This window comes from Panthera pardus, unplaced genomic scaffold (assembly GCF_024362965.1).
Source record: "Panthera pardus isolate Hobbes unplaced genomic scaffold, ASM2436296v1 HiC_scaffold_27, whole genome shotgun sequence".
In the NCBI taxonomy this organism is placed as follows: Eukaryota; Metazoa; Chordata; class Mammalia; order Carnivora; family Felidae; genus Panthera; species Panthera pardus.
In genome coordinates this window covers 119,547,553-119,619,641 of record NW_026526843.1, presented here as the reverse complement: position 1 = coordinate 119,619,641, position 72,089 = coordinate 119,547,553, and the positions used below count along the sequence as shown (strand labels likewise).

Here is a 72,089-nt window from a genome sequence, read left to right as displayed (position 1 = left end):
TCATCTATCTATCTCTCTATGATGTATCTATCAATCCATTTTTCATCTGAGATAACCTTCTCTGTGTACCTTTTTGAAACAGCAAAAGTAATTTTGAAAGCTGAGATGTGCATCATTGTATAGAATCACCCAAAGATTATGTATATCTAAATATATATATTTAAATAAATAATATATAAATATATATTTACATAAATAAATACATATTATTTACCTAAATATATATTTACATATCTAAATATATAAAGATTATATATAAAGATTATATAGACAGACGGATAGATAGATAGATAGATAGATAGATAGATAGATGATAGATATGATGGATGGATAGATAGATCAATAGATCGATAGATCGATAGATAGATGACAGATAGATAGATAGATAGATATGATGGATGGATAGATAGATAGATAGGTAGATAGGTAGATATTGCTTATACATTGTTTGGCATTCAGTGGACTCCAACTATATTTCCAATTTTTTCCACTTAGAGAGTTTATTCCCCAAAGTGAGAGAGGCAAAAATAGATCATCACTCCTTCACCAATTTATTTAACCATTTGCTTCCCCAAACTTTCTCTTTATAACCAGTTTTGAAAGTCTATATGATTGTATACTTTCCAAAACCCATCTCCCTCAACTACATCAAACTGCCATCTTGAAATTTTGGAGCAAATTCTCTATGGTTGAAACAAAAGATTATGTGCTTAAAAAGAATCCATATGTCTTTATATTTAAAGTTCATCTGTAAACACCATGCTCCTCAGACAACAGAGAACCAGGACAGAACGTATCTATGCTCAATTACAAAAAAAAAATAATAATAATATTAACCTCAATAAGTGCAGGGTTTTTATGAGTCTGCTAGAATTTGGCAACACGTTTCACACATGCAATGGTCATCCTTGCCCCTGAGATGTAAGTATTCTTACACCTGGTCCCCCATGAGGAATCCGCTCCCAACAGGTAAACCACACTCAGTGCAAAGCTGTGTTGCAAACCCGTGTCTGAAAGTTCTGAACTGACAGCTTCATAGATTTGAATCCAGCCTCAGGCTATCTTGGAGAGGATCTCCTTAATTGAGCTGCAAATAAGAAGTCAGATCCAGGGGCACCTGGGTGGCTCAGTCGGTTAAGCAGCCGACTTCTGCTCAGGTCACGATCTCGCGGTCCGTGAGTTCGAGCCCCGCGTTGGGCTCTGTGCTGACAGCTCGGAACCCGGAGCCTGTTTCGGATTCTGTGTCTCCCTCTCTCTCTGACCCTCCCCCATTCATGCTCTGTCTCTCTCTGTCTCAAAAATAAATAAATGTTAAAAAAAATAAAAAAAATAAAAAAAAAAAAAGAAGTCAGATCCAGAGTTCAGTCCTGAAACGCCAGAACCCAGGCTCTGTAAAAGGGTTCAGCATGCCACACTCAGAACCTCGTCATTCCTACGGGACGCTTAATCGGTTCATCAATCCCAGCGGGACACTGGCCGTCCTGCCCCCGCCTTCATTGTCCCCCACAAGACGTTACGCGTACGAGCTCACGATTTTTAGTAAGGTTACCGAGCTCTGCGATCCCATCGTTAACCAATCTTACGACATTTCCATTGTGCCCATAAATGCCTCAGAGTTGATTCACGGTTAACCCCATGCCCCCTGCTCCGGTCCCAGGCAATGTGCATCTCTACGGACGTGCCTTTTCTGAGCATTTCACATGAATGGCATCTACAACGTGTGGCCTGTGGCTTCTCGTGGTGCATGAGGGTTTGGAGATCACGAATCGTACATCGTGTGTCAATAGTGTATTGCTTCCTTCCTTCCTTCCTTTCTTTTTTTTTTTTTGTAAGATGTTTTTAGGGCACTTTCAGGTTCACGGCGACACCAAGGGGTGGTGTAGAGCTTCCCACACACCCCCTGCCTGTCCCTGCTCATGCACAGCCTCCCCCATGACCGGCATCCCCCCCGGACGGTGCTTTGGTACAAGTGATGAACGTGGATGGACCACCCAGAGCCCAGAGTTTAATTTACGTGGGGCTTTATTCTCGGTGGTGCACATCCTACGGGTTTGGGCAAAGGTACAGTGACCTTTAAGCACCATTACGATCCCATACGCAATAGATTCGCAGCCCGAAAGACCCCGTGTGCCCCTCCTGTCCAGCCCTGCCTCCTCCCCAACCCCAGGCCACCACCGATCTTTCTACTGTCTGCATAGTTTTGCCTTTTCCAGAATGTCCTACAGCTGGAATCACGGAGATGAAACCTCTTCAGACCAGCTTCTACCCCTTAAGGAATCTGCATTGAAGTTTCCTCCACATCTTCTCATGGTCTGGTAGCCGTGTCTTAATTGAACATTTCATTCTCTGAATCAGTCTCTTTGCACGTCAGGAACCACGTTTACCCCCATGGCCTCTTTACTCCAGGACCATCTTTCCAGCGGCTTGCTGGCAGCATGCAGCCAAAGCAACAGATCTGGTGTCGCAAAAACCCTGGGCACGTCCTGGTTTCTTCCTCCTTCCTCTTTCAGGGCATCTGGTGGACAGCATGTCAGGGGCCTGCCCTCTCACCAAAGCCCCTGCAGCAGGTGTAAATCCCCTGCCCCCTGTCTCTGCGGGTCCCCACCGTCTGTGCTCCCCTCGGCATGGCTTTCTCTACAGATCAGTCCTCGTCAAGTGCCTGCAACTCCCCCCGGGCATGCACAAAGCAGCTGTCATCACCCGCCCCGCCCCGCGTGGGATCGGCATGCCCGGCCCCCTGGGCCCCCTGAGCTATGAGATTCCTGGCTCTCAGGGGGCCAGGCCCACATGTGGGATTTTAAGGCCGTGCACAGGAAACTCCGACTCTAAACATTCTTCATGGATCCTGCAGGCCAGGAGGGGAAGGCTTGCTTCCACAGGCAATGAGGGCAGAGATTTAAGTCTCCAGGGGCCACCTCTGGTTTGCCTCTCTCTACGGGGCCAGCAAGGGGCTCCTTGTGCTGGTGAAGGTGCAGTCACATCAAGCCTGTGCTCCTTGTGAGCTGCCCTGCAAGAATGGGCATGCACGGGGCCCCTCTCTGTGAGTCCCCTTCCCCTCTGGCTGCGGGGCCTCACAAGGCAGCCATCCACGGGCCCGACCTGCCTACAGGAACCATCATAGTAATTGTCCCCTTCTCCAGTGGGCGAGATAAGACGGACAGAAAGCCCTTAAGGATACGCTCCCCTTCTCCGTAAAGGAGCCAAAATGCTAAGCAGATGCATATTTATGGGGATTTCCTCCAGTGGTAACTTCCGTCCATGTTCTGTGTCCAAATGTTCAGCCAAAGGAACAACGTGGAATGATAGGCTGCATTTCGTCACAGGCGGGATCTCTACAGTTCTTGATAAACCTACTGACCATGTGGAGAGTTCCCCCAGGGACTTCCTCTGGTCCCATTCCACTCAAGCTCTGCTCTCTGCTGCATGATGGCCACTCTATCTTCTTCTCCTACCTGGACTCTTACCCCAAAACCGTGTTCCATGTACCCATGGAGACAACTTTATGACCATTTCCAGTGACCCCACCACCAAAGAGCCTTGCTGGGTCCCCCAAATTTCCTGCACCATCTCGCCTGTGCTTCCTGACCATTCGCCAAGACCCCACCTCCGCTCTGCAAACCCCAAGTCCTTCCTGCCGAAATGGGAAAACTGTCTTGCCCGCACGCTCAGTCCTGGCTTGCGTCTGTCTAGTTCACATGACATGATTCCACTGCAGGCAATACAACTCTTGTTTCTATAAAGAGAGAGAGAAGTGAACGTAATGTCTTCACCCAACTTCAGTCCTACCCAACCATGGAGGGCAGAAGTTCCCGCCTCACTGCACCTCACAAGGCATCGGGAATGGGATCACCAGCATCGTCACGGCAGGGGTGACTTCTGACGGGTCCCCAAAGGCCAAGGACCTCAAGAAAGGAATCAGTGGGCCACGTGCTGTTTGACCTGACGATGGAAAGGAAACACGTCTAGAACATGGCAGTCCATCTGGGCCATGTAGACACAGGGAGCATTACAGGTGGGTAGGGAGACACCCCAAGGGTGTGTTTTGGGCCCTCCAAGCTTGCAGGAGCTGGGGATACAGGACACCCAGGACAAGCCACACCTACTCCGTACTCAAGCTTTTGCAAAGAGCCCATCCCGCCAGGAAATTTCGAGCATCTTAACCAGCAAAGTGTTCTGCTCAAGGACACACATTGACCCCCAGAGCACAGACTGGAAGGCAGGTAGGAGCACGTCCAGGAAGACAGAACGTGTCATCCAAAGGGTCTAGTGAAAGGGACCAAAGAGGAAGAGACTCGTCAAGGACGGGTTGGTGGTTCACCCATAACCCTGACCAGAGCAGGGTGCACCCTGCCCAGCTGAGGTCAAGCCCACGCCTCCAAGGGCGTGCACCCCATGCTTATAGAGATGGGCTCCGTTCCTGTTACGTCCTGCTTCAGGAAACACTCCTGCCTTGAACTCTGACAGTAGGCGTCACCGCCAAGACCTGGGAATGCTTCCATTCACAAGTCATTATTGAGGCAAGACGGGTAAATGCAGATGTGGATATTTCCTATCCCAGCCTGGAATTTTCTTTTTCAAGGCAAGAATGGGCTGCACCTACGGGGTACTTGGGGCCAAGATAAAGTCACAGGGGCTAAAACAGAAAACAGTAATTCCCAAATTATGGAATCCCTTGGAATATTTCTCATTCCTTTTGTTCGTTAATGGAGATCAGGTCACGCCAGCGATGGAGGCATAACCGTGACTTATTTCTTTACGGCCGGGAGGCTCGATTCTGGGGAAGACTGCCATGAAGTGACCCATGTCTGAAGTTCCTGACCCTTCACGCGTGAGTCACTGTGGGTCATGAGCCATTTAACGTGCTGTGCCTGAGCCTGGGGCTTGAAAGGTCACCCGACTTCCCAAATTGGATTTCGGGGTTCCATTAGACCATGACCCAAGGTGATTTCTGTCACTCGAGGACAGCATGGATGAGGAGTTCTGCTGGGTCAAACCTCCCTCCAGCTTCTACGGCTTCCTTAAAAGGTGGTGACTACCCAGTCACCCAACATTTCCCAAAAGTGAATCACCCTTCCTGGCGTTGGGGCAAAGATTCACCTCAAACCACCCGTGTGTGCATAACATCGCCTTCCCGACATTTTATTGGAGGCAAAGAATACGGGGGGGGGGGGGGGTCAATCTGCCTGCACTACGCACACGCAAACGAGAAAAGGTTTGGGAACATTTTCTCAGTCTTGGTGTCATGTACAATGCTGCACCATCATATACTCGATCTATCGTAAGTCAAGCTATTGTAAGTCAGGTGTTTTCTGAAAGACTCCCGGGGGACCCTCCCCCATTAATTTACTGTCTCCTGGACCCCCTCCTCGGCTTCCTCCTCCACTTGACTCAGAGCTGAAGAATTCACCCTCCGTCAGGGATGAAGCATCAAACCTCCCGGCCTTGCCCCCCTGGGCCTTCTCGTCTAACCCTGCTGCTTCCCTTCCCCTGCGTCTGGCCCCGATTCCACTGCTGCAGCCACGGGAGTCAGCCTCCCTCCTGGGTGCACTGGATGGTTTGCAGGAGGCGGGGAGGTGGCAGGGTCACATCACAGGCACGCGGTAATTTCTGTCCTGCAAATGCAGTCCACGCAACTCTCCTCCAACACAGGCCCAGAGCAGATCCGCTCCAGGCTGTGGGGCAGATGGTTCCATGGTTGGAAAGGGAATCACACCAAGGACCTAATGGAAGTTGAAACGGTCTAAAAATGAAATGTGTTCAGTAAAGGCATGGAAGGAAGGAAGGGAGGAAGGAAGGAGGGAGGGAGGGAGGGAGGGAAGGAAGGGAGGGAGGGAGGCACGGAAGGAAGGAAGAAGGAAAGAAGGAACGAGGGAGGGAAGGAAGAAGAAAAGAAGGAACGAGGGAAGGAAGGAATAAGGAAAGAAGGAATGAGGGAAGGAGGGAAGGAAGGAATGAAGGAGGAAGGAAGGAAGGAAGGAAGGAAGGAAGGAAGGAAGGAAGGAAGGGAGGGAAGGAAGGAGGGAAAGAAGGAATAAGGAAAGAAGGAACAAGGGAAGGAAGGAAAAAGGTAGGAAGGAAAGAAGGTAGGAAGGAAGGAAGAAAGGAAGGAATGAAGGAGGGAGGGAAGGAACGAGGAGGGAAGGAAGGAGAGAGAGAGGTGGGGGGAAGGGAGGGAGGGAGGGAGGGAAGGAAGGAAGGAAGGAAGGAAGGAAGGAAGGAAGGACAGAAAGGGGGGGGATGGGAGGGAGGAAGGAAGAAGGAAGGAGGAAGGAAGGAAGGGAGGGAAGGAAGGAAGGAAGGGATGGAGGCAGGGAGGAAGGAAGGAAGGAAGGAAGAAGGAAGGAGGAAGGAAGGAAGCAAGGGAGGGAGGGAAGGAAGGAAGGAAGGAAGGAAGGAAGGAAGGAACAGAGGCAGAGAGGACGGAAGGAAGGACAGAAGGAGGGAGGGGGAAGGGAGGGAGCAAGGAAGGAGGGAAGGAAGGAAGGAAGGAAGAAAGGACAGAAGGAGGGAGGGGGAAGGGAAGGAGGAAGACGGAAGGAAGAAGGAAGGAGGAAGGAAGGAAGGAAGGAAGGGAAGGAGCAAGGAAGGAGGGAAGGAAGGAACGAGGGAAGGAAGGACAGAAGGAGGGAGGGAGGGAAGGAAGGAAGGAATGGAGGCAGGGAAGGAAGGAAGAAAGGAAGGAAGGAAGAAAGGAAGGAAGGAAGGAAGGACAGAAGGAGAGAGGGGGAAGGGAGGGAGGAAGAAGGAAGGAAGGAGGAAGGAAGGGAGGGAGGGAGGGAAGGAAGAAGGGAGGAGAGACACCGTAAGGGTGGGGGAGATGTTCCTAAGCACAGTTACAGAAGAAATCGCAGCCGGCTGACCGCTGGCTGCCTAGCTCTCGGCCCCAAGAGCGGACGTGGCGAGGGAACTCGCAGACTGGCCCCCTTCCCAGGGTCTGAGGGACAAGGACAAGCAGGGTTCCTCGACGAGCGTTTCCTACTGTGTCTTCCCTGATGCTGACACCTGCAGCGTTGGAAAGCCCAACACCGAGGGGCACGAGCGTGTGCACGCGAAGCCTTGAACTCCGCCAAGAGATCCCAGCCGGCATGGTCGTGCACATGTGTAAACACCTACTTTTTTGTCTGTTTGCTTGTTTGTTTCCACGCATGGAACTTTCCAGAACTCCCGTATGGCCCAGGTCCGCCTACCTGCTGCAGGACGAGATCGCTAAAGTCAATAAAGCCTGGAAAATATCTCCTGAGTAGGTTCCCCACCAACTTTTTCCTCGGGTTTTCCATGGTGAAGCCATCAAGGTCCCCGTGATGGCATCTCGGGGCACATGTGCGTGCACACGCACTTGTATTCAGGGACAGACGTGCAAACGTGCAAAGGATCGCCTGGACACGTCGGCACATAAACAGGGCTTTATTTATTGTACACACGGGCTTTTTTCCTTTTGCTTTAGTTTTTCACTTAAGGAACCAAGCGGCCAAATAACTTTTTTAAGACTGTAGAACAAAATAGGGGCGTGTGGATCGCTCAGTCGGTCAAGCATCCAACTTCGGCTCAGGTCATGATCTTGAAGTCTGTAAGTTCAAGCCCCACATCGGGCTCCATGCTGATGGCTCAGGGCCTGGAGCCTGTTTGGGATTCTGTGTCTCCCTCTCTGACCCTCCCCTGCTCATGCTCTGTCTCACTCTGTCTCTCAAAAATAAATAAATGTAAAGGAAAAAAAAATTTTAAAAAGACTGTAGAACAAAATAAATAAAATAAAACTAAATGAAGTAAAATAAAATTAAATGAAGTTAAATGAAGTTAAATTAAATTAAAATTAAATTAAATAGGGACGCCTGGGTGGCTCAGTCGATTGAGCATCTGACTTCGGCTCAGGTCATGATCTCAAGGTTTATGGGTTCGAGCCCCATGTGAGACTCTGTGCTGTCAGCTCAGAGCCTGGAGCCTGCTTCAGATTCTGTGTCTCCCTCTCTGTCTGCCCCTCCCCTGCTCACGCTCTGTCTCTCAAGAATAAACATTGGGAAAAAAATTAAAATAAATAACATAAAATAAAATAAAGTAATAAAATAAAAAAATGAAGTTAAATTAAATTAATATTTAATAAAGTGAATAAATACAATAAGGTAAATAAAATAAAATAATGAAATAAAATGAAGTCAAATAAAATAAAATGAAGTAATACTAAATTTAATTTAACGTAAACAAGATAAAATAAAATACAATAAAATAATAAAATAAAGTGAAGTTAAATTAAAACAACCAAAGTAAAATAAAGTAAAATGAGGTAATATTAAATTACATTAAATTAAATTTAATTTAAACAACATAAGATAAAATAGAGTAAAATAATACAATAAAGTTAAAAAAATAATAAAATAAACTAAAACGAAGTAAAATAAAATAAAACGAAGGAATTCTTAATTAAATTAAATTTAATTTAAATTACACAAGATAAAATAAAATGCAGTCACATAATAAAATAAAGTGAAGTTAAATTAAAATAAGATAAAATAATAAAATCAAATGAAGTAACGTAAAATGAAGTAATACTGAATTTAATTTAATTTAAACAAGATAAAATACAATAAAATAATAAATAAAGCAAGGTTAAAATAAAATAATAAAATAAAGTGAGGTTAAAATAAAATAATAAAATAAAGCAAGGTTAAAATAAAATAATGAAATAAAGGGAGGTTAAAATAACATAAAATAATAAAATAAAGCAAGGTTAAAATAAAATAATAAAATAAAACGAGGTTAAAATAAAATAATAAAATAAAGGGAGGTTGAAATACAATAATAAAATAAAGCAAGGTTAAAATAAAATAATAATAAAATAAAATAAGATACAATAATAAAATAGTGGTAAAATCCATACGGCACCACTTTCTGTGTGCGGGCCAGTGGTAAGAAGTTTATTCACACTGCTGTGCCATCCGTTTCCAGAAACATTTCATCTTGCGAAACTGAAACTCTGTGCCCACTACACCCCAAAGTCCCAACTCCCCCTCCCTCCACCTCCAAGCGACCTTAATTTTTTTTTTTTTTAAACAGCAAGGAGTCACTCTATAACGTAAAGGAACCAAGCTGTGCTGAGGTTCCCCCACTAGGGAGCGCCCCCCACTATCTGCAATTCTTTCGCCTCCAGCATTATTGTGGAAACTATCCCTGGCATCCAGCCTGGGATGAAAATTGATTTAATGACTGTTTTGAGCTGGGAGCCACTCAGCAGACATGGGGGCAGAAGGGGGCGTCCGGGACCAAGCGGGGCCTTAGCTGAGCCCCAGCAGAAAGTCCTGCAAAGCGATCACGGCCGTGAGGCCCTCTCGCGGGGAGAGTCTGATGGGCACAGAGCGGGCACACAGCCGGCGCCCAGAGGCACCTGCCAGAGGACGCACCTATTCCACTGGCTTCTCCCACGACCCTTGGCCGACCTCGGAAGCCACAACCCCGTCCTCCGCCCTGCGCATCTCTGCGCACCTGCCCTGGTCTGTCCAGACGCGTCACACCCACGTGGCAACCACGACTTTTTTGAGATGAGACCCGGGCTCTCCCTGTGGGTGCAGGACGCAGGCCGGATCCCCTGTGTGTGTTTCCCTCTTCCTCCTCTAGGCTCAAGGAGGCCAGCGCTGGTGAAAGTCCGTCTTTGCAACTTTTCTGCAAATCTAAAACTGCTTCAAAATAAATTGCATGCTCGGGGCGCCTGGGGGGGCTCAGTCAGTGAAGCGTCTGACTTCAGCTCAGGTCATGATCTCACAGTCTGTGGGTTCCAGCCCCACGTCGGGCTCTCTGCTGACAGCTCCGAGCCTGGAGCCTGCTTCGGATTCTGCGTCTCCCTCTCTCTCTGCCCCTCCCCTGTTTGCTCGCTGTCTCTCAAAAATAAGTAAACATTTAAAAATTTTTTACAATAAATTGTATTTAAAAAACCAGATATAATTAAATTTACAAAGATCTGGTAGCTTTAGGGATAAAGCAGACTCAGTGGGGCGTGGAAAGGGATGCTGACTGTCTCAGAAACTTTAGGGCGCACGGGGGCAGCCACCTGTGTTTTATCTCTGCATAGACATTGAGTCCCCAGGGTTAAGGACCAGAAACAAACCCCCGTGTCGCAGGGATAAAATCAGCCAGAGTGCAGTGGTAGGATGGACAGTCTGAAGCACTTCCTGGGGCTCTAGACGCAAGGCTAGGAGTTTGGTTACTTTTATAGAAACAATGCCAACGTGTTGGGATAATGAACCGAAACCGACTAAGGTTATAAATCCTGCATTTGCTCCTGCTTTTACACTAAGAGGTAATGATGCTCGAGAGCCGGGAGACATGATGAGGAGGGTACCGTGGTCAGGTTGAAATCTGAAGGTCAGCCGGACTAAAGGGGTCAATGAGGTGACTTCTAGTGGTATTGTTGCTATGAATCAAAGAACAATGTCAGGGTACATGAGGGATGGTCAGTAATTGCCGACAAGCTTTTGGGAAGTAAATGTCTCAATTCCAACATACCCAGCATTTAAACATTGACTGGTGTTCAGATCAAATACTTCCTCTACCCTCTTAGATGTGGTTCCCGGCAGGTGTGAATTAAACTCTTAGAGGCCTGTTTGAAGGGAGGGGGTAAAAAGCATAGAATTTTATTAATATTTTACGGGCACCAACATTTGCAGAAAAGAAGTAAAAACTCACGTAAGTGGCTACATTCAGGGGCATCTATACCATTTTAAGGAAAGGGGGTTAGGTTTTGAGAGGTGACAAATTGTGGGAAAGTGACTAGGATTGATGGGGGAAATTAATGGAAGACGGGGGGAGGGTTGATAAGTTTTTTTCTTTTTTTTACAAGTTTTTTTGCTAAGTTTTCTTGAGGTAGACTCTTGCCACATGCAGTGGTAACAGTCACCTTCCCAAAGGGCAACTTATGCCCTGCTTTTGGGGCAGGTAGGGCAGGGCCCAGAACTCCTCAGCTGCCTTCAGTTCAGAACAATTTTCTCTGACAAGGCAGGTGGTGAAAATCCATCCGGCTGTGATGAAGGAGCCCTTTCCATGAACGGAGGTCCGTTTGCTTGTTTATTATCCCTGCTCAAGCTTGCCTGTTGCCCTCTTCCACTGCATTGGTCTGACCCACTCACCCTTTCCTCAAGCTAAAGTGTGACAGGTTGCCTGTAGAAAATTGGATGTGAAGTTCACGTTTATGTCGGGTTTGTTCTTAGTGTGCTTGCTAGATAAGAGTCTCGGAAAAACATTAAAAACAGGAAGAACTTAAGAATGGGACAAGAGTATCAGAAAACGCACCGTGTTGTATTTTTCCTGGGTAGATACGTGGGCAACGCACTTGTGGCCAACACCTTCCATGTCCCAGCAAACGCACGCCTTGAACAGAAGCCGCTTTTTCAAAAGTCCTTTACCTCATTACATTCTTTGCACAAATCCCATCACGCAGCTCGTTCGTCCTAGAGGAAAAGAGTAGAGAAATATCTTTCCCAGAAGAGAATTTCTGGGTCAGCCATAGTTGGTGCAGATTTGACTCATTTTCATGCCACCCTGGCAGCTTTATATTAAACCTTCATTCCCATCCTGCAGACGGTCGTGCGTTCACAGATAGCGACTCCCTTACAGGGAGCACCGCCTCCTTTCTCTTTGTCATGTGTTCACAGAGAGGAAATGTCAGACCTGAAAAAAGAAAAGTTAGCTTTATTTTATTTTATTTTATTTTATTTGGTTTTATTTTATTTGGTTTTATTTTATTTGGTTTTATTATTTTATTATTTTATTTTATTTTATTTTATTTTATTTTATTTGGTAAGTTTTTTGAAAAAAGAAAAAATGATTTATTTTATTTTGTTTATTTTTGTTTGCTTTTTTGAGAAAAGAAAAAGCTGTTTATGTGATTTGGTTTTATTATTTTATTATTTTATTTTATTTGGTAAGGTTTTTGAAAAAAGAAAAAGTGATTTAATTTATTTTGTTTACTTTTGTTTACTTTTTTGAGAAAAGAAGAAGCTGTTTATTTTATTTTATTATTTTATTTTACTTGTTTTTGGTAAGCTTTTTGAAAAAAGAAAAATTAGTTATTTTACTTTGTTTATTGTTGATAACTTCTTTGAAAAAAGAAGAAATGGTTTATTTTATTTATTTTTGGTGACTTTTTTGAAAAAAAGAAAAAGCTGTTTATTTTATTTTCTAATTTATTTTATTCTATCATTTTATAATTTTATTTATTTTTGTTAACTATTTGCAGAAAAGAAAAAGCAGATAATTTTATTTTATTTTGTTTGTTTCTTTGGTAACTTTTTTGAAAAAAGAAAAAGTCATTCATTTTATTTCATTTTTGTTTTTATGTTGTTTTATTTTGTTTATTTCAATTTAATTTACTTTTACTGTATTTTTTTTCCTTTCATTTCATTTTACACTTTTCGGTAGCTCAGTGAGGACGGGCCCTAACATACTAGAGAAAGAACACAATACCCTAATAGAAATGCCCACCACAGCCAGCGTGCAGGTGAGATATTCTGCCTAAACATACTGCTTTTATACTATTTTTTCCGTGTGTTCCTTACCCGTCCTGGAAATTCACTTCTCATTCACAAATCCAACACTCTAGAAATCAGGTCAGCAAATTATGCCCCCCTCCCCCACCCCTTCTGCTGCCTTTCTTTGCACGGCCCTTGGAGAACAGTTTTTCTATTTTTTAATAGTTGGGAGTGGGGGGAAAAATCAAAAGGAAAACCGTATCGTGCACCTATCACGATTACAGGAAACTCCAATTCTGTGCCTATAAGGTTTTATTGGAATACGCGCATTCATTGGGCACTGTCTGTATACAGGTGAGCAGACCTCCAAACAGAAGATGAGCTTTTGTCCAAAGGGAAATTGAAAACACACAGAGTCTGGATTCAATAACCCGCATGTCAATAATTTTAGTGGAATAGTTATTATTAGCTCAACAGTATCATCAGTTAAAACAGCACCAGAAAAAAAACACGGCTTTTCTGAATTATGCGATCCGTATGGCCGCATGGCTGTGTGATATCACACACACATGCTATCTGTCTACACCCCTATATATCCACGCGTATTTATATGTGCAGGTACACGCACATGTGTGTATATGCAATTGTATAGACGTACAAATATACACACAAAAGCGTGTGCATCCGTGGATATGGTACATACCTCCACCAAAACCAAAAAACAAAAACAAAAGGAGTCAAATACCCAAAGTTTATGACTTCCTCCAAATGGGAAGGGACCCAATTGCTCAACAACCATAAAATGAATCCATATTCACGGTAATGGAGAGAAACACGCTAGAAACACAGGCTCCAGGAAGGACAGATTTCACAGGCATTACAGCGCCCGCCAGGAGCCCGACACAGAGAAGCCTGTGCCTCATGGCCGTTTGCAAAGCCCCCAGCCACCCGCCCGGCTGCCCATGGCCACATGGGACCCTCAGAGACTGGGTCCTGGGTCCCCTCCGTGTTATTTCCTGACGTGGATGCTGGTAATTAAAAAAAAATTTTTTTTAATGTTTACTTTTGAGAGAGAGAGAACGGGGTGGGGACTGGAGGGGCAGAGAGAGAGGGAGACACAGAATCCGAAGCAGCTCCAGGCTCCGAGCTATCAGCACAGACCCTGATGCGGGGCTTGAACCCACGAACCATGAGATCATGACCTGAGCCAAAGTCTTAGCCAACTGAGCCCCTCGATTTTCCTAAAGCACATTGGGCTCACACTGTGCACGTCCCCAGTCAATCCTAAATGTGTGATGCTTATCAATTTACGTTCTTAATAAACAACAGGGCCCCTACGCATGGAGGTCATGTCCTTATTTGGGTTTGCATCGTCTACACGGCTTTTCTAACACCTTTACTCGCGTGCAGATATCCTGCTGCCCAAAGCCATCAGGAGCTCAGAGCACATTAAAAGGAGGGAGAACATAGGGCCGCCTGGGTGGCTCAGTTCATTAAGCCTCGGACTCTTGATTTTTTAAAAAGGCAGAGGGGCACCTGGGTGGCTCAGTCGGTTAAGCATCCGACTTCGGCTCAGGTCAAGATCTCACGGTCTGTGAGTTCGAGCCCCGCGTCGGGCTCTGTGCTGACAGCTCAGAGCCTGGAGCCTGTTTCGGATTCTGTGTCTCCCTCTCTCTGACCCTCCCCTGTTCATGCTCTGTCTCTCCCTGTCTCAAAAATAAATAAAACGTTAAAAAATTAAAAAAATAAAAATAAAAAGGCAGAAGGAACGCCTTCTGTTTGGATACTTGAATTTGTTGTTTTTTTCGTTTTTTGTTTTTTTTTTGGATACTTTTATTTTTGCTAGGAAGTGTAGCTGATCTTGGAAGTGAAAATGCAGTTTCCTTATTCTCTGCACCTAGCAAATGTGTATTCTATGCTGAAATAGAGGCTTTTTAAAAATTTTTAATGCTTATTTATTTTTGAGAGATGGGTAGAGGGAGAGGGAGACACAGAATCCGAAGGAGGCTCCAGGCTCCGAGCTGTCAGCACAGAGCCCGATGTGGGGCTTGAACCCACAAACCGCAAGATCATAACCTGAGCTGAAGTCAGATGCTTAAGTGACTGAGCCACCCAGGGGCCCCAAGATGCACATTTGAATGTGCAAATAACTGTCTTCCTTCTTCCCGGCTGTAGGATGTCAGCTGTAGAATTAAGGCTGATGCTTTTCTCCCTGGTTGCCGGAATGCAGCCCCCAAATTTGGTGCCTTCCTGCACTTTCTCCCCCATCCCGGGGTGATCACCTACATTCCTAGGGAAGACGCCTGGCTGTCTGGGGGACAGGTTGGCTCAGGTTTGTTGCTACAGAGAAATCCTTCCAGAGCGACATTTCACTCGTCACCAAAAGACCAAAAGACGTGACCCTCCCTCTGGCTCTCATTCCCCGTCATAAAAGCAGAGCCACTGTGAATAATAAAACAGGCCGGTATTTGTGGAAAAAGGGAACAGAGGGGTTCACCCCGTATGCAGCGTTCTGGTGCCCAAGCACCTGAGAGTTGACAGATTCCCCTCTGTGGCTCCAGTTCAGGATGGGGGCCTCAGGCTTTTTCTCCTGCAAAAAGGGGGTGATAAGAGGAGACCCCCCCCCCCCCCGCCTTGCTGGTGTCGTGTGGCCTATGTGAGCTGAAACGTGGATACGGTTTCTCTGGGCAGACTCCCCAGCAGGCGGGAAAAAGTTAACTACTATTACTTCACCTTCCGGGTAGGGTTCTTTGCAAAGGGGTGTGCACGGGGATTAACACGCGGTCACCTTCCCTTACCAGTAATAACTCATCAGTTTTAGACAGAGTTTGTTTTGCAAAGGGCTCAGGACCAGGATTAATGCCATGTAACCTTCCACTGGAAGTAACAATTTATCATTTTTACATAGATTTTGTTGTAAAGGGGTCAGCACAAGGATTAATGCAACCTAACTTTTCATTGGAAGTGGTTTTTCATTCTTTTTAGGTAGAGAGATAGAGAAACAGATATATTGCACTCGTCTTCATTGCTTGCATAGACATTGCATACAAATGTGGGGTTTAATTCTATGTAGAGATATTTAGTGTTTATAACTAATAATATAGATACGATAGTTTTCCACATAACTATATGTACGTACATATATAAATGCACACACATAGATGCTCTATTAGTTATACTGAATGTTTATAACTAATATACATAGTATAGTGATACATATGTTTATATATGTACATATATTAAACGCACACGTATACACCCTATCAGTTATATTAAATGTTTATAACTATACATATATACATAGTATAACCACACATGTAAGTTTATCCATGGACATATATAAACACACTGATATACACCCTATTAGTTATATTTACTGTTTATGACTATATATATACAGAGAATAGTTACACATATAAGCTTATGCATGTACATATATGTATATAAACACACACATATACAGCCTGTTACTTGTATTTAATGTTTACAACTATATATATATGTATATATATATGTATAGTCAAACATATAAGTTTATGCATGTACATATATATAAACACACTGATACAAGCCCTATTATATTTACTGTTTATGACTATATATATACAGAGAATAGTTACACATATAAGCCTATGCATGTACATATATATATATAAACACACACATATACAGCCTGTTACTTGTATTTAATGTTTACAACTATATATATATGTATATATATATATGTATAGTCAAACATATAAGTTTATGCATGTACATATATATAAACACACTGATATAAGCCCTATTATATTTACTGTTTATGACTATATACATAGTATAGTTACAGATACAAGTTATGTATGTATATATAAATACACACATATACACCCTGTTCGTTGTACTTAATGTTTACAACTAATACGCAAACTATATACAGTTACACATATACATTTATATACATATACATAAAGACACACACATATAACAGAGACATGTATTATAAGAAATTGACTGATGCATGATGGAGGCTCACACGACCCAAGATCTGTAGGCTAATTTGGCAAACTGGGGCCCCAACCTACCCGATGGCGTGAGTTCTCACCCAAACGCCAGCAGGCTCGAGACCCGGGAAGAGCCCGCGTTCCAGACACTCCAAAAGCAGGAGAAGGCACCTGTCCTGCTTCGACAGCACTCGGCAGGTGAAATTCTCTCTTCTGCCCCACACCTCTGCCTTTTTGATGTAGTCGGGCCTTCAACTGATGGCACAGGGCCCACCCACACTGGGGAAGGCCGTGTGCTCTACTCCGTGCATGCATTCAGTGCTCATCTATTCCTGAAACACCCTCACGGACACACACAGGATCATGTTTCCCCACACGTCTGGCACCCCCACGGCCCAGCCAAGTTCACACGTGCAGTTAACTGTGACTCTGCATCAATGTGCTCTTTTCAGCAAAGCGGTGATGGCTCCAAGGACGGACCTTCCCTTCCCCCACTCCGTTCCAGCCCTCAAGCTCAATGCACGTGCGGGTTAATTGTACCTGGACTTGGACCACTGAGGTGCCCAGCTGTTTGGTCAAACGCTAGGCGAGGTGTTGCTGGGAAGGTGCTTTGCCAAAGGGATGAACACCCACCATCAGCTCATTTTTAACAAAGTACACTTTTTCCATACGAGGTGGGTGGGCCTGGTCCAATCAGTCGAAGGCATGACACAAACGAACAAAAACCAAAGTGGACTCTCCCAACAGAAGGGGGCGGTGGTGCCAGACCTTCCAGCCCGCTGCCCTGTGGAACTGGGACTCCAGATGGCCACGTCGATGCCGGCCCGTGTCTCCAGCCCGCTGGCTTGCGCCACAGATTTCAGCCTCGCCGGCCCCTGCAATGCCTCGAGCCCACTCCTTAAAATACACCTGCACATGCACACGCATCCTGTTGGCTCTCTCTGGAGAACCCTGAGGAACACCACGGTAAAAGGGGCAACCCAGTCATCACCCGGGTCATCATCCCGGAGCATGTCCCCTCCAAGGAACGGGGGGCCCTCTGCAGGAAAATGCATCTCAAAACAACTTCCAAGGAAATGCCCCAAAGCAGGAGTCATGCATTTGGAACTGTGGGATCCGGGCTGGGTGCCCAGCTCTCCCTGGGGGTGTCTTTCACTGCAGGTGGGGGGGGGGGGGGGGCGGTCGAGCCTGTGAGTGCATCCGCGGGATGTTGGGACGTCCTTGACCACACCCACAGGCGGTGACATGTCTGGGGCAAAGGCCCTTGGGTGGCATCAGGGTGTCAGTAGCACAGGGGTCGATTACTACCCGGGGTAGGACAGCACCTGAGCTGGCCCCAGTGCCCCAGGGGAGGTGGGCTCTACCGTATACATGGTAGTATACGTCTAGCTCCCGTCCCCAGGGAGGTGGGCTCTACCGTATATATAATAGTATAAGTCCAGCTCCAGTCCCCCAGGGAAGGTGGACTCTGCCGTATAGATGGTAGTATAAGTCCAGCTCCAGTCTCCCAGGGAAGGTGGACTCTGCCGTATAGATGGTAGTATAAGTCCAGCTCCAGTCTCCCAGGGAAGGTGGACTCTGCCGTATAGATGATAGTATACGTCCAGTTCCAGTCCCCAGGGGAGGTGGGCTCTACCGTATATATGGTAGTATACGTCTAGCTCCCGTCCCCAGGGGAGGTGGGTTCTACCGTATATATGATAGTATACGTCCACCTCCCATCCCCAGGGAGGTGGGCTCTACCGTATATATGATAGTATACGTCCAGTTCCCGTCCCCAGGGGAGGTGGGCTCTACCGTATATATGGTAGTATACGTCTAGCTCTCGTCCCCAGGGGAGGTGGGCTCTACCGTATATATAATAGTATAAGTCCAGCTCCAGTCTCCCAGGGAAGGTGGACTCTGCCGTATATATGGTAGTATAAGTCCACCTCCAGTCCTCTAGGGGAAGGGGACTCTACCGTATATATGATAGTATACGTCCAGTTCCAGTCCCCAGGGGAAGTGGGATCTACCATATATATGATAGTATATGTCCAGGTCCAGTCCCCAGGGGAGGTGGAATCTACCGTATATATGGTAGTATAAGTCTAGCTCTCGTCCCCAGGGGAGGTGGGCTCTACCGTATATATAATAGTATAAGTCCAGCTCCAGTCCCCCAGGGAAGGTGGACTCTGCCGTATAGATGGTAGTATAAGTCCAGTTCCAGTCCCCAGGGGAGGTGGGCTCTACCGTATATATGGTAGTATACGTCCATCTCCCGTCCCCAGGGAGGTGGGCTCTACCATATATATAATAGTATAAGTCCAGCTCCAGTCCCCCAGGGAAGGTGGACTCTGCCGTATAGATGGTAGTATAAGTCCACCTCCAGCCCTCTAGGGGAAAGGGGACTCTACCGTATATATGGTAGTATACGTCCAGTTCCAGTCCCCAGGGGAGGTGGGCTCTGCCGTATATATGATGTATATGGGTTTATTGCGTTCTCCGTGGTGAAACAATCATACCAAAGGATAATCTGCTTCACCCACACCCCCCAAAACGAGGTAACTTTTTTGGTAATTATCTGGTTAACTCAGTCAGTGAAATTTGCCAAAGTGATTCATCATCCCTAAAAGTTTTGTTTCTTGTTCTTTTGCTCTTTGATAGCACCCTTGAGATTTCTAACAATTAAATGTGACAGCCTTTCTTTGCTATAGCATCAGCACGTTTTGCAATCTCTGCTGAGCGTGGCTGTTTCCTAATCTCAGTTAAACTTCCTTGTAAGCCATTTATCTTCCTGATTCACTTTTGAAGGACCCACATCTCCCTGTGGGATGTCACGTCAGTGGATATTTAGAGCTCCAACTCCTTCTGGCTTTGATGTTGACACCGTAAGCATCTTTCACAAATTCCTGTGTCCATATTTTCGCCCCATTTATTGAAAAACCGATTCTGGGGAAACCGCACATTACCTCACGATGTGTCAAAATTCCTTGTCCTGCAAAGAAACGCTGGGGAGGCACAGCATGGCTGAGCTCACGGTGTCTGGCCTTTATCTGGCGCGGACAAGAACTGGGTGAGTTTCTAATTCTTCAGACCCGATTATGTGACTGACGAGCATTCGACAGGACAGAGCACATGGAACCATAATTTCCCCCATCTTATCAAGACTGCTTTGTCCTACTTACTCCTTTCATGCTCATGGATCTTTCTTGCTTACAAATTCTATACATGGTGTTAGGAAACTCCACAAAAGGTGCGGAAAGGAGACCTCTTTAACCTGTACGCACATCGCGCTCTGTGATTTTCTTGTCACCTCATTACTTGTGAAAAAGGTGCAGTTGCTATGGGATGTGGTTGACCCAAAGGAGCCCAGCCAGCGAGGAGGGCATCGATCCAGTCTTGGAACTCTGTTTTTATTCTGTCTGTCCTATTCTGAAATCTCTCTGCTTCCCCCTCCCCCCAAAAAAGCATTTGACTGGCAAGCAATAAGCCACCTTGGATTCAAACCTAATTATATTCTGAATCAATATTCTCTTCGAGGACCAGTACATTATTGATCGTTGATGAAGGCACGTACACGCACACGAGCGCACCAGTGAATTCAGCCCCTGTGAGCCCTGCCGTAATATTCCCACCCCTCTCCACCCCTCTCCATTCCTATTTTCCTTTCCCCCTTTTCCTGGGTCGGAGCTCTAGCTGAATCGGGTCGAACAATTTGCACGTGCTGGCCAGCGCTAAACGAATTTTCTAATTCCATTTATGTCTGATGCTCCTTAAAATGCACCTCCCTCTCTCTCTCCCTCCCTCCCTCTCTCTCTCTCTCTCTCTGTCATGCTCACAAGCACGTCTTTGTTCTGTCCATCCTGAGCAAAACACCAGTTCACGATGAAGTATAGCAAGCTTCCAAAAACACCCAGGCTTTCAAGCCTATAGAAGGGGTAAAAAACCCACACCACCGGGACACATGGTTTTCATCTAAAGGACTAAAATAATTCAAAAGAGGTCAGCATTTTTAAAATTAATTAGTGCTCTGCCTCTTGGTGAAAAACCAAAGAATCGTCTGTTGTACAGCAAAATGAGGTCATGGATTTTTTTTTTTTTTCTATTCAAGCAGATGGTTTGCATTAAAAATGATACGGGCTAAGGGAATTTCAGCCTTTGGGGAGATTCCTGCACGCAGAGTTTCTTGAGATGCCCTCTAGTCTCAATGGGCGCGTAGACGATAACCCCACAGGACCGGGCACCCAGGCAGTGAGTTTCTGTCTTTCCTGCATCATCCTGGGTGACAATATGCCCGAAGTCACCGAGAGCCAGCTTCCACCCCCGCATAGTCTCAGACAAACCCCCCGGGGAACCTGCAGGCTGGTGGGTTTGAACACACAGCCACTCCCTGCAGCCAGAACACTCATTACAGACCCAGCTGATTTTCTGGATACAGTAGACTCCACAGGTAACCGAAACCGCAAGATAACAGAATAGAAGGAAAACTCCCTGAGCCCGGACGCTTAAGTGGCCGCCATTCCCGACAAATGCTCCCAGATCCTCCCTGCGGAGAGACCGAATACAGAACCGGGCCGTGGCCAGACCAGCTGTGCAAACAGAAGTCTGACCCGGGAGCTGAAGTGAGCTGGCCTGAAAACCCCTGACAGCAATGGTCCCAAATGTCCGGGACCTGATCACCACCCGCCAACATCCCTCGCTTTTGCCCCTGGTTTTCTTCCCACCTTAGGACCAGCCCAACAAGGCTTGGGTCAGGCTCCCCCTGACCGATCCCATAGGACGCCCTGCTTCTGGCCAGCCGCTACCAGCTCCTTCCCGGAGCCCCCAGCTCCCAGCCACGTGCACACCTGCCCTTTCCCATTTTTGTCCGCAAGGCAGGTGGGCCCCACCTGTGCCTGCCTCAGAGCCTCCACCGACACATCTGTGCTCAGCGGCCGACTCCTTCCCAAGCTCTGAATACACTGCTCGCCCAGGTGGTCTCCAGCATTCCCCAGCATCGCGTCCACATCCTGCATTAAGTGTCCCCTGCTCCCTATTTGCCGTCCCCGAGCTGCTCTGCGACTCACTCCCCTCCTCTCTCCCCTCCAGGTCACGGCCACCTGCCCCCATCCTGCACACCCCAGGCAGGTGCTCACCCTGAGGAAGCCTGCTGGGACCCCTGTGCTTCCACCACCCCTACGCCACGTAGCCACCCCTGGTGCACACATTTGAAGGAGCCACTGATTCTCTGCAGGCCTTCGGTTTCCTCCGCTCGGGTAAAGAGGGGCGTGTGCTGAGATCCGTTGACTCTTGTCTCCTGGCTGAAAGCACGGCAGCCTGAATCATCCCCCGGGAGGCTGGAGTCAACCTGTCTATTCATCTCTTGCCTGTAAGACAGAGAGAAGCAAACTCAGTTGGCTCGTACATCGAATATATTTATTCTCACTGACTTGCCCAATCTCCCCTTGATAGGCATTTACATCGCTTTATTTTTGTAAACGTTTATTTATTAGTTTGAGAGAGAGAGAGAGAGACTGAACAGAGGAGGGGCAGATAGAGAGAGAAAGACGGAGAGAGACAGGATCCCAAGCAGGCTCCGTGCCCTCAGCACAGAGCCCGACGCGGGGCTCGAACCCACGAACCGCAAGATCATGACCTGAGAGGAAGTCAGACGCTTAACCGACTGAGCCACCCAGGCGCCCCTATATCGATTTATTTGGATTCACTGCACAACATCACGATAAATACTATGACGCCTGCAACATACCCTCTGCCCTTGCTTGTATTCCTGGATGCTTTCCTTCGCCCAAGGGTCTGCACATGAGAAACTTGCTTTCCGCGGTAGACCAGAGATCCCAGATGTTGCTACTATGAATCCCCAAAACTGCCTTCTTTTTCACGGGCGTTGGGAAAAGCAGGTCTGGACGGACCCCCGCCAGATTCTTGGAGGAGGTGGATCTCAGCCTCAGCCCCACGGACGGTGCCAGCTTTCCGGGGCAAGCCTTCCGTCCGCAGACACACGGCTGTGAATCCGACGAGTGAGACGTTTGCCGACCCCAGCTCTCCGCTCTTATCAAAGCCTGAGCTTCCCGATGCTTTGGGCTTGACGTGCAACTAAGTGAGTCAAGGCTGGCTGCACAATACTTGTGCACCTGTAAAAAACCTGTTTCATGAACCAACAGCCTCATATGGGATGAGTGAAGATATCCCTGATTTCCGCAAACTTATCAAAGATGTGATCATGTGTTTTCACAGAAGGTGCACACGTCAGGCTTCCCACTGGTTTCTTTGTGTGTCTGTGTCAGTGTGTGCGTGCTTGCATAGAGTTTTTAAAAATTAATCTTGGGGCGCCTGGGTGGCTCAGTCGGTGAAGCGACCGACTTCGGCTCAGGTCCTGATCCCACGGTTCGTGGGTTCGAGTCCCGCGTCGGGCTCTGTGCTGACAGCTCGGAGCCTGGAGCCTGCTTCGGATTCTGTGTCTCCTTCTCTCTGTTCCTCCCCTGCTCATGCTCTATCTCTCCCTCTCTCAAAAATAAATAAACAGTGATTTCTGACATAGTCTTTGCAGGCCACATGAGGACCACAGCCACTGGTCGTGGACGTTAACAGAGATACCAACGCCATTGAGTATAGACAGACTGTATGAAATATGGGTTTTTTTTAGTTTATTTATTTATTAAGAGACAGAGAGAGAGTGAGCAGGGGAGGGGCAGAGAGAGGGAGAGACAATCCCAAGCACACTCAACACAATCACTGCAGAGACCAACATGGGACTCGAACTCACCAACCATGAGATCATGACCTGAGCGGAAATCACGAGTCAGATGCTTAACCGAGGGATGAGCAGCGAGGGATGACCTCACAGCTATTAGGGAGGGACCACGGACAAGGCAATGACACCATGTGTTGGCGAGAATGTGCCCATAACACAGCCTGAGCGACAAAGTCCGTTCTTCTGAGAATCCTTGACTGCCCGACGGCGTCCTCACATTGGGGACGTAGCATCCCGTGCTAGAGACTGACAGTGCCGATTCAATCTAGTCAGGGAAGTCATACGCCCCCGACAGAGCGGAGAAAAATACACCCACATCTGGAAAGATCACTCTCCGATGCCTGGCCTCCCGGCCCAGATCCACCTTTATTAGGACCCCTTTCCCCTTACCCTGTCCGTGCACCTTAAATCCCAGGGCCCAGCATTTCCACAATTCTCCCCAATTTGTAACTCTGTGACTCAAGAGACTGAGTCTTGTAGAGGCTTGAAGAGTGTCCCCCTCTCCCAAAATGCACATCCATCTGGAACTTCAGAATGTGACTTTATTTGAAAATAGGACCATTGCCATTGCAGGTTAAGATGATGTCATGTCCTGATGGCAGTGACAGGTGTCCTTTGAAGAAGAAGAGACACAGATCTAAAAAAAAAAAACAAGCCCATGTCAAGACAGAGGCAGAGATTGGGGTGATGGTTCTACAAGCCAAGAGTAGGGGAGGGAAAGTCATTTTCCTCCACCCTGCTAATTCGGTACCGGAGGGCTGCAAATTAAACGGACGATAAATTCACAAGAAAATAACTAGCTTTAATTATGTACATTTGTAACCATGGGAGCTCACAAAGAAAGCTGTAGCTCAAGGAGGCAGCCGGATGATTAGAGTTTGTGTAGCACCTTAGAGTAAACAGAGGAAAGGGGTTTGTGCTTCCCATAGGAGGAAGTAAGTTTGGAGAAAAGGAAAGGTAAATTGTGTTGTCAATGGCATTGTCTTCTTCTGTGCATAGAAAAGTCTCTCGGATAGTAAGAAATGTCTCCAGAAGTCACTGTCTTTCGGGTAAGAGGTGTTTCTGCACATGTGGATTTCTTTTAGGAAAAGGGGAAATTCACATACTCTGTTTTTAGGCAGTTAGGGAAAAGTAAAGAGCTTTTCCTGCGTCTGCTGGCTTGCAAACACCTGGAGCTCAAAATTGTCCATATCACCAAAAATCTATAGTTTAGGATGGCACGTTGTGGTCCTCTTTGGAGGGAACGCTGAAGGTTAGCAGAAGCCCCCATGGTGGGAGTGGAGGGAGATGTAGGGGACAGACCTGGGAGAGGACACACCTGTTGCTGTAAGTCCCCAAAAGTGTGGTCATTTGTGAGGGCCACCCCAGGAAACTCCTACCTGTGCCACCCTGGGATTATCCGATTTGCAAGCTGTGCACCCTGACAACTGGACCTTCCCCTGCTTGGTCCCCATGGTGGCCTCCACATCAGCAGCCTAAGGGACCTGATGTATCATCAGGCAGATGCCGGGCATCCTAGAAACAAACAAAACGGAACAAAACAAATGCCTTGACCCACCCACACCTCCCCCAAAAGGGGGAGAAATCACATTTCTTTTTTAAATTTGTAAATTTTAATTTTTTAACTGTTTATATATTTTTGAGAGAGAGAGACAGAGTACGAGCAGGGGAGGGGCAGAGAGAGAGAGAGACACAGAATTCGAAACAGGCTCCAGGCTCAGCCGTCAGCACAGAGCCCGACGTGAGGCTCAAACTCGTGAACCATGAGATCATGACCTGAGCCAAAGTCAGACGCTCAACCAACAGAGCCACCAAGGTGTCCCGAGAAATTGCATTTCTAATGTGAAGCAAAGTAAATGAGGCAGCACAGACAAACAACAACAACAACAACAACAACAACAACAGAGAAACAAAAAAACAAAACCCACAATTTTACATTCTTCTGGGTTTACTGGGTCAGCGGTGAGGGCGGATACACGAGAGGTAGCAACAAAAAGCAACAGTGTTCAGAAGCATAAAAAACACAAGTGAAAATTCCTCTCCTCCCCGCCTCATCCACGACGTCAAATGAAAACTCACAGCAATACCGCTTGGCCCTTTTTCGATGGCCATTCCGAATGACCATTTCTGAAATCCTGTGCAAAATTAGCGTATGCATTCGTTGGGGTTTCTGCACCTCGAAAGAGGAGGTCCTGATACCCCGTTACCGTCCCTGGACCCCCCCGTCTTTCTCCAGATGGCTGGATCCTGTGTACAGAACGCTTGATTCCCCTGCATTCTCCGCCGAGCATGAAACACCCACCGAAATTTCTTTTTCTCATTCTGCAAGGTATAGACCATTTTTTTTAGGAAGACAGCACGGTGTCCAATGATAATTTTAAATAAATTTCAATCCGAGTGGAGTCCACCTGATGGCAAAAATAATCGCCGTTGCGTTTTCTTACCAGGCGTACCACTGTTTTATATCATATGTGTTCTCCTTACATATATCGTATGCATGTATATGATATATGCATATATCCATTATATCCACACATGTATCTGAGATGCTTACTTATATACATTTCATGCGGTGCTGACCTAGTTATGCATTTTCATGCCAAACACCTTCATCGAGGCCTGGAAGCTGGGTCCGTCCAGTGGTGCCTACAGACCACACCCAACGTCAACGACCTTCCCAATTCCAGTCGTCTCTGACCCAACAACATGCCCCACGAAACACCAGTCTGCCCCCCTCCCCCACAGAGGACACCAGCCCTTCGCCAAACTGTAAAAATAGAGAAAGTTGGGATTGACACCCTGAGGCCACAGGTTTTGAGTAACACGTGACGTTGTCGCAGTTATGGCTTCCATGCTGCCACTTTGGAGGATGTAAGAAAAGTAAATCCAAACTCTGCACCAGGCCCTGTGCTTTCGCGATAAACACGGATGCTCAGCTGGCGGGGGGAGGGGGGAGGCCAGCGTTTGCGATGGGGCGGCAGGTGCACAGCGAGAGTGAAATGCAGTGGGTGGGGGAGGGGAGTGTGTACCCAGAGCCCCGCCCCCACGTCCAGGCCGCAGCCCCGGGCACTGTCCCCTTCCCTGTGGGCCCCTGGCTGGTCTCTAATCCCAGGGACACCAGGTCAGCAAGAAAAACAGGGGAGGGAAGTCCGTTCCGGAATGAATGTTGAGGGTCAGCATCTGTGTGGTTGTGCATGCATCTATCTGTTCACGGTGTCTGTGTCTGTGTCTGTGCACGGCATGGGCATCCTCCCTCCCGTCCCTCTCACTCTGGCTGTTTCTTAACCCACTTTAATTCGAAAATTGCACATTTGGGGACGCCCTGCCCTGAACCGGCAGCCTCTCAACCTGGACTGAGAAAACCAAGCAGCCCAGCATCTTTGTTCTTTCCAGACTAGTGAGAAGAAAACTCGGCAGTGAAGCCCCAAAAGGGCCCTCCGTCACCCCTAGCTGAGAGGTTACATGCTGGAGGACCGTGAACCCGCCAGAAGGGACAGGAAGGGACGGACAAGGCAGGCGTCCCCGGTCCCCTGAAATTACGCAAAGTCCTCTAAAGCGTGTCCGCTGGCCTGCACGCTGGGTCCCCCGGAAGGTTCTGCTCTGTGTCAGCACCCATCCTTGCAAAGGGGAACCAGCAGGTCTAAACATCGCAGGGACAAACGGGCTCGTCGCTTTTCCAGCCTCATTTTCAAAGGCTGGCTGTCCACAAAATGAAAATCCCCGGATCAACAAATTCTTTGCCCTTGGAAAACTCCCCCTCGGAGCTCACCCCGCCCACACCATCCCCTAGTTCGGAGCAGAAGGCAGCCTGGCCCTGAGTCAGATGGAATCCAGCAGGGAAAATCCGCAAGCCGGGATCCAGGGTGCTGATCCCGCGGGACAGGAGTGGGCAGCCCCTCTCGCAGCCGGGTTCGGGGGTCCTGGAGGTCTGGGCACCTCTGTGCACGGGGACCGGGGCTCCTGGGTAGGAAAACAGGATGCAAAACGCGGCTGCATGGACACACAGGGCAGATGGCACTCAGCCAGACACAGCCCCCTTCCTCCTGCACCCTCCGCAGGGCTTCCACAGGGTGCAGAGAATACCGCCCCGCTCTGCTGTGCACCAGGCCCCAAATGGGTGGGGGTCCCACCCCAGGCCAAGTGTGACCACCCTGTCGAGCTCCAGACACAAAGCGTCCGTAGGTGTAATTGGCGGAAAAGAGACAGAGACGCAGACGGAGACTCAGAGAGAAGGCGAGACAGGGAGGGAGGTCCCACTGCTGGGGCAGCTACGTTTAAAAAGCCAACAGACCCCAGGCCCCGGAGAGAGACAATGAGAGACAAAATAAATCCCCCGATGCAGATAACTCAGTACATTTTCTCTCTTCCCCAGGAGAGCACATGGAAAGTCCGGGATGACTTTTCTCCGGTTCTGACTCATCGGGGAAATTCCTCCTGCAATGTGGCAGTGATAGGCGTGTCTGTCCTCGTTTAGGGCCCAGGACAATTCTGGGGCTTCCTCCTCCCTCATGTGCCCGTAGACAGGACGGGAGGCATCAGGGGTGGGGGTGGGGGTGCAGCCGACCTGCTCGTGAACGGGAGTCCCCCTGATGAAGCCGGAGCTTGCACTCAGCTGGACGCCGCGTTTTACGCTCCTTCGTTTTCATTTCGATGTGTTTGCACAAAGAGGACAAGGTCACCTTAGCAATGATGCATGTTAGATACAAACATTAGCTGATGCTTGGAGCTCTCCACATTACTTAACGGCGATAAAATATTTCCTCCCCCACCTCACCCTGCCTGAAAGAAATGCAACATCGCAACAAAGTCTCGAGCTCCCTCGCAAAAGCTAGCAAATGACAGTCTGAGTCCCTATCCAAAAACTGTCAGTGAAAGCTCTACAAGTCAACGCGTGCTTTTTCTGGGCTATTAATGACGTCAAGAGGGCGGCCTTGCATGACAGACTTTTTCATGCCGTAGGACAGAACGGGTCTCCAGAAAAAATGGGTCTCGGACATTTGCTCACGATTTCACATGTCTGTATAGTTCTTCACTCAACTAAGTAACAAATTGAATGATGAACCAGGAAGATACCTTCATATGTGTGGATATGACTTACCATCATCTATCTAGTGTCTATCAATCATATGTCTCATGTATCTATGTATCTATCTAGCCATCTATCTTATTTATCTATCATCTAGCCATCATATCCATCCATACATATGTATGTATGTATGTAACATCCATCGATCAATCTATCATCTATCAATGATACTTGTATGTATATATTTGTCTATGTATCCACCCATCATATCTGTCTATTCATCCTTATATCTATCTATCTATCATCTATCAATCATATCCATCTATGTATGTATCGATCTATCATCCATCCATCCATCCATCCATCCATCCCTATATCTATCTATCTATCTATCTATCACCTATGTATCCACCCATCATATGTATGTATGTATCTATTTATTCATCCATCTATCCATCCACCCATCTAATCATCTATTATCTATCTACCTATTATCTATCCATGTATACATCTATCTGTCACTTATCATCTATCTATATACCTACCCATCATCTATCTATCCATCCATCCATCCATCCATCCATCCATTATATCTATCTATCTATCTATCTATCTATCTATCTATCTATCTATCATCTATCCATCCATCCATCCATCCATCCATCCATCCATCATATGTCTGTATCTGTGTATCTATGTATCTATGTATCTATGTATCTATCTATCATCTATGTATCCACCCAGCATATGTATGTATGTATCTATTTATTCATTCATCTATCCATCCACCCATCTAATCATCTATTATCTACCTATTATCTATCCATGTATACATCTATCTGTCACCTATCATCTATCTATATACCTACCCATCATCTATCTATCCATCCATCCATCCATCCATCCATCCATTATATCTATCTATCTATCTATCTATCTATCTATCTATCTATCTATCATCTATCCATCCATCCATCCATCATATGTCTGTATCTGTGTATCTATGTATCTATGTATCTATCTATCTATCTATCTATCTATCACCTATGTACCCACCCAGCATATGTATGTATGTATCTATTTATTCATCCATCTATCCATCCACCCATCTAATCATCTATTATCTATCTACCTATTATCTATCCATGTATATATCTATCTGTCACTTATCATCTATCTATATACCTACCCATCATCTATCTATCCATCCACCCATCTATTCATCCAGCTACCTATGTATCTTTCATCTATCTATTAATCCATCTATTAATATATCAACCCATCTATCATCTGTCTATCTATCAATCATCTATATCTATCCACCCATCACCGACCTAGGCATTTCTACGGAGTCATCCCTTTCCCCCGTGACCATGCACACATCGTGATGTGAAACCAAGCAGCCACCACATTTCAACAGCATGTGCTGTGTAGGAGGGGTTTGCAAAGAGTCTACATTCCTTTGTCTTCAGGAAGTGATCAGAGCCCTTTTGTGGTGCGGCCGGCTAAGCTGTGATTCCATTTGGATTTAATAAATGATTCCATGTAACCCTGCAAAAACAACAACCACCTCTAGATTTCATGCATGGTGACAAGATCTGGGATATGCATTAACAAGAGAGGGGCAGTGATGAACTTAACATTTGTCTGGTACAAATAAGATTTGCCATAGATTTTTGTGCGCGTGTGTGTATGACCCAATTATAGTTTCAACATCAATTTTTAAAATTACTCTCTCTGCTTTTGCTAAGGGTCACTGACGCCTTATGGTTTATGGTATATCCATCTGTTCAGAATTTTTCCAACATTTTAACAATTTCCGTTAATATTTCAACTCCACGAGTGATGTTTAGAAAGCTAAAGCGTTTGGACTCCGGGTTGGTCCTGCTGTTTCAAAAGCATGAGTTGGGTTTATACTATCTGAAGTGGAAGATTTTTTTTTTCCAGGGGAGTGGAATTTCCACATGGCTTTGATCATTTTTTTTAATATTTATCTATGTTTTAGAGAGAGAGAGAGTAGGTGGGGCAGGGACAGAGGGAGATGCAGAATGTGAAGCAGACTCCAGGCTCTGAGCTGTCCGCACAGAGCCCGATGTGGGGCTCGAACTCACAAACCGTGAGATCATGACCTGAGCCGAAGTCGGATGCTGAACCGACTGGGCCACCCAGGCTCCCCTCAACTACGTATGCCTGGGGCGATCCTGGCTGGCAGTGGATGCTGTCTGTTACATTCTTACAAGGAACCCGAAGCCTGTGCGAAGCATGAGCCCCCATGCTCGCACGCGGCACCGCTCGGGTTAACGTAACACCTAAGACAAGGCGCTCCGAAGAACTTTCCCCTGCTAGCGGATATGTGTCCTCTACTGCCGGTGTGAATCGATTTTCTCCAAATCTTAGAATTCTTTCCTGTACAAAAGAAATAAATAAGTAAACAAAAGCACTTTCCTTTATCTCCACACCAGCAAGCTTTGGTTTTAATGAAACGAAATCTTGAGAATTACCGTGCCTGCATTCTGCTGGCTGTTTCCAAACCAGCTACTTTTTCCACTGACGTCGACGTGTACGTGGAAACCTTGCTCCTTCGGAAATTATATTTCTTTTGCTGCTTCTGAAGCATAAAAGGTGTCTGGTGAGCTGGCAGGAGGCTTTAACAACTTTTGACTTTTCCTCAAATGCATCCAAGACTCAAATCAAACCAGTAACTGTCGATTTCCCGCTGTGTATTATAAAGGTTCATTAAAGCAAATGTAGAGAATTTTTTAAGTTTTGCCTAAATCCCAAGGGGCAGGTCAGGAATAACACTTGGCGATTGCTTCCTTTTCAGCCTTCAGAAACACACAGAAACCCAGGATAATCCACTGGCCTCTGGGCAGTTACCTAATATGGAAACTCTTGTGGGTTAAATGGTGACTCCCAAAATATATGTCCAAGTCTTAACCCCAGAACCTTCCAAAGTGACCATATTTGGACAAAAAAAAAAAAAAAGATAGTGTCATTGTAAGAGACAGAAGAGGAGAGACACAGACAGAGACGAGAAGCCACGTGAAGACAGAGGCAGAGACAGGAGGATGTGGCCACAGGCCCAGGGACGCCTGGAGCCCCAGAAGCTGGAAGAGGCAGGAAGGACCTTTCCCCAGGGTCTCAGGAGGGAGCACAGCCCTGCCCCGCCTGGATCTCAGACCCTGGTGTCTACAGCTGGTGGAGGAGGGATTCCTGTGGTTTTTCAGCCACCTGGTCTGTGGTCACTTGTTAGATCTGCTCCCAGAGGATCCTATAGACCCTTCCCCAGAACTCCTGGCCTCTAACTTTTTGGCAACGTCCCTTCCCCTTTTTATGCAGCAATCACTCCTGGATAAAGAAAGCCTGGACACCTTTGCAAGTGTGGCTGTGTGAACCCGTGTGTCTTCATCTACATCACAATACTGCCTCTCAAAGGTGTGTGGGTGTTGGACTGAGTCTTGGTTTCCTGGCATAAGAAAATTGTTCCCCATGACTGTTCCTGTCTCTGCCACATCCTGCCTTTCTTGCCATCTCCGGCTCCGGGGAAAAACCGTAAGATTGCGCACAGACAAGAATGGAGAGGCTACACCTGCCAGAGATGCTTTGTCGGCAAAATTGAACAGGCAGGTTGGAACATCTTCCTCTATCGGAAAGAAGGGAAAATAGATGTACAGGGAAAAGGGAGTTCAAAGGGAGTCAGGACGATTTGTTCCATGCAAGAGTCTTTCCCAAGCCGGCACGGTTTTGTAAACTTACAGATTCAAATCACTGTCCTCATGGTAATGGAAAGACTGGCCTTGAATCTGGGGCGGGGGGTGGGGGGCAAGTGTGATTTTGAATGACATGGTAAGACATTACATGAAGACTGGAGGTCAAAAAATCAACAGGTAACTTTTGGGGGCTCCTGGGTGGCCCAGTCGGTTGAGTATCCCGTTCTGGGTTTTTTTTTTTTTTTATGTTTATTTTTGAGAGAGAGAGAGAGACAGAGACAGAGAGAGAGAGAGAGAGAGGGCACAAACAAGGGAGGGGCAGAGACAGACACACACAGAATCCCAAGCAGGCTCCAGGCTCCGAGCTGTCAGCACAGAGCCCGACATGGGGCTCGAACCCACAAACTGAGCCTTTTCTCCGTATTTGGAAAATATGGCCCGAATGATACAGACCGCTAGTCCGTGTTGCTGCGAACCCACGTGCCCCAAGACCGGTTCCCTCTTTGTCCCTACATTAGATTGTAAGATGAAGACAGGGACTTTGTCTACATCCCTGACAGACACCCCTACCTGTATTGTTCCCTCATGATGTGCTTGCCGAGTAATGTAAGGAGCATTCACAATTCTGCCTGAAAGCACATTCTAACTCATGAGATAAAATAAATACATCAAAAGCAATATGGGTGGTTCTCGATTTTCCTTGGCTGTGCAATATCTCCTCGTAGGTAATAATTTATTGGCACAGACAACATGACATTTAACTCTTCCACTCCTAAAAGGAGTATCTGTGGGCATTCTTGGGGCATCAGACAAGAAAGAAAGAACAAATTGGTTGAAATCATGGCTCTTTAAAGGCAAGAACCCATTCGAAGCATCAGGGGATGTACATTGATGAGATCAAGGAAACCCCCGCGTGGCTGGAGCTGGTGTCCCCAAACGCCCACTTGTCGTCTCCAGACCGATGGTACCCTCTCATCCAGTCCTCACCATCTCCTGCCTCCTTGGTATTTCCACTTGGATACTTGTCAGCCATATCTCAAATTCGGGCTTCCCACTGGTGGGATCCCCCCCCCTTCCAACGGCCATCTTTGCAAATGGCACCCGTGTCCCTGCAACGGCTTACACGAAACAGCAAGAAGCCATCTGTCGTAAACATTTTTTCTCTTCCTTTGCACCCCTTTCCCACAACCAATTAGCAGCACGTCCAATTACTTCTACTGACGATGCGTGTCCAGAATCCAGGCATCCTTTGCCATTTCTAATTCCCTTGTTGTGGGGCAGGCCATCGCCGTCCACATAGCCTGGGGCAACCACCCTCTCTTCTCCTGTCCCTGTGTCCTGTGGCTCTGTTTTAGCCACCCAGCTTTGATCGCCACCCCTAGTCCTATGTTTTTCCTCCACGCCTGGGTCCTTTCAAAGCCAGGTCCTCCCCATCCTTCAACGTCAACCTAAAGATAGCTCTTATCTTAAACATCCAGAGAGTAGAGATAGGTTTACACTCATCCAATACCACTTAAAATTTCAGAGATGCCTTCGATAAGCGCTGAAGCTTGTCCAAGAAGAGACTCTCAGGGAAATCACCAGCAATCAGGGCCAGCTTCCTGATGCCTGACCCATATTGTCACACACTAGTCCCTCCCCCAAGGAATGGCCTGCCTGGCTGAATGCCCTGCCCTCCCTGTCCCCACATCCTTATGGATTTCCAAAGAAGGAGCCCAGGGTTTTAATTCTGCAGTGTGCCCCTCAAATGACATAGCACATCCTGACCCCAAAGGAGGAGGCCCCCAGGCTCATTGTGGTTATGGCATTATTACTCAGACCGAGAACCTACAGAGGTAGGTTTAGATGCACAAAGCCTGTCTTTGCAAATATGCCAATTATACGTGTTTCTTGCAACTGGGTTTTGGGAACGGTCCCTCAGGGTGACAGGGCGTCAGGATCGCTGAGTAAAATTCTGCTAAAAGGAAACTGAGATTTCTTTACAGTTAAGAAAGGACACAAGGGAGAGACACATGAGGGGATATTTGCATTTTCCTGGTGGAAGCTTTGCTTGCCTTTTATCTAACTGCAGTGGGAAAGGAGGGAACCTGGGTGGCTCAGTCGATGAAGCATCCGACTCTGGATCCCAGCTCAGGGTCTTGAGTCATGAGTTCAAACCCCAGGTTGGGCTCCACGTTGGGGGTGTGATGGCTGGACAACTGTCTCTCACACCAAATCCTTGTCCCCGAGAAATCCGGATGTCCCGTAGACATTGTCCTTCTGGCATACTTGGGCTGTGTCTGCCTCCCACCATGTTCTGGACACTCACTCTGGCCAGAGGCTGGGGTGGAGCCCCAGACACCACATAAGGCTAGCCCTACAGGTCTTCACTGTCTATCCATCCATCCAAGTTGGGATTTCCTCCTGAAACCCCAGGGCATCCAGAGTCACATTCCACAAGAGATTTTGAGTCTAAAATGCCATTGGAAGTAGGTCCACCGTTTCCTTAGACACGCTACGTGCAAGACTGGAAGAGTAGATGGTGAGGGCAGCAAAACATTAGAATCACTTGCATGCATATCCCACCTCAAATTATCATGTTCGCCCCATCCCTGGAACAGGAGGGTCTCAAGACAAGAGAAACGATGCATCTTTGGTCCACATTTGTCTGGATTCTTCCACATGTCTGATGAATGCATCACCATACTCAGGATGGATGAACAAAAACACATCACAAATAGTAGTTGTAATCAACGTGTGATTGCTTAGAAAATTCCAGATGGTGAAGTATGCATGCTGAGTATTGTCTCTAGGTCTGACTGTGTTTCTTTAATTTTTTGCTTTCTGCTATTCTTACCAGAAAATGTGTGGTCATAACCACACACACAACCCCCCATCTCATCTTGTAACATAATTACCTCTTAACATGAACAAAGCAGGTGGGGTGAATTTTTTGATCGAATCAGAGGGGTAACATTGAAAACGGGGTCCATGCCTTGCAAATTCCTTTTTCGGGAATGCAGTTGAAACTTATGCTTTTTGTTTTTTTTAAATGAAAGATGTGTATACATTTAAAAAGTTGTTTCTTAGGAATTTTGAGTCAGGGATGCACACAGCTATATTAGTGTGCCCTCTTGTGGTTAAATTAATCTAATGATTAAAAGCATCTAACACTCAAGAAAGCTTAAATTATTAGGTATTGAGGATGGGGGAAAAAAGAATTTTTTTTGTGTGTAAAATAACTTTTATTGCATTTTTAGGTTCCTGGCAATATTGAAAAGAAGGTGTAGCTTCCACAATACCAACTTAGCAAAAAACACTTTAAAGTCAGTATATATGTGGAGACAGTTTTATGATTTATAACTCTATCTGGGACAATGGTTAACCAATGGCCCTTTTGACAAGTGGCCAAGACATGCACTATTTTGATCTATGACACGCCTTTCATTCTAACCCACATATTTTAATGTATCTTCAAAACAGCTCATCGAAAAGCAACTATTTACCTAGCATTCTGTGTGGGACCGGGTGCTAAGTCCTTTATATAGGAATTATCTCCAGGAATCTCCACGCAAGTCCAGTGATGTGAGTGTGGTTGTTACCTGCATCTTTTAATTAACATTCTTTTTTCTTAAGTTTATTTATTAATTTTCTTTTTTTTTTAATTTTTTTTAACGTTTATTTATTTTTGAGACAGAGAGAGACAGAGCACAAATGGGGGAGGGTCAGAGAGAGGGGGAGACACAGAATCTGAAACAGGCTCCAGGCTCTGAGTGGTCAGCACAGAGCCCGACGCGGGGCTCGAACTCACGGACCGCGAGATCATGACCTGAGCCAAAGTCGGACGCTTAACCAACTGAGCCGCTCAGGCGCCCCTATTTATTAATTTTCAAGAGAGAAAAAGACAGAGAGTGAGTGGGGCAGGGGAAGAGAGAGAGGGAGTCACAGAATCCAAAGCAGGTTCCAGATTGTGAGCTGTCACAGCACAGAGCCCGATGCCGGGCTCAAACCCACGAGCCATGAGATCATGACCTGAGCCAAAGTCGGACACTTAACCCAACTGAGCCACCCAGGCATCCTTACTATTGACATTTTATACACAGAGACACTGAACCATAAGTGGGCCAAAGACACACGGCTGGGGACAAGGTCAACTGCTATTGAATTCTGTACCCATTTGTCTCAACTCTACAGATACGACTGTGCAGGATGGGAAGGTGTCCTTGACTATACATGGCTTGCTTTTTCCTACAGCCTTCACTTCAATGTGTGACTTGGGGACGTAGAAGGAACAGAGCTGGGACCTAAGAGCACTCCTGAATCATGTGTCTCCAACCTGCAGTCTGGAGTGGGTCACCCTAGTCAGTCTGGGATGTGGCCTTTCTTGGTCAATCCCTTTAACCACCTCCCACTCTGTCTCCTTCACCCATAAAATAAGGGGGCTTGGTGAGAAGGTCTCAGGAGATCCCTCTCAGGCTAAAGTGCTCCAATTCTCCTCTGTGACATCCTAAATTCAAAATGAATCTTCTCGTAAGATGTGTCATAAAATCAGGATGTGTTGGAAGTCTTAGGACAAGCAGTGTTAGAGAAATGATGCAGCCTATGTAACTAATCCTTCATGAACTAATAAAGTCCAAGAAGGCTGCCTGAGATCACTCAGGAGAGAAACAATACCCGATATTAACACGGTTATTTGTGTTTGATAGTTGTGTATGGGGACTTGGGGTGTGTTCTCCTGAGCATATGACTCAACAATTTCCAAGCCCCAGTTGGTTATTTATTGGTTTATTATTGGTTATGTGAACGTCATAACCCCTGGTACCTGTGAATGTTCCCTTCTTTGGAAATAGGATCTATGCAGATGTTAAGATGACGTCTTACGAATGACAGGTGTCCTTTTAAAGAGAGGGGGGCTTGGGGACAGGCACACAGAAAGGGAAGAAGACCGCAGGAACACGTTGACGGGAACCAGAGCGATGTGTCTATAAGCAGAAGGACCTTGAGGATTGTGGCCACCACCAGAAGCTAGGACAGATCCAAGCAGTGAAGGATTCCACCCGTAGCTTCAGAGGGAGCACAGCCGTGCAGATGTCTTGATTGTGGCGATCTATCAAGGCAGCCCAAGCAAACTCGTGCAAGGACTCCTACCCAAATCATGGAGGGGAAGTTAGACTCCATCAAATCTCTGGCACATCCTCAGGGGGAAATCCATGCACCTGCCCCTCCCAAGCCTTGGATGGACTACTCCCCATTCAGTTTCTGTGGATGAAGATAAATCTGTTGGCTCAGCAGCCTACCGGTATTTTAGACTAGTTCCTTTCAATGCATTATTATTTAATCCATATTATTTTTCAACTACTCAATTATTTCAATGACTCAATACAAATTCAATCATAATTTCAATGATTATTCTTTAATGGTTGATTTTTTTTGTTTCCCCATCAACGGTGCACACAGGACCTAGATACACATTTATCCCCAAGAACAGAGAAGAAGTTGACAGATAGCATCACCACCAATGGGCATTTAATAATCTGGAACAGAAGATGAACGCATGGGCTCTCCAATTCCTTCCTTGAAATTTTGCAGGTGCCACGATCGGTTGACTTTGTCTGCCTGTGCTCCATCTTTTCCTCATGCCCCCACGGCAGATGTGTTCCCTTCTGTGTCACACAGACAAAATGGGAACACCCCACAGCAAGGCTTTAGCCATATGTTGCCCTGATTCAATTCGGAAATCTGGTGCCGGACAGGAATGATGCTTTTCTTGTGTTCCTTCACAGCATTGGCCACCGTCTGGATCACCACATTGTAAGAGGGCTCCGTGTCTGGCGTCAGAGGTGTGGACTCAGAGGGGTCCCTTGTGAGGTCAAAGAGCAGAGGAGGGTCATGGTAGGTGACCAGTTTTCCCGAACATCGGCAATATTGGGTCTCATAGCAGCCTTGAGCTCCTGGCGGCTGGAACACAGGTGTCACGTAATGAACCTTCCACACTGCCTCACCTGGACAAGAAAAGACACGTCAGCGACATCCAACCCATGTGCCAACCCATCTTGTGTTCTACCTTCTCAGGCATTTTCCCTGTTCTTCCTCCTTGCCCACAGGTTAAGGCTAAATGTCATTCCATCCTTAGAACAACACTAAGAAATCAGACTCCCCTGGTATAATTTTATATATCCTTGGAATCTGTCACACGTTTTGCATCTCAAAACGTATTATTTCTTATAGATGACCCCCTACCTTTCTAAAGACAGTGATTCTTAGAATGATTTCAAAGAAGGTGTTTTCAGTGGCCACCCTAGAATAAATGGACTTGTCTCAACAAAGTGTTGAGAATGGACTTGAGTGGCTATAATCTTGGCGTCCATAGCAAGCAGGGGCTCATGTACTCACTGTCCTTTGGATGCCAGCGTGCTGCGTGGAGAAAGGCACCACAGTAGTGGAACAAGAACTCATGCTCTGAGCGCTCGACATCTCCCTGAAGCAAAGGCATGAGGTCCTGGCCATCGATCACCCTGCAAACACACGCAAAGGGCATCAGGCAAGGGGAAGCTGACCACTGGGCTGTTTGAAGGATGACATTCATGGGACGCCTGGATGGCTCCATCAGTTAAGCGTCTGACTCTTGATTTCGACTCCGGTCATGATCTCGCGGTTCATGAGTTCTAGCCCTACATCAGGTTCTGCAATAGCCTGTTTGGGATTCTCTCTCTCTCTCTCTCTCTCTCTCTCTCTCTCTCTAACTCTCTCCTGCCCTTTCTCTCTTTCTCTAGCTCTCTGCCCCTGCCCTGTTGTCTCTCTCTCTCAAAAATAAACATTCAAGGAAGCAAACAAACAAACAAACAAAATACAACCAAATCACAATTTCATGAGCAATTGCCTTTCTACTTTTACAGGAAATCTTATAGAACCTCTAAAAAAATCTTATACTTTTTCTCTTATATTAGAAAAAAGGATCTTCTACCTCATGTTAGAAAACAGTAATAATAAAACCTACCTTGTCATAAGAAATACAATAATAAGTGTCAGATAATCCTAAAAATGATCATGAAAGAATGAACACTCTCTTTATTCTCAGATACAATGATTGCCTGTGTTGATAATCCCTTAAGAGTTCTGTGCACTAATTCAGTTTAGCAAGGTCACAAGTATAGAATTTTATCTCTATATCTTAGCAATGAACACCTAGGAAATCCATTTTTTTAAACTAGCATTCACTACAGCATCACAAAACACGGTTTCCAATGTTAAAATTTTGTGTCCCAAAGCCACAAAACATCTGATAAGAGAACTGAATGTCCAAGAGATGTACAATGTCCATAGACTGGAAGACGCAAAATTGTTAATATGTCAATTTTCAACAAGCTGATCTATAGATTTAATGCAAACTCAACCAAAATCCCTAAAGGGTCTTTTGCACAAAGTGAGCAACATGTTCTAAAATTTACATGGGAGAACGAACAAATAATTGTTAAAAAGAAGGAACTAGTTTGAGGATTCATACTAAATCATTCCAAAATTTAGTACAAAGAAAGACTAATCAAGCCAGTGTAGTAAGGTCATAAGGGTGGGCATATGAATCAGTGAAACAGGAGACAATCCAAGAAACAGACCAATACATATGTCGGTCAATTGATTCTCAACAAATGTCCAAGGTTATCTAGTCAAGGAAGAACTGTCTTTCCATAAATGTCACTAGAACGATTAAATATCTAAATGCAAGAAAAATAAATCTCAACCCATACCTCACACTATATAAAAAATCATCTCAATATGGACCATAAGCCTAAATGTAAAACCTGAAACTGAAAAAAAAAAAAAACACAAGAAGAAATCATAACAGGAAGTCTTTGTGACCTTTGAATAGAAAAATGCAATTTAGATATATTACAAAAATTACAATCTATAAAAGAACAAAAGAGGTGCCTGCATGGCCAGTTGGTTAAGCACACAACTCTTGGTTTCGGCTCAGGTCACGATCTCACAATTGGGGGGATCAAGCCCAGCATCAGGCTCCGTGCTGAGCATGGAGCCTGCTTGGGATTCTCTCTCTCTTCTCTGCCCTTCCCCTGCTTGAGTGCATGAAATATCTCTCAAAAAGAAAAAAAAAACAAACATTTACAAAAAATTTTTAAAAATTTTAAAAATTTTTAAAAAAGTAAATTGACCCTTATCAAAATTGAAAACTGCTTTTAAAATAACAAGCTAAGAGAATGAACAGAAGCCACAGAATGGAAGATAGGACTGGCAAAATGCAGATCTGATGAAAAACTTGTGTTCAGAATATATAAAGAACTCTCACAATTCAACAAGAAGAAAATAAAATGCCCAGTTTAACAAAACAAAAAGGGACAAATGGTTGGAACAGACACTTGGCAAAGAATGGACACGGATGGACCAATAAGCACATGGAGATGTGTCCAACAGCATTAGTCCTTAGGGAAACACAAATTAACAGCATGATCAGATTCAACTGCATCGTTATTATATAAGATGGAAAAGAATGGCCATAGCAAGTGTGGCCAAGAATGTGGAGCCACTGGAAATCATACTCGTGGGAATGCCAAATGGGGCTGCCATTTTGAAAGTGCATCTGAGAGTTTCTCATAAACATTTATTGATACTATGACCCAGATTTCCTGCTCTTGGTCATTTACTCCAAAGAAATAAAAATTGATGTCTACCCAAAGACCTCTGTGCAAACATCCAATGCAACTTTCATCATAAAAGCCAAGTTTCTTTCTTCAAAGCACACATGCCTTTCAGAATCTCATGGAGCCTCTCAGCTCAGTTTTCCACTGAAGAGTAAAAAAAGTACTGGGAATAAAGATAAGATGTTTTTAGAACTAATTCTGCAAAAAATAAAAAGCAAATCAATTCTAGGAAGGAAATCCTATTCAGGGATCAGAGGACAATATTTCTTGGGGTTGTAATTCTGCAGAACACTTTGAGTCCAATATATAGATTATACCAATGTCCCAAAGTCAGTGCACCCCACTGATGTCTTAGAAAATTATTTTTATGACTGTGATCAGCTCAATTAAATAAAAAGGTACAGGGCCACCTGGGTGGCTCAGTCAGTTACGTGCCCGACTCTTGATCTCAGCTCAGGAGCTCAGGTCTTGATCTCATGGTTTTTGAGTTCAAACCCCGTGTTGGACTCCTCACTGGTCATGAAGCCTACTTTAAAAAAAAACACTACTTCTTCACTAATATTACTATGGTTTTAAAAAAATGGATCATTTAGGGGAGCCTGGATGGCTCAGTTGGTTAAGCACCCAACTTTGGCTCAGGTCATGATCTCATGGTTCGTGAGTTCAAGCCCCACATCAGGCTCTGTGCTGACAGCTCAGAGCCCCTGAAGCCTGCTTTGAATTCTGTGTCTCCCTCTCTCTCTCTCTATAAAAATAATGGATCATTTAGCTCAAATCAATAAATATATTTCTTAGGAGACCAGAATTGTATTCTGTTACTATTTTATATAAATTCTCAATAAGTCCTATTATTCCCTAAAATGAAGGTTAAAAAAAAAATAAGTTGGTCTTTCTTTGCTGCTGTTTCTAATTTGCTTTGGGATTTATTTTACTTTCCTTCAGAACTAGGTGAATATGGAAACATTACAATCAGTCTCTGGGCTTATGACGAAGACGTGTCAGTGGGTTAGAGCCGCTAGAATAAACTATCCAAAAGGCGCCTGCAAGGTTGCCTTGGTCCGTTGTCTCCAGGGAGTGTTAGGATTCAGTAGGAAGGGTCTCCTCCTGGTGGGATTGAAAATCACGATAGGCATTCGAGTCTCCATGCAACGTCTTACCTTCACATCAGCCTCCGGATCTTGCGCAGCAGAATCCAGGGGACTGTTGTGTCTCTTGCATGGAGGAGTGTTTTACCACGTGCTCATCCCCAAACCTCCCCAGTGAAAACCGCACAGTGTCTGAGACCGGTGTCTCGTGCACCCATGATGTTCAAGAGGCACAGCCACGCACGAACCCAAATCTTTTAGGTACGTGTTGAGACAGAGTATGCTGCCTGTGTCCCGAACGCTCTGAGAACCACAATGGCGTGAACAGACGGTATGACATCACCTGTCCTGAGGGACCGTGCTTCCTGACACGGCCGCCAGCGTGGGGAAAACGTCCATCATACTCGTGGGTTCCTCGATCACTTTCCCAGCTGGTAACCTTCCCGGCCAGCGGACCAGTCCCGGGACGCGGATTCCACCTTCCCAGCCGGCCATGCCTTTCCCACCTACAGGGTGAGGCGACAGACGTCCAGGTAAAACAGTCGTGGGGGCAAAAGTGTTTAAAAATGTATTTGATGGGAGGCAGGGGAGGGTGGGTGATGGGTATTGAGGAGGGCACCTTTTGGGATGGGCACTGGGTGTTGTATGGAAACCAATTTGACAATAAATTTCATATATTGAAAAAAAATAAAAATAAAAAAATAAAAAAAAATAAAAAAGTATTTGAAATGTATTTCTACTATTTATAATATACTTAAATGTATTCAGATGTATTTAAAATGTGCTCAAATGAATTTAAAAATTAATAGTATGGACGATGTGCTCGGAGCCAGCACTGTGCAGAACTCTGAACGGGTCACGGGTACGTGTCCATGCAATTCCTTTTCCTTGGGCTGCTGATAGGTGTTCAATTGAATAACTGATCGCATTCAATATGGCGTATTAGCACTGGCTATTGCCTTCGCCTGAACGGCTGTTACCCCACATATACACCTGCCTCGGCCCCAGCCTCCTTCACACCTTTGCTCCAGAGGTACTCTCTCTGTCATTTCTGCAGGCACACTTCTGATCAAATGACAGCCCCATCCTAGAATTTTTTCAGGCTTTTTTTTTTTGTTTGCAGATTTACTAACATATCCTAGAATTTACTCATTCTTTTCTTTTTCCTGGTATGCCACCCTTCACAACGTAAATTTCCTGAAGGCAGGGATTCACTGCTTTTGGTCACTGCTGAATCCAGAATGCATGAACACACGTTGAATGGAATAGTATGGATTTATGCAAATTTATTACCCAACCCAGGGCATTCTAGAGAATGCGCGTAGGAGTCAGCAATGACCCCGCGACAACAGGCATAAACCAGGATTCCCTTGAGCAAACCAGGAAGAATGGCCATCCTACGGTGTTCATGGATTCTTATTATTTCATTAAATTACTCAATCACAGCATGTTCAGAAATGGAGATTTTTAAAAAATATCCTGATAGGTAAAAATAGAATCTCAAGAATTTGAAATTGAAATTGAAATCCCAATTTCCTCATGGGATTTATTTGATTTCCTAAGCGTGCACTTCACTTGTGCACTGATGCCCCACAGCCAGACTGAGACAGGGACGACCCTATTCACACAAAAACATTATTTCCTACTGAATCTGTATTATTATCGTTCATACAATTATAGATTCAGTTGTTCTGCATTCAATAGGAAAGCATGAATATCATTAATATTTTCCTCTAGAAAACACTTTGAACTGCCTTTAAATACACATGCTAACACATTTCCAGACAATTTTCCAGACAATTTTCTCTTCACAGCAGGGTACGTATTATACAGACCAGGACAACATGGCCTAATGGAACGTGTTTTCATGCACTAAATGTTGCATCAGGACAAGGAGTCGTTACCTGTGCATTTAATGACACAACCAGAGACATGCTTGCTTCTGTGTGTGCTAAGCCATATCCTTACAAGACAGCACCGAATCTTCCTTAACAACCCAGGAGCCTCTGCTTTTTGTCCTCCATACCCTGGCTACCAGATTTTTCCATATCGAGTCTTGTTTCGACAGCCTTATAAATGTAATCAATGAGTAGATAGATAATCAGTTCATTGGCAGAGATGTGCAAAGGCACATGGTTATGGTAATACTTTATAACCTCACAGGGTTTCCAGGCAGGCAGATTTCTAGATGTCCCTTCAGCAGAGTACCAACCCTGGGGGCTAATTTCCCCAGAAATCGTGGCAAACTTAAGGTCAATTTCCTTGGTTAGCACATTATTTTACCCAGAGCCAAACAAAATGAACTTGTTCACTTTTTCATGCATCAGTCGGTTCAGTTCACAGATTTCCATTATCATGAGCACGAGAGAGCTTACTTACAACCAGACCCGGCTCACCATCCCCCTCCTCACCTTTGTATATTCCGTTCCATCCCCCGACCTGGGCATGGCCCACCCGTGCCTCCAAATGTCCGCCGTGGTCTGATGTAAAGTAGACGAGTGTGTGGTTCCTCACACCGAAATCATCAATGGCATCAAGAAGCTTGCCTGAAATAGTAAAAAAGAAAGAAAGAAAGAAAGAAGGAAGGAAGGAAGGAAGGAAGGAAGGAAGGAAAAGAAGAAAGAAAAAGAAAGAAAGAAGAAAGAAAGAAAGAAAGAAAGAAAGAGAAAGGAGAAGAGAAGAGAAGAAAAGAAAAGAAAAGAAGAAAAAAGAAAAGAAAAGAAAAGAAAAGAAAAGAAAAGAAAAGAAAAGAAAAGAAAAGAAAAGAGAAGGGACACGTGTAATGAATGTCATGATGAGCCTTGGGCTATAATGTTAGTCTGTGTTGCTTCTGCGGGAGTCATTGCAAAAATGTTTCTCATTCACAATGCACCCTGCTTACGGTGGGTGATAGTGTGAGCTCCAGAACAGTGTGTGGTTGTGAACTTCTTCTCAATTCCTCCTCCACATCTCGTGTTGGACGGACGATTATGTTACATTACTAATAAAAATCGATTTATTTTTTATTATCATTACTATTACCCATCGCTATATTATTGCTTAATCGTATTTATTTTTTAAAGACTTTGTGATGCAGATGCCAACATTTATATTGGTGACCCCTAAGTCATGTTTTGCTTTTGCTGATTTTTCTTTTGGGGGCGTCATTATTTCTATTCTTGATTTCCGTGGACTCCTTTATTCAGGAATGAAACATTACATTGATGCTAATTGTTCCTCTGTTTGCAAGGAGCCTGAGGCATGCTACTTTTGGGTACGTTTTTGGCATTTTGTGAGGCTTAGCGCTCTTTGCCTGTGTCGTGACTTCCCTGTGTTTTACTAGCTCTGTGCTCATGTGCTATTGTGATCCGTGTGTGTGTGTGCCTGTGTGTGTGTGCACACATGTGCACGTGTCTGGGCCTTCACACGGCACACACATCCTCTGTGGGTCTCTGTGTCCCCACCTCTTATCTTCTTGCAAGGTCACCTGTCCCTTCTTGCAACCACCCACTCTTATGACGTCACCATACCTTGATTCCATCTGCAAAGCCTCTATTTCCAAACACTGTCGCATGTAACAGATTCCAGCACTTACAACGTGGACCTTTTTTCGGGTGGAGGGGAGCTCAATGCAACCCCAACACCAATTTTGCCCGACGTATCCCATCCCTGCCACTGTGCGTTAGTGACCTCCCTGCTACATTCTCCTCCTCGTTGGACCGTCTTCTCGGCTACCTGTTTCGGCATCCCTGATCTGAAAGTCAAATCTTCTGCATGTCATTTAGTGTTTTAAGGTTTATTTTCGATAGTGCTTTCTTTGCAACCATAAAAGTGAGATTTGACACTTTCCTTCAACTGGTGTCCTGTCAGACGTCCCTCAGGCACTTGGTAAGGAGGGCTCACCATGTAAGAGTAATTAAGACTTTCATTAGACTCGACTTGGGCCTCGATATTAATTTTGGAATCACTAATATTTTTTTTTTTTTAATTTTTTTTTTCAACGTTTTTTATTTATTTTGGGGACAGAGAGAGACAGAGCATGAACGGGGGAGGGGCAGAGAGAGAGGGAGACACAGAATCGGAAACAGGCTCCAGGCTCCGAGCCATCAGCCCAGAGCCCGACGCGGGGCTCGAACTCACGGACCACGAGATCGTGACCTGGCTGAAGTCGGACGCTTAACCGACTGCGCCACCCAGGCGCCCCAGGAATCACTAATATTTTATAAGAGTCACTGTGCCCACCCAGAACCTGGTATATTTCCATTCATGAAAGTCTTCTTGTATGAGTCAGGTGTGTGCAATGTGGTCACCTACTTTCTGAACATATTTCTATATATTGATAATGGGTATTGGAGCTACTATGAATCGTAGCCTATCACCCACTGTATCTTGAAATGGGTTATTTTTAACAGAAAGAGAAAGAATTACGTATTTATGTATGTACATGTATATTAGAGTATATACATATATATATAAAGCATAATAAACTAAATATACTATTACACTAATTCTATACTAGGAGTATACTATATAATGATCTCAATATCTTTTTTTAATCTTTATTTATTTGTGAGACAGAGAGAGGCAGAGTGTGAGCAGGGGAGGGGCAGAGCACAGAATCCGAAGCAGGTTCCAGGCTCTGAGCTGTCAGCACAGAGCCCAACGAGGGACTCGAACTCATGAAACGTAAGACCACGACCTGAGCCGAAGTCGGGCGTTAACCGACTGAGCCACCCAGGCGCCCCTCAATATCTTATATATTATCTTAATGTCTATATTATTATATATTATTGCTATAGTACTTATTAATTTAGCATGCTATTAATAATATAATATATTGATGACCCATGTATTTCTTCTATTATATAGTACAGGATATACAATTACTAATGATCTATGTACATGTTATATCTTTATATTTTATGTTATATATTATATATGTGAAGTATATATTTAAGTTGATGTTGGAAATCATGTATTTTCATGGTTACTCCCTAATTCATAATTTTTTTTGTTATATTTTTGAGAAAGCGAGCACAAGTAGGGCAGGGGCAGAGAGAGGGAGACAGAGGATCCCAGATGGGCTCTGTGCAGACAGCAGAGAACTCACGAACCATGAGATCATGACCAGAGCCGAAACCAAGAGTCGGACTCATAACTGACTGAACCACCCAGATGCCATTTACACTTTAAATGAGCATGTTGTGACTTGTCCTGAGATGTGTGTGTGCGTATGACTTTCTCAGACAATTGTGTCCTCTCCTGGGCTCCTGCCGCCCTGCCCAGGGGACCTGCCCAACACACCCAACCCATAACCCACTCCCAGCCATCACCACTGCTCTGCACGCAGGGCCAGCCAAGCCTCTCCTCCTGCTCGCCTGTCCCATCTGTCCGCCTCACCTCGGACTCTCACCGTCCCCTCCCATTCTCCATGAACCTGCTCTGAGTTACTGAATTCTCTGGGACTCATTTTGGATGCCTTACTAACTAGGTACCAACCAGAGGATTTCCCCTGGGTCGAGTAGGGAATGTTATTTGCATTGAAAGCCTCTAGGCAGGTTTGAGGAAGCAGGAAGCCAGATGGGGTGGGGGTGGGGAGTTTCTGGAGCTTTCCAAACACCTGTGAAGTGGCAGGTGCTGTAGGGCAGGAAGTTAAATGGAAGGAGACGAGGAAACATGGTTAGGTTCTTCTAATGCATCCTGTAAGCCCTCAGACTCCTACAGGCGGTAACCAAGAAAACCTAACAAAGAAAACATTGTAACACGGAGATCAGAGATTTTTGGGATTTTGGGTTTTGATATAGTTTCCAGGATGGGTATGTTGAAGAAAAATAAACTTTTTTTTTTTTACTATTTCTGAAATGACATATGGAAACGTGATTATTTATCCTGAAGGCTCACGTCTGCCTGGACAGACAGCATACACACGGCCCGTGAGTACCCACGCTTAGATATTTCGAACACTTTCTATTGATTTACAATATTAAAGCAAATCGAATTTGTTTTTGTTCTTTTTTTTTGTCTCTACTGACCCCATCCTCAGTTGGAGTTAGTTTCAGACACACACACACACACACACACACGTGCATACCTATGCCTGCATAAACACAGACCTGTGTGCCTGTATTTCGTTCAATACTATTTCTATTTCTAATAATGTTTCAATCATTTCTGTATTTTGAAGACTGTGAATTGACAAGCTTGATTTCCAAGGCGTCTCTCTCTGTTCCCCGAAATCCATTTCGTGCTGCCCACCAGGGAGGCCAGCCTCGCGTGCGTTTCTGTGTTTCCCCGGAGGAAACCCTGAACCCGATGTGCCAACTAATACACGTGTGACAGAAACACCGGGACTCACACTGACAGGGAAGCACTGAGCGTGCTTTTGTGGGAAGTTTGTCGAGGGCTGGCACCTGTGGCATCGTTGAGGCTGGCGGGGGGCCGCATGAGGCTGTCCTCGACTATCAAAGCCCGGGCTTCCCGTGTCCCTACATCCTGTGCCACTTACCCACCATGAAGTCCATCTCCTGAACGTTGTCCCCATACAAGCCGTGCTTGCTGGTGCCGATGAACTCGGTGGTCGTGGGAAGCGGCACGTGGACGTGCAGAAAGGAGAACACAAGAAGGAACGGTCCCTCACGGTGCCTGAGGACACATCAGTCACATGGCTCGTGAGTTTGCAAAGTCCGGGAAAGGGAACCACAGTTAGCGAGACCGTCCCTCCTCTGCCTACCCTAAGAGAGGCGATGCATGCACCAGGCGGCATTGTGGCTGCTCTGGACTCCAGCATCCCCCAGCGTCCGGACCGCCGCCGGGGACACATGCAGGACGGCTGCAGTCTCAGTGACCCCGCCTGACACAGCCCCACGCTTTCCCAGGGCTGACGAAATCTGCAGGCCAGAGTCACATCCAACAGACCCAAGGGATGCCAACTCTTTCACAACCCACGAGCAAGCACGGACAGAGACATCTTGGCAAGCCGTCCCCACACCTTTGGCCCTTCCTGTGAGGACACGGAAGACAAGGCTGACCTACTTCGAGCCCTGACGATCCTCCGGGAAGGCAGGTCCTCAGCTAAACAGTGCACGACTCAAATGCGAGTCTTTGGGAAATTTCTCCTCTGATGACATGTCATGAGGGGAAGTAATGAAATCATCATCATCATCGTAATGAAGTTGCACCAGGGTGAGCTGGGCAGAATGGCTGGTGTCCCTCCAAAATTGAAGCCCATCTGGAAGCTTGGAATGTCATGGCATTTGCCAATGGAGTCTTTGGGGATGTAATTAGTGGAGGTGAGGTCATCCCGGGGTAAGGTGGGGCCAGAATGCAAGAACAGGTGTCCTTCAAAGAAACGGATGGTTCGCAGATATGGAAACGCACACAGGGGAAGGAGGCTTTGGGAAATCAGAGGCAGAGGTCGGGGTCATGTATGGACACGCCAAGGAACACCCAGCACCGACAGCAGCCACCAGAAGCTAGAGGACGCCAGGAACGATGCTCCCCTCACAACATTCTCAGGGAGCACAGCCCAGCTGACACCTTCCTTTGGGACTTTCCAGTGTCCACAGCTCACAGAGAGTACGTTTCTGCTGTTTCAAGCCCCTCCGTTTCTGGTACTTTGTCCTTGGAGCCCAAGGAAGCTGCTATTTGTGCTAGTGAAGAATGAGATTATACAGATGCCGCCTTGCATGGCCAAAGGGAATCTGTAGATACAATCAGGTTCAGGATCCTGAGACAGTGGGTGGATAATCCTGGATTATCTGGGTGTGGACCCAATGCAATTACAAGGTTCCTTGCGAGAGGGAAGCAATAAGGACACAATCAGACAAACATGATGTGGGTAGGAGGTAATGGAAGCTGAGAGGCAGGGAGAGAGCTACAAGCCAAGGAAAGTCTGCAGTCTCTCCAACGTGGAACAAAGAACACTCTTCCCTAAAACCTCCCGGAATGAGCCCGTCCACCCAAAGCCTTGATTCCAGTGCCATAAGATGAGTTTGGGGTTCCTGACCTCCAGAACCATCAAATAACAAATCTGTGACGCTCTGAGCCACCCCCACTTGCGGAAATGTGTTCCAGCAGCCAGAGGAAACTCACACACTGAGAATCCAGATAAAAGGGATCTCTAGCAATCTCGAATCTATGCCACCTGTTCACGGCCACATCGCTAGTCAACAGAATGGCTTCCGAATCTTCGGGTCCCCATTCCCCTTCAACATGGTGCCATGATAGATCGTATAGACCTTCTGAAACTCAGCACAGGTTTTGGTGACGGGAGTCCATTTCCACACCCCAGCATTTGCTCCTGATGTACTAATGTAAATGGTAAGCGACAGCACGAGTGGAACAGAATCACTCGTCTTGAGCTTTCAGTGTGACGGACCCACCTTGCAACCTGCCAGTGTGTCCCTGTGCAAAACACCTATGCCTCTGCACATGTGGAAGTTACCAGGGAATAAGGCGTTTGCCCTGATGAAACCAGCCATTGCATTGCATCTACAAGGCAAAGACGGTTTGATCTCTCTCTCTGTCTGAGAGTACAAATTTGTTTTGTGTCCTCGTGGCCTATGGGGTAAGGACAAAGCTAGCCACACATGGCCCAAGATACTTTATATCAGCAATCAACTCTACAGGGCAGTCAAACACACTAGCTTACAGATCCCTACCCTGTGATGACCTCATCTTCACAAATCACATCTCCAAAGACCCAATTCCAAAGTAACATCAGATTCTGGGCTTCCAGATGGATGTGAAGTTTCTAGGGAATTCCATTTCACACTACCCTAATCCAACTCACCATGGCACAACTTCCTTTTTAATTCTTTTCCCTTTCTTTGCGTTTCCATATTTCATTGCAGCCGAAGTTTCTTAGAGTGGCATTTGTGTTCTGTGTGTCCCTGCTTAGCCGAGGACCTATCTTCCTTCTGCTTCAGCTTTATTTGGGAATGCCTGGCCCCTTGTTCGTCTTGTTCTTGCTTACCTTTCAGGATTTAGTTAACATGTCTTCTCAAGTATGGTTCCCTGATATCTTGGAAGGTTCCTACAGTTTGGACTGATAGCACCCTGAACTAATGCCCATTACCCTATTTCTTATCATGGGCTTGTACATCTAATGTCATCACTAAATGTGTACTTGTCCTCGAAGCCCAGACCCCAGGATGGTGATCAGTAAAGACAAAAGGTGAGCAAAAAAATGTGTTCACAGCCTTTTTCTGAAAAAAGATCCATCAGCTAGATGTTTCTAAATGTGGCTCCCTTGAAAACTTTCCAGTGATTATGTTTGGGATGCATAGGACTCTCTAACGATCACCACTGCCCTAAGCGGAATAAAATCCCTTATGTATCACATGCTCAGTGATAAGCCCTCTGATTTTAACTTCTCAAAAAGTTTTTTCCCTAACAGGAAAAAAAATGCAATGGCCAACTTACTCTACTATCTGTTTCCTGGCAAATACATTTCCCATTGTACATTAATATACAAACAATATGCATTGCAAATTAATAAGCCAGTTTTGTAAGTCTCAGTCTAGTGTGAGTCTACCTGCTTGGTCTGACCAAATCTGAATTTCGAGGCCAACAGAGATATTGTGATTTTAATAAGAGGAACTCAAATGAGATACCACCTCCTCAGGCACTTCCTGAAGAGTCCATGTGAACTCCAAAACACGCACTATTGTATTGTCTAGCCCTAACTAGCAATATTCCATTTCTTAAGTCAACATTGTTCAAACCATCACCTTTTATTTTTAAAAAACACTCATTCTCTTATGGTTTTTAAAAGACTCCTGTCTTATCCAAATGGCCAACAGGCACATGAAAAGATGCTCAGCATCAATCCTCATCAGGGAAATACAAATCAAAACCACACTCAGATATCACCTCATGCCAGTCACAGGGGCTCAAATGAGCAAATCAGGAGACTATAGATGCTGGCGAGGATGTGGAGAAACAGGAACCCTCTTGCACTGCTGGTGGGAATGCAAACTGGTGCAGCCACTCTGGAAAACTGTGCAGGTTCCTCAAAAAATTAACAATAGATCTACCCTATGACCCAGCAATAGCACTGCTAGGAATTCACCCAAGGGATACAGGAGTACTGATGCATAGGGGCACTTGTAGCCCAATGTTTATAGCAGCACTCTCAACAATAGCCAAATTATGGAAAGAGCTTAAATGTCCATCAACTGATGAATGGATAAAGAAATTGTGGTTTATATACACAATGGAATACTACGTGGCAATGAGAAAGAATGAAATATGGCCCTTTGTAGCAACGTGGATGGAACTGGAGAGTGTGATGTTAAGTGAAATAAGCCATACAGAGAAAGACAGATACCATATGGTTTCACTCTTATGTGGATCCTGAGAAACTTAACAGAAGACCATGGGGGAGGGGAAGGAGAAAAAAAAAAGTTAGAGAGGGAAGGGGCCAAACCATAAGAGACTGAGAACAAACTGAGGGTTGATGGGGGGGTGGGGGAGAGGGAAAGTGGGTGATGGGCATTGAGGAGTGCACCTGTTGGGATAGGCACTGGGTGTTGTAAGGAAACCAATTTGACAATAAATTTCATGTTAAAATATATATATATATATATATATATATATATATATATATATATATATGTTTTAAAAAGACTCCTGTCTTTAAAATACTCATTGTTAAATCCATTAAAATACATGGATTTTGAAAGAAAATGACTTTTACCTTTCCATAAATGAAGTCGCCTCCCTCACCATGATGGAGCCAGCACGCTCTGCCTTCATCGGTTGTTCAGTGATCTCGTGCTCGCGCATGAGGAGGCAATCCCAGTACAGAGGGGATTTGTAACTGGAGAACCAAAAGTAGCCCAGCAGAAAAATAAAAAGAATCATGGAGAATATGAAAGACCAGGGAAGACAGATCAAGCGACTCAGCTTCCCCAAGGCAGCCGTGAGTGCAGCAACGGCGACCAGCTGAATGCAGAGCCAGACTTTGCCCCCGATGGCTAATTCCGTGTCACGCGAGGGATCCGGCCAGCAAGGTTCAAACAGAGTGAATGGCATGCCATAGAAGTAATCAAACCCATAATTATATGGGTGATGGCAGTGGTCATGTCGGGAATCACAGTTTAAGCCTTCGTGCCATTTGCCTGAAATGACAAACAGACAAATAATGCATAATATGCACACACACCACCAACACTGTGTGACTTCTTTACTGCACAAAAATCTGTGTCAAGACCTGGTTGTGAGTGAACAAATAGGATGAAAATTAAAGGGAGGAAAACACACTTGTGAGTTTGCAGCAAGGATGTGAACTGGGCAGTTTCTCATTCACAGGAAGAAAAAAAGTCATAGCCACAAAGATGAAGACATGAGAGAGTCAGTGTAGACTATAGATGATGGATAGACAGGTGAGTAGCTAAGTAGATAAATAGATATTAGATGATGAGATACATATGATATAAGATGGATAGATGGATACATGAGTGGCAGATGAATGGATAGATGTATGAGTGGATGGATAGATGGACAGACGATGGATAGATAGATAGATAGATAGATAGATAGATATGATGGATGGATGGATGGATACATATATAGATAGATGATAGATATGATGGATAGATAGATAGATGATAGATATGATGGATGGATGGATGGTTGGATGAATGGATGGATGGATGGATGGACAATGGATAGATTAGATAGATAGATAGATAGATAGATAGATAGATAGATAGATAGATATGATGGATAGATAGATATTATAGATGGATAGATATGAAGGATGGATGGATGGATGGATGGATGGATGGATATGATGGATGGATAGATGGATGCATGGTTGCACGATGGATAGATTAGATAGATAGATAGATAGATAGATAGATAGATAGATAGATGTAAATTATAGCCATAAAAATAAATGATAGAGATAAGATAAATGATACATGACGAATAGATGGTGGGTGGGTAGAGATAGTACATAGATATATAATGATAAATACAAATAAAATCATGGCAAACAGATGGGTAATGTATATATGCATACATAGGTGGACAGATAGATATATGATAGATGAGTGGATGTGTGGGTGGATGGATGGACGGACACATACGTAACAGATAGATATAGAGAATAGATGGATAGATAGATAGATAGATGACAGATAGATAGTTAGTAGATGTAGATAAATGATGGAGAATGGACCAGGCATGCATGAGTAGATGGTTGGATAGATGGCTGGCTGGAAATCCCAGAGTCTCCCACTAAACTTCACTGAACTTTATTTGATAAAACTTGCCACACGTTTTGAATGGTAACAGAAAGATCCATGTTTGTCCTGTTAACATGAGGACTGTAACAGAATCTGATCATGTGTATCCACTAAACCATTAATGGTTCCCCCCATGGAGTTAGGGCCACATGAAGGATGCAGATTCATATCTCAGAGCACCTGACGGACTAAGCACATGAGAACCAGGACTACTGGCCCAGGCTTTCCAGTCCTGCACCTCCATGAAGACTGTCTCCTCTGATCAATGTCAAATTGGTTACAAAAGTCAATTTAAAATAGCATGTTAGGGGCGCCTGGGTGGCTCAGTCAGTTAAGCATCTGACTTCGGATCAGGTCATGATCTCACAGTTTGTGAGTTCAAGCCCCGCATCGGGCTCTGTGCTGACACCTCAGAGCCTGGAGCCTGCTTCCGATTCTGTGTCTCCTCCTCTCTCTGCCCCTCCCCTGCTCATGCTCTGTCTCTCTCTGTGTCTCAATAATAAATAAGAAGAAGAGAAAAGAAAAGAAAATAGCATGTTATTCTGGAGATACCCAGGTGGTTCAGTCAGTTAAGCGTCCAACTCTTGGCTTAAGTCATGATCTTACTGTCACTGACAGCACAGAGCCTACTTGGGATTCTCTCTCTCCCTCTTTCTCTGCCCCCTCCCCTGCTCTCTCTCTCTCTCTCTCTCTCTCTCTTTCTCTCTCAAAATAAATAAATAAACTTTAAACTAGGATGTTATTCTCAAGCCAATTGAAACCCAGGCTCTCAAATAAAGACAGTAGGTGTAGCTGCACTTGATTGGGGTGACAGATACAGGGTGTTGACATTTCTCAAAAGTCAGTTTTTAAATATTTTTTTTTCTATTTGGGTGATGGTTATAGGGCATAGACTTTTTTACGGAGTCATTAGTTTATGGAGTCATTAGTTGATGCATAAAGCTATTTGTGTGTTCTTGAGAGAGCTTGTCACACTTCACAAGTGTTGTGTGGTGAATGGGTCGATGTATTCCAGAGTCTGCAGAGAATAATGTAGAAATCACAGTATCATACAGAGTTCTATGCAAAGACAAAGAACACAGGATTATACAGAAGCACGTGGGGTGGCCATCTGGCAAGAACTGGGGGTCTGGTGGGAAGCGGTCTTCCGTCATGCCTGAATTCTGTCTGAAAAGAGTGAACGGGCGTCGTTTAGGAAGAAATGTGTGTGTGTTGGTCAGGGGGCATTAGGGCAGATGGTCCCAGGTGAACAAAGCATGATGAAGAATTCTGGAGGACACAGGGAACACGTTTCCTTGGGAAAGACCGTATGATAGATTAAGCAGGGTTAATTTTGGAAAGTAAAGAGAAAGCTCACAGGTAGCCCACGGAGTGGTGGATATAGAGTCGATATCACACGGAGGGCCTTCTCTGCCACAGCCAAGATGCATGCTTCTTTGGAAACAAAGGGTTTCCAAGAAAACCACATCGAGCATAGAACGACGCAGATTATTCCTTTGTGTAAACGAGGCATGCCCGTGGTCGCTTCTTACCTATCAATGCCGTACTATACCCTTGCCTCTTCAGTAAGGCTGCAAATGTTGTCTCATTGCGAGGGAGTCCAGCAGGAGCTCCGAGCGTGGAGATCACACGGCTCACTCTGTTAGAAACCATTCCTAGACGGGATGGGAAAAGAAAAGCAAAAAGCAGAAGGCACGTGCAGTGAGTAGGTTCCCGTGAGATGGAGAGGAGAGGGAGTCACGGGGAGTTCAGGAGTTGGAAGACGCAGACATGACGAGAGAGGAACAACAAAACCATCACGTGGGCGAGGAAAATCACGTCCCGCAGACAGAACTCACACCGGGCCCCATGACGCACCCCTTACCCACTTGCACACACACGCACGACACTACCAGATATGCACAAGCACACCACTCAAATAACACTCTACATGTAGCCTCTTGCAAATTTACAACAGGACTGGGTGTCATTTCAGTAGACACGCGTGACTGAACCACTAACACAGGCCTACTCTTGGCAGGGGAATCATTGTGTCGGTAAAAGAGCCAAAAAATGAAATCATGAAAACCTGAAATCCTACAATGTGTGTGTGTGTGTGTGTGTGTGTGTGTGTGTGTGTGTGTTTCTGATAATAAGTTTTAGTATTTGCAGAAAAGATGGATAAGCCAAATGTCTGTGAAAAACCTGACACTGGGGCATCCGGGACAAGTGGACATCTAGGTTTTGAACTTCTCCGAATTTACATAAAGTGAGCAGCACAGAAAAAAAAAGAGAGTCAAATCACATAGAAGTGTACTACAAGAAGAAAAAAAGAATAAAGAGTTAACGTTCACTGGACCTGATGCACCCTAGCACCCGCTAAGCCAGATATCATCAACCTCAAAAGATCTGAAAATGAGTCAAACATGTGTCTGGGCAAGTACACAACAGAACTTTTCGTAAGAGCCTAAAGCCAGAAACAATCCAATGGTTAGTCAATCAAGGGACAGATAAGCAAAGCCTGTTGCATCCATACAATGGTTGAAATGGGTGATGAACGTTTGAGACATTGTGCTAGGACATCCTCATGACAGCCCGGATTAGCGTAGGCGTGTTCTATACGTTACGTCCTTCTGAGACAGCTTCTCGTTCTTGCCCTGGGATGGAAAGTCCTGCCTACGCCTGATTGCAGGCCACCGAGGAGAAACATTCAACTCTAGGTGAATAGACATAACTCAGCCACGCAGGGTGGGCTTGGGTTGACTAGGAGAGCAGTGCTTTCCACACAGATGTCCGCAGCTGTGTGTGCATGGACGTGTGTCTGCCCTTTTTGGGGCAAACTTTTCGAAATGACCTAGTCACCTACTCACTTCCTCGTGGCTTAACATGTTCACAGAGAGTAGCAGAGGTGCGTCCATCTACACACCTGATCGGATGGGGTATCTTCCCGTGAGGAAGGCGGCCCGGCTTGGGGTGCACATTGACGCTGCGGAGATGTGGTGTTTCAGTTGTACGCCTTCCCTTGCTAAGCGGTCGATGTTAGGAGTCCTGGAAAGAGAGACAGAGGGGAATTGCAGAGGGGACAAGAGGGGACAGAGAGAGAGAGAGAGACAGAAACCAACAGCTCTGTTTGCTGTGATTCCCTGAGCTCAGAATCAGAGAAAAAGTAACTGCACACATCGCCTAATTGCCTGGTTTCTGCCCACATCGTGGAGAAAATACAGCTGAGGTTTTAGGCAGTGGCTGTGTATTGCACAGTCGATATAATTTGGTTCTGCAATGTGGTATCTACTGCATATATTCAATGAGTACATTTAATGGCACTGCCTTTTAAGATATATGTAAAATTGGGGCGCCCGGGTGGCTCAGTCAGTTGAGCATCTGACTTCAGCTCAGGTCATGATCTCACAGGTTCATGGGTTCAAGCCCTGCATCGGAGCCTCTGCTGACAGCTCAGAGCCTGGAGCTGGCTTTGGATTCTGTGTCTCTTTCTGCCCCTCCCCCACTCACTCTCTCTCTCTCTCTCTCTGTCTCTCTCTCTCAAAAATAAATAAACATTAAAATTTCTTTAAAATAAAATATATGTAAAAATACTTCTGTGTTTATGGGCTGATGAATTAAGGCTAATGACTTACACACTTTCGTTATGCCTAGCAAGTAATAGACCCAACGACAAGTTCAATGCACAGGCTCTATAGACAGACGTCTTTGCTCCAGACAAAGTTTGCAACCTCTGCCTCATGATTCCCTAGAAAGGTGTGTGGAGGTTGGAGAAAATCAGACAGACTGTACAGAAGAGAGACAGCCCCCTGGCTGGAACCCAGTAAAATGTAATGAGACCTGACTTTCTTCATAAGAGAGAAGATGGGACAATATGGAATTGTTGATTTCCACGTATAGACTTCACACGTCTAGCCCTGATGCACTCCTAAGCCTTGGCGTAGGCATTACTCATGTACATGGCCTGCCATGTTTCGTTTCGTTGCCTACCACAAAGCTCTGAGTCTATTTCATGTACATTTTTTTTCCTTCAGAATGCCCATTCTTACAATACAAGCACCTCACCGTAAAAGGTCTGTTGGCTTCCAGAATTAGGAAGGGTGCAATGTCCAGTCCCGCCGAGAAAAAGTATGCGTAAAAATCGTCGCTCATCATAAAAGTGCATATCGCAGAGGGCTCAGGACATGGTAGGTAACTACTCTAAATGCCTTGCATCTGTGAGCCCACACCTGTACACTGCTCACCTGCACGCTTGACCGATAAGAAAGATAAGAAAGACACACAGAAGTCAAGTAACTTGTGCCAGATTTCAGAACCAGTAAGTGCAGAATCAAGATTAAAGTCCAGACGGTCCTGATTTTAATATTATGGGCTTCTTTTAAAGGCAAATTCCATCCCATGAGTTTGGTTTTCCACATGATGTAGTCATAAAACGTTATCAACCTCCCAAGCCTAGACAACAAGTGAAATAGCACAGCTCAACTCGAAGCCATACCTCATCGTGTCATTGCCAAAGCAGCCCAAGTCACCGATCCCAAGATCGTCCACTATCATCAGGACAATATTCGGCTTGTCCTCATGCACCTCCTGGGCCCCACATGGGCTTAGGAGTAAACACGTCCAAGACAGAGCGATGGCGAGGATCCTGAGAAGGGACAATGGATTTTACAAGGATGGCTTCAAGAGCTACTTCCCATTACCGTGTCCCCATGAATGCAGCAGGGCTCACGGGAGACCAGGCAATCTCCCAAGGAACAGGCGAGCCTCGAGAATGTCTCTTCCCAAGCATTGACTGCCACTGTCGAATGGGGCCCACAACGTGCAAAGAGAGGCTCCCCTGGGTTTCCTGCTCACACACACAAAATGCTCCTTCAGGACATGAAGTCTGAAACCATTTACTTGAAGACAAAGCATTTCTTACGTCAGGGGCAGTAAAACTCCTGAGGTCACATCCCTGGAAGAAGGACCCCGCCGACTTTCCTTTGCACTGGAATTCAAACGCGGGTGGGCACAGAGTTTTGCTGAAGGGACATTTGGTTGGAGGGAAGGAAAACAGCAAGCCAAACAAAGAGAAACCAACCCCAGGGCAAAGGAGAAGGGAGAACATGGTTGAAGACCTGAATGGTGGAAAAGGAGCACCCTGGAATCTGAAGACTAGTTTAGTCTGCTTCACGATTTTGCTCAGCCCCCAACAAAACCCCCATTTTCCCGGAGAAATATATAATACCCTTCCCACCGGGTCCCTACTCAATTAGCAGGTAATGAATATTGGGTGCTTGAACAATTAATTGTATTATTTCCGTCTGGTTTTTATTCATGTCTGAAGACCCACCTCAAAGATTTCCTCTGGGAGGGAGGAAGCAAATGGTCACTAACCTTCCTCTGCTCCCAGAACCTTTGTATAAACATTTGGAAACAACACCAGCCACATTGAGTTGCTTTTCTCGCATCCTGTTTTGACGTCATTTCACCTATTTTGTCTTAGACTTACTGAATCCAGAACATCAGTGTAGACATCTATGGCCAACCCTACCCAGGAATGGCTGTCACCTATAAATAACAGAATCTATAAACCTGGGGAATTCACAGATGTCCCCAGAGTGTCCATTAGATTCAACACACTTGCACAACAGCAACTTCCCTCACCTGAGCTTCATGATACAGTGCCGAGTGGCTTCCTATTATTTTCTTTGGCCAGAGGAAAAATGTGCTGAAAAACATAAACATGTGTTATTGCCACACTCATTACATGAGTCCCCATTATGAAACCCTCATGAGATTACAAAGCCATTATTGCTACTTCCAACATTTCAGACTGGTTTTCCAAATCTATCAAGATATGACCTTTCCATCGTTAATGACCTACTGCTCATAGTTTATTTTTAAGGAGCTCATCCTTAGGTGCCAGGTCCTGGGTCCACCTGCTTCTTTCTGCCTCTTGAGACAATTGGCTTAGTCTCTAAAGCTTTATTAAAACACGTCTGGATGGCAGTATAGTCTTGAGGAGCAGCTGAACACAAGGGCTTATGCTCAGAACATCTAGGTCGGATGAATTTGGGTCCCCTGAAGAGAGGTAATTACTTCAATGAAGCTACTAATTTGGTTTTGTGTCAGCGCAAATTCATACGACTCTACGGTAACCTATGGATAGCTAATCCTTGCATATAAAGAGGGTGGGAACTATGATAAGCACATGATTACAACAGCGAAATATATTGCAGTGAAAGAAAACAGATACCCATCTCCCACATGCAAGCTGTCACTCCAATTTGTACTTAAAATAATATGGAGAACATAATAAGAACACCTCCTTTATCAATCTGTCTTGCCCCTAACGAGATGCCACCAGAGACCACAGAGAACGAGCCGTTGGCTAAGAAATGGAAAGGAAGCAGGGAGAACGGAGAGAAGGTGACTCAAACAAACACTGGTTTGGAATCAACCTTTCAATGCCTAAGCTGGTCCATTGGGTTCTAGAAAAGAGTCAGCCAAAGGGGTGTCCAAAGTCCCACCTCTGCCCATGATGACAGAAACTAAGCGAGAAGTGAGAAGTGTCCCACACGTGCAGCCTCACAAAGCTTCCTTGACTCACCGGTCCACAGTGTGGTCTCCCTGATGTCCGGGACAAAACAAGAAGGAGGTCTTGAAGAACACTTGGTTCTCCTCAGCAGCCGCCTGGAGTCTTTAGCTGAACGTCTTACCTCTTACCTCTTACCACCTGTCTCTGCGATGGGGAGGCCGGTCCACGCTCTGCCCACCCAGATGGTTCAGATTTGTGAGACACAAATGAGGCAACCTGATTTGCCTCCCTGATTTGCATCTCCTGATACAAGCCCAGGGAAGGGAGGGGGGGAATTACAGTCAGCGAAACACTTGCAACCTTCCTTGCAGTAGCTGAGTGTTCTTATCTGTGACTAGCACCAAAATGATTCATCAAGACGAAAAAGGCCAGCCCTCCTCCGGAAGAGTCATTGTTTGATCCTGTCCGTTGGATTCTGATGACTTCAGGAACTCTGGCATTGCCTCGGGGCGATCTGTGAACCCAACTAACGGAGAGAAAATACGTCTCCCTGACCCCCAGGCTTATTTCTGAATTCTGTTTGGCAAGGTAAAGTTTGGGGAGTAATCTGGGGGCTCGTGGACCTACTATTTGTCAACATCGCCATTACGCACTAAGTGAAGCAGAGTGAAACAGCCAGTCTTCCGCATGATGGACAGATCTGGGTGTATAAGAACCAAGGCATTGTCATCCTACCCCTGAAGAAAATATCATGAACACCCAGTTAAACAAACCAGAGCAGTTTGCCTGGGGATTAGCTACACAGATTGTCATCATGGAGCCCTGTTTCACCAGAACATAGTGTGTGTGTGTGTGTGTGTGTGTGTGTGTGTGTGTGTGTGTGTATGTGTTTGAGATGGGATATTTTATTCAAGGTGCTACTGCGTGACTCCATCAACTGTAGATACCAGATCCTGGACCGTCAGACCCAACATACAGATTATCCCCAGGGCGCCTTTGTTCCCTGGGGAACTCTGCATTGGAATTGTCTAAAAAGACCAAAAATCATGTGTTAAGAAGTTCTGAACCCATTCTCCAGGATGCGTACCACAGAGGGCATACCAATATACCATGTGGCACTTGGCTACTATCCTTGAAACACATGAATCTTTTCTTAATGTTTATTCAATTTTGAAAGATAAAGAGAGACAGAACATGAGCAGGGGAGAGGCAGCTCCAGGCTCTGAGCTGTCAGCACAAAGCCCGATGTGGGGCTCGAACTCCTGGACCGCAAGATCATGACCTGAGTGCAACTGAGATACTTAACTGACTGAGCCTCCCGAGTCCCTCTTGAGACATACATGAATCTTAAGATATAAGCCCTCACAGGACACTTGAACACGATGTTGAGTAGAGGCAACCATTCATGATCCTGTTGGGCGTAGTGTCTCTGCCCACGTCCCTTGATAATTTGGGGTGTCCCCCTAAAAAGGGGTCAGCATCATCATGCTTCAAGACGATCAGGTGGTGAAGTTTCCGCAAACCATCCCAAGTGACGCATAACCAGATCTAGACATGAAACATGCGTCAGCCAGATAACCGATGATTAATTAGTGAGGCGAGCAAAGTCCATGAGAACACAAGAGTTCCGCTCCTCTCTGATGTGGACCATAGTCTGGGCCAAACCAAGCAAACAAGCACAAACCCTCCTCTGTCTTTCTGACATAACAACGTTGCCTATCAATATCCAGTGTCAGGGAAGCCTTAACACGCACATCACGTTTGCAATAAACAACACACTCAGAATAACCCTGTACGGAAAGTAGCGAGACTCCCCCCACAGATGTTGGAGACCTAGTGGTTGCACCTTTGAGCAAAACTACATTCGTGCAATGAAATTTTAGCAGATGCCAGCGAAGCATTTGATATCTATGGTACACATGGGCATTATAAAGCTGAGTGGCATGCCTTGTTGCTCAACAGAGACTCTTGAATTCCAGAACAGGAGGGAAATGTAGAAGTGACAAGGTGGGATAAAAGATCGCACAGGAACAGCTGAATGCATCCTCGGTTGAAATGAGGACACAGATGAGAACATGGAAGGAATTCTACCCGGGATGCTGAGGAGTTGGAGGGATCTTGGAAAGGTAAGTCTTGGACTGAAGGTGCCTTTCAGGCAGGTGAGAGGGTGCGGCGTTGCTCGGAGAAATCCACACAGGACAGGAGAAAATCATAAATTAGAAATCGTAAAAATGCTGGGAACTTAGCCATCGCCACCCAGCACTTGGATCCTGGCACGCCCCAAAGGACACCTGCTCCGTGATTTACGCCCCAGATAAAGAAGCAGCTTGCTGTGTTTGGAACAAACACGTTTGAAAAGCGGCCAACATCAATCATAAAGGAAATGTGACAATGCAGATACATCGGCTGGCTCCCTCAAAGCCACTGTAGGAAACCATTTGCGTCTCTAGTGGTCCTGAGAAGTGTGTTCGATTCCTCCCCAATGGCACAAGGGACCCCGTGGACAGGCTGAAGCACCGTGGGCCACGGCAGTGATATTTGTGAGGCTGAGTCCTGGCTTCGGGACCCGACAGCCAGCCGAGGCAAAGAAGTCTCCTCCCAGGAAACACTGCCCATGCCGATGCTGCCACAATCTGCACCCAGGCTCGCAGACCAGGATAGACTTGGAGAACAACACGCCCGAGTTAGCACGGCACACAGAGGCGTGCGTCCCGCAGCCACTACCTTGACGTCACCCCGTCCACGCAGGCTCTCGGGGGGAGACACTAAACGGATTGCTCTATAACACATGGGGTGAAATCCCAAGCTCATAGGATTGCAGATTTAGCAAGTAGATGCCCAGCTCACTGTGAATGTCAACGAAACGAGCCATATTCATTTTCGTGCAACGTGTCCCAGACACTGCGTGGGTAAGCTCACACGGGGAAAAGGACGTGTTGCTTATCCGGAATCCGAATCTAACTGGGGCATCTGGTGTCATGCCAAGCAACCCCATAGACAGTGAGCTACGGCTCTGAGAGCAGATCGGTTTGAAGGCTTCGCAGATCACCAGTATGAAACTGGTTAATGTAATACCTGACCTCAGCGGTCAAAGTCATTCTCAGACCACTTGACACAACTCATAAACATCCACCACTAAAAAAAAAAAACAAATCCCTTGGGGCACCTGGATGGCTCAGTCGGTTAAGCATCCGACTCTTGGTCTCAGCGCAGATCTTGACCTCAGAGTCATGACTTCAAGGTCCGTGACCAGCGTGGAGCCTTCTTGAAAAAATGTCTCAGCAAACTGAGATGACAGGATTTCTTTTTCTTTTTTTTGAAAAGGGACCATGTGTGTGCATATAAGGATGTATCTATGCGTCCGTATACCTGGGTGTGTGAGTGCATATGTGTGTGCATATGTGTTTGTGCATGGATGTGTTTTCGTGTGTCCCTTGGTGGTGCACATGAGCGCTGTGTCTCTGTGTGCCTGTGATACCACACTCTGGTGTTGGGAGTTCTGCCCAATGAACATAAGAACCACAAGAAGGAAAGGATGAGGTCTTGCTGTTGTTTATACAAGAAACAACACGTGGATGGCACAGTCAACGGTTTGGATGGCGAATTCGCTCACAGCTCCCGTCCCCTCCAATGGGACACGTGTACGTCCCGTGGGGAGGAGGCTGTGAGGCAGGACAGCGGGAGGGTCCACACACTCAGGAGGCATCCAAACCCCTCTGGGGAACAGCCCAACAGGGTCCTCACTTTCCAAGAATCCAACCCCTCTCCACACCTCTAACAAGGCAGACCCGATCCGGTCCAACACACCCCAAAGACACATCAACCGTTCCCCTTGCCCGCACCCAGTAATCCCACCAAAAAAGAGACACCCAAAGCTTAGATACAAGGAAAGTAACTTGACCCTGGAAAAGATTCCAAAACACAGACGTCCTTCTAAAAATTCAGAATACGCCAGGACACAGAATTTCTGCGTAAAGCAGAGAAGCTGTGCTCAAGCCACTAATGGATGTCATCAGTAGACCTTTGGGACTGGAGAAAGGTGGGGGGTGGGGCACTGTGCAGAAGCAGTAACGACACCTCGCGATGAGAAATCGTTCCTGCATTCAACCTGGCAATGGTTGTCATAACATGATGAAAACCTACAGGACGTGGGATGAAATTCATGAGAGGCCAGTGGGAACAGCAAAGTGTGTGGGCAGACAATGGTTGCAAGACGGACAAGCTCTGTGATGAAAGCAACTCCAGAAAGACAAGAAGGAACACACATACACACACGCGTGTGTGCGTGCACACAAGATAATCCAAGGAAAGCCAGAAGACTGTCTCCATGAGCCCCAAAGACAGATTCAAACTACTGTTGCATCAGAATCCAACAAAATGATCAGAAGGGACACATCCTGGTCATTTGTCTGCTTGTTCTCAGCTTCAAGGGTAAAGAATAAACCCAGTGCTGGGGAGATCAGGAAAGAAAAACAAATCGAGGGGACATTTAATTGAGATACGCGTTGGTCTTATTCGGGAGCAGTGGACCCACAAGTCTGGAAGCTCAGAGATATAGACACAGGCAGTGTGCAACTTGCCTGGGGCTCCTGCAACAACTAACCACAAACTTGGTGGCTGAGAACAACACACATTCATTCTGTTCCCGTTCTGGAGACCAGAAGTCTGAGATCCAGGTGGGGCAGAGGGCTGGCTCCCCCCGGAGGCTCTAGGGGACAGGCTGTTTTGTGTCTGTGTCCCAGCTTCTGGGGGCTGCGGGCGATCCTGGGCGTCCCTTGGCATGTCCCGCCTCTGCCTCTGTGTCTACACGGCCTTCTTCCCACGTGTCTGTCTATGTCTGAATTCCTCCGTTTTTATAGGGGCACCAGGCATATGGGGGTCATGTCCCAGCTGGGTCCAGGATGACCTCACCTTAACAGAGCTGATGATGATACCTGCACCAACATTTGTTCCAAAGAAGGTCACATTCTTATCCGAGGTACTGGGGAATTAGGGCTTCAGCATGTGATTCAGGCACGAGGGACGCCATTCAACCCACAAGACGCCCTCAACCCTCAACCTCAACACACACACACACACACACACACACACGCACGCACCCTGTTCACCTAGCTCCTCTCTGATGGCCACCCCGGGACGTCCCTCCTGTCCATCCACAGGCTGTGCTCCACTGTCCTGTCACCCTCCAGAAGGTCTCTTCTCTCATTGGCTCATTGCACGCACCCCTGCCTGGCAAACCCTACTCTGGGAAGCCACTTCCGATGACCCGTTGTGCCCCATTCGAATGTCAGGTGCGTGACAGCCAGGAAAGGCTTTGCCACCTGCCTTCTGCAGTCATAGCACCCGGAGGACCTTCACCAAGCCCAGGTTCCCAGCTCATCACTTCAAGACGGAACCATGAAGCCAGGTCCTGTTTTATGCCTTGACTCAGTTGACTCCCCTGTGTATTTGCAAGAAAACAGAGTCCCATTAAAATGTTGCAGTTCACGCGAGCAAACAAGGCTGTCCAGCAGGGATCACCAAACCTAACGTGGTCCTGAGTGCTGCAGGGACAGGAGCTCAGGAAACGCTTTTATCCAGCAGATGCAGCTAGGAGGTTGTCTGATCCCCTCTACGGCATTTGGGGAAACATAGTCGGCTGGCTCATCATTGTTGGTTCTTCTCAAATTTCGTGTCCTCTGGTACAGAAGCATTCGCAGGTTACGGTTTGGTCTGCACACTGTTATGCCATCAGACCCACCTTATTTCAAGGCAGTTTTTTTTAAATGTTTATTTATTTTTGAAAGGGAGACAGAGTGAGCAGGGGAGGGGCAGAGAGAGAGGGAGCCACAGAATGCGAAGCGGGCTCCAGAGCCCGACCCGCACACCACGCGTCTCTTTTCTCACGCCACATGTTCGAACTTTGTTTTTTGTTTTTTTTTTTTATTTTCAGACCAGCCACCAGCCTGCTAAGACCAGGTATGCAGGCAAATCAGACCAGGACCTCAGAGCTTCCTAGTGCAAAACATCGCTGCTCCCTGAAAGCCTGACCGGGCTTCTCTGTGGCCCCAGAGACACTCTGACGTGTCCAGAGTCCTGTCCAGCCACTGTCAATAACCTTCCCATTTGCTGAAAGCCATGGGTGGGTTCAAGGCACGCGTGTCAGAGGCGCTGAGTCCCGAGGGGTTTCCGGAATTTTCTGGAAGAAGATTTTTGCATGTAAACCACGGGGCGGGGTGCGAGGTTATGCGGGCAATTTCTCGTTTTGGACTGCAGTGGGTTCCTCCGTAGTTCCTTTTCTTACGACAGGTGTCTGTCTCACCCGTCCCGGTTGCTCAGCTATCCTGACAACACGGTCGGGATCTGGTCTCAACCTTTCTTCCTCCCGGCATGTCTCTCGAGCCCTGAATCAACACCGGGTTGAATCCTATCAAACCACTGTGCGTGTAGGTCATGAGCTGCCACGCCGAGACATTGTCATGTGGTTCAACCCAGCAGGCTCAGCCCCTGCCCCTGCGGACACCTAGGCGAGTCACAGACTCGGAGAAGGACAATCACTGGGACACGCTGGGCGGCTGGCATCGTGCTGACCCAGCCGTACCTGTGCAGGCAGATGCAAAGGCGAAATCGGGACGCGGTCAATGCCACGTAGAGGTTGTACCTACCATTACCTGCAGCTGTGACGCGAGCTTCTTCTCTGTGGATCCACCAGGATATTAAATTACACCGACTATGGAGGGAGTGTGACGGGGACACTGACGAACACATTGCTCCCTTAGGCTCAAAGATCCCACAACTGTGAAGTGAGGGGGGCGGGGCGTGTCGTTTCTGGGAGAGCCAGCAGAGAATACATACAAATCTCGAATTTAACCAGCTTCCCACTCCATTCTCCTTCCTGCGTCTTTCTTATTTTGTTTTTACGATGACAGAGAGGGGCAATACATATGATGCACAAGACAGGTACCATAGGCTCAGCACGAATCACCACCGACCCCAAGGGTGCTGCAAGATTCAGACTTATGCCCGTCGAGAAACACTTAGCCAGACAGAAGACGGAAAGCGTTCGCAGAGACTAAAATGGCGTGAGAGGTGGCCAAAGGGCCATCGATTGCCGGCATGTGCTTCGCAGAGCACGAAAGGCAGGCGGGGACCGCCCTCAGTCGCCCAGGAAGGTTTCTCTGGTCTTAGTTGAGGAAGTCAGAGTTCCTACAGCCAGGGCACAGGTACTCACATGCGTCAGGGTCAGGACTCGGGTAGGAGATAGTCTGACACGTAAGGCAGTTTGGGCAGTAAGGCAGTCCACGGCTCATTAGAGGCGCCCAAATCCGGGGCTGAGGGCTACGGTCGTTTCTGGAACCGCTGAATGTCCGTTTTTGCTGCGGAAATGACCTTTCGCTGTCCTGCTGGTAAGGACGTACACTCTCGTGCTCATCAGCTGACAGCTCAGAAGTTCTCCTGAAAGAGCCACCCAAGGGGGCCTCACCCATGCACCCTCCCCTGGGATCTAAGTCACAGCTGATCTCCTGACACCACATAGCCCCACACCATTTCGGGGAGAGCAAGTTCTCGCAGCTGCCTCACCCTTGGGCAAGGATTTGCCGAGTTTCAGGCAAGCTCGTCTTAACTTTCTCACAGATGGTCGTCCTTTTGTGTTTTTCGCTTTAAATCAACAACCGATTTACGGGCGCCTGGGTGGCTCCGTCGGTTAAGCATCTGACTTCGGCTCAGGTCATGACCTCAGCGTTCGTGAGTTCAACCCCTGCATCAGGCTCTGTGCTGACAGCTCGGGGTCTGGAACCTGCTTTGGATTCTGTGTCTCCCTCTCTCTCTGACCCTCCCCCGTTCATGCTCCGTCTCTCTCTGTCTCACAAATAAATAAACGTTAAAAAAATAAAATAAATCAACAACTGATTTTACTTTATCACTTGTCCGTGAGTCATAATTTGCAGTGATGATAGCAAAGTGAGGCTAGTGGGATGAGCCCCAGAGACAGGGATCCCTGAAAATATTCTTGGAGTTCTTCCTATGCGTTAAAAAAAAAAATCATTCTAAATTATCTTTAGAATGAGGTGGGGATGGGAAGGAAACACAGGTATACACAACACAAACACAGCTCTCATTCAGGACCTGGGCTCCCTGGCTTGGTCTGTTTCTAAGAATGTGTGCTTTTGTTCTGTTTTTACTCCTTAGAGCGTTTTTCTACAGTAGGTTATGATTCTGACCTGTTTTCTTTGAATGGCAAAGCTCCATAAATATGTGTCGACAAATGAGGAAAATTACACTGGAGTCTTAAGTGGGACATTTAGGGCTATATTTAACGAAGATATACATATATTCTTTATATATGCTATATTATACTATATTATCTTACACTATACTATACTATGTTATATTATACTATACCATAGTATCGTATAGTATATTCCATTATATTATATTATATTATATTATATTATATTATATTATATTTGGATTAGTCAAATCACTCATTCAGTCCAAAGTTTCTTTCTTTCTCTTTAACCTTTTTTGAAACCCTAGGTTATATTATACTATAATATATTATACTATATAGTATATATGTATTATATAATACTATATGTTATCATATATAATAATATATAATATAGTATGTATTATAGTATAGTATACTCCATTATATTATACTATATTATGTTATACTATGCTATACTGTACTATACTAAACTATATTATACTATTCTATACTCCGTGATATTATACTATATTATGTTATACTATATATACTATTTGAAATATAATACATTGTATTATACTATTCTATATTGCATTGTACTATATTATATTATACTGTTATATTATACTATACTATATTGAATTGTATTGTATTATATTATACTATATTATATTATATTATACTCCATTATATTATACTATATTATGTTATACTATACTATACAATGTTATATTATACTATACTATATTATAGTATATTGTATTGTATTATATTATACTACACTATTATATAATATTATATTATAACATAATAAATGTAATGTAAATTATATATTTTATATATAGTAATATTACAATATCTTAAATATAAATTATATGTAATTATAAAATACATGTTTATAACATTTATACACTTGCATATATAAAATTTATATATTTATATATAAATTATTATTTAAAATAAATTATACATATTATGTATAATATCTACAATAAATGTTTACATTTTATATATGAACTTATACATATTTATATATAAAATATAATATAATATATTATATTATTTTGTAGATATTATATAATATATTATTTTGTAAACATTTATTATTACTGTATTATATTTATTTATTACTTATTATTTATTTATTCTATGTGTTCTCAAAAGAACTAAGCATCGGGTTCACATTTTTATTTTCCTACGAATTAGATGTCTGAAACATGAAACGTTGTCTTTGGGGGCAAAATGGATTTTCATGACAAAAACATGTAATTTAAATCATCATTCAATTTTTTTTTAATTTTTTAATGTTTATTTTATTTTTGAGAGAGAGAGTGTGACTGGTGGAGGGGCAGAGAGAGAGGGAGACACAGAATTCGAAGCAGGCTCCAGGCTCCAGGCTCCGAGCTGTCAGCACAGAGCCCGACCCGGGGCTCGAACTCACAAACCCGGAGATCATGACCTGAGCTGAAGTTGGATGCTTAACCGACTGAGCCACCAGGCGCCCCATAATTTGTTTTTTTTTTTTAATGAAAAAAAATTTCTCTTAAGTATGGGACCTGACACAGAGCTCAACCTCATGACCCTGATCACAATCTGAGCTGAGATCAAGGGTCACAATCTGAGCTGAGATCAAGGGTCACGACCTGAGCTGAGATCAAGTGTCAATCTCCTTAGCACATTGAGTCACCCAGGTGCCCGATATTATTGCTTAATCGTAAGCGAGTATGAACTGATCTGTGCTGGCAAGATGCTGAACCAAATCACAGATCCTCCAAGGACCCAGCCCACACCCCCGAGCCCGCTTCGAGCAGAGACTTTGCTTCTTGAAAAACCTTAGGAAGCAGTCAGCAGTGTTAGAAATTTAATTTTAAGGGCGCCTGGGTGGCTCAGCCGGTTAAGCGTCCAGCTTCAGCTCAGGTCATGGTCTCCGGGTTTCATGAGTTTGAGCCCCACATGGGCTCTGCACTGACAGCAAGGAGCCCCTTGGGATTGTCTCTCTCTCCCCCTCTCCACCCCTCCCCTGCTTGCACTGTCTCTGTTTCCCTCAAAATAAATAAACTAATTAAAAAAAAAATTTTTCATAAAATAGAAATCATTTGTAACTCTTTTGTCTGGTAAAGAAGTATGATATAATAACCACCAGAAGAATTTCAAGCTAAAAACAGTAAAATGGTGTGGAGGTGCTATACTGGTAAACGGAAAAAAAGATTTCACAGAGAAGAAGCCGTTTAGACTTTCTGACTAGTGAATAGAAGCTTTTTCCTATTTGTACCTTTTTTTAAGAAAACACGGGCAAGATTGGATCTCGAATGAACAGTGACTGGTTGCGGAGGAAAGGATTAAAACGTGAGTATAACAGTGTTATCTTTAAACATCAGTATTCATAGAGCACTAGGATGGCCACTGACCTCTCCCGCGGGCACAGGGATAAAGCCGACAAAAGACCTGGGAAGACCCACACTGGCTTTGCCCCTGTGGCTTTAGAACATCCGTGTCGGTTCAGGGAAATCCTTACACGCCGTGAAACTCATTGTCCCCGGGTGGAAATGGAGGTCACGTGGCGCATTCAAAAACACCCTAATCTGTGCTACACGAGCTGAGCCGTCATGGTGGACCACTTCCCTCCAGATTTGGGGAACCCAGTCTCCTCTGTTCCCAGAAACCAGAAAGCTGGCCAAAGCCCTCAAAGCTCCCATTTACAGCCCCAAAGTTCTTTCTAGTCCTTGAGAATTAGTGTTCCGTCACTTGCTTTGCATATGCGCATATGAACCTACAAGAACAGAACACTGCCCCCCTCCTCCCAAAAAAGGCTCTTTTTGTGTCATTTTGTCATGGAAAAATACGCCCAAGAAAAAGCACAACTTCCAAGTGTGGCTTGATGGCGTTTCTGCTAGGTGAAAGGAACAGTGACACCACCCTCCAGGGCATCTAAATTGTGAAATATATCATATTGGCTTTTCCATTTCTCTTCCAATATTTGTAGGATTTCGAGTTTCACTTCTTCTTTGACCCTCATATTGGAGGATCCTCTTTGACCTCCTTTCTGTCTCTGTCTCTTGGTGGGCAATCTACTTAGGAGTTTCAAGATGAAATGTGTTTCTCAGAGGGACAAACACCACTCTGTGGTGAAAACGAGGACAGAAATAGATCCGAGGAAAACAAAGAACTATGTGCATTTCAGTGTCGTAAAGAGGAGCTTGTTCAGAGGTATTTGTTACATGGTCAAGGATGAGTGGCAAAACCTAAGGTATTTAGACTGAATTAAATGCACGTTAAAGATGCATCGGTTTATTTTTTTTCTAATTGATTTATTTGGGGGGGGGGACATAAGCGGGAGAATGGCAGAGAGAGAGGGAAAGAGGGAATCCCAAGCAGGCTCCACACTGTCAGTACACAGCCTGTTCGGGGTCTCAAACCCAGGAACCATGAAATGATGACCTGAGCCGAAATCAAGAATGAGACGCTTAACTGACTCAGCCACCCAGATGCCCCTACACAGGTTTTATTTTTAAAACTTATGGGTCAGGGGCGCCTGGGTGGCTCA

The 72,089-nt window shown here is 45.7% G+C and overlaps 1 protein-coding gene across 2 annotated transcripts; it reads right to left on the bottom strand.

Annotated features, from left to right (window-relative positions):
* Positions 1–37,277: 37,277 nt before the first annotated feature.
* Positions 37,278–67,762, bottom strand: ARSF (arylsulfatase F). 2 transcript variants are annotated; one of them, XM_019431195.2, is made up of 11 exons: positions 67,565–67,762; positions 59,481–59,544; positions 58,330–58,479; positions 56,761–56,882; positions 55,388–55,510; positions 52,301–52,724; positions 48,107–48,243; positions 44,034–44,168; positions 41,966–42,128; positions 38,277–38,398; positions 37,278–37,885 (listed from the first exon to the last, which is right to left on the bottom strand). In XM_019431195.2, the coding sequence occupies exons 2-11, from the start codon at positions 59,489–59,491 to the stop codon at positions 37,518–37,520; spliced, it is 1,755 nt and encodes a 584-aa protein (XP_019286740.1). In that variant the 5' UTR covers positions 59,492–59,544; positions 67,565–67,762; the 3' UTR covers positions 37,278–37,517. The 2 variants fall into 2 exon arrangements, with proteins under 2 accessions (XP_019286740.1, XP_019286739.1); XM_019431194.2 differs by lacking the exon at positions 67,565–67,762 and adding an exon at positions 60,427–60,585.
* Between the last annotated feature and the right edge of the window lie 4,327 nt (positions 67,763–72,089).

What these genes read in the sequence shown, in the direction of transcription:
- ARSF (XM_019431195.2), bottom strand. An exon ending in AAGATACCCCATCCGATCAG is followed by an intron (nt 55,511 to 56,760) that starts GTGTGTAGATGG and finishes CATCCCGTCTAG; the next exon opens with GAATGGTTTCTAACAGAGTG. An exon ending in ACGCTGGCATCCAAAGGACA is followed by an intron (nt 37,886 to 38,276) that starts GTGAGTACATGA and finishes TTTCTTGTCCAG; the next exon opens with GTGAGGCAGTGTGGAAGGTT.